This window comes from Cryptomeria japonica, chromosome 9 (assembly GCF_030272615.1).
Source record: "Cryptomeria japonica chromosome 9, Sugi_1.0, whole genome shotgun sequence".
Classification (NCBI taxonomy): Eukaryota; Viridiplantae; Streptophyta; class Pinopsida; order Cupressales; family Cupressaceae; genus Cryptomeria; species Cryptomeria japonica.
This window is the reverse complement of record NC_081413.1, coordinates 217,883,502-217,955,590: the sequence shown is the minus strand read 5'-3', so window position 1 is coordinate 217,955,590 and position 72,089 is coordinate 217,883,502. Positions and strand designations below refer to the sequence as shown.

General features: G+C 36.5%; 2 protein-coding genes across 3 annotated transcripts; one reads left to right on the top strand and one right to left on the bottom strand.

Annotated features, from left to right (window-relative positions):
• Positions 1 to 23,459: 23,459 nt before the first annotated feature.
• Positions 23,460 to 58,558, bottom strand: LOC131044596 (BTB/POZ domain-containing protein At2g30600). Of its 2 annotated transcripts, none has more exons than XM_057977952.2 (12): positions 57,270 to 58,558; positions 55,295 to 55,624; positions 54,622 to 54,852; positions 53,920 to 54,081; positions 53,488 to 53,700; positions 53,311 to 53,358; positions 53,135 to 53,193; positions 52,819 to 53,002; positions 52,545 to 52,619; positions 52,363 to 52,459; positions 24,175 to 24,243; positions 23,460 to 24,073 (listed from the first exon to the last, which is right to left on the bottom strand). In XM_057977952.2, the coding sequence occupies exons 1-12, from the start codon at positions 58,038 to 58,040 to the stop codon at positions 24,024 to 24,026; spliced, it is 2,289 nt and encodes a 762-aa protein (XP_057833935.2). In that variant the 5' UTR covers positions 58,041 to 58,558; the 3' UTR covers positions 23,460 to 24,023. The 2 variants fall into 2 exon arrangements, with proteins under 2 accessions (XP_057833935.2, XP_057833934.2); XM_057977951.2 differs by having other exon boundaries at positions 52,379 to 52,459; positions 57,270 to 58,553.
• A 7,060-nt stretch (positions 58,559 to 65,618) lies between these two features.
• Positions 65,619 to 66,437, top strand: LOC131858341 (uncharacterized). Its single transcript, XM_059211553.1, has one exon. The coding sequence runs from the start codon at positions 65,619 to 65,621 to the stop codon at positions 66,435 to 66,437; it is 819 nt and encodes a 272-aa protein (XP_059067536.1).
• The last annotated feature ends 5,652 nt before the right edge of the window (positions 66,438 to 72,089 follow it).

Here is a 72,089-nt window from a genome sequence, read left to right as displayed (position 1 = left end):
GGATCCCAATTTTGAAGGTTTTTACAAAGAATTTCAGACTAATTTTGCCAGGATGTCTTTCATGATGAGAAAGGCAGATGATATAATAAAACTTGAAATGGAGAGAAGGGATGCTAGGGATAAAGGAGTTAAATTTGAAGGAAGGCCTATTGACCTTGCCCCTATATTGTACAAAGTGTAGGGACAAACAATAATAGTTGAAGCAACGTCTCTTGGCACCTCTAAGAAAGTTGTTGAACAAGTCAGAAAGATTGAAAAGGGAAAGGAAAAGATGTCTAATTTTGTAGATGTCCAGGATGATTTTGATACAAATGTGCCACCACCTTCTCCCCTTCGGGACACATTCCATGAAGATGAGGTTGCTGAAGTCCTAAATGATTCGCACAGGGCCATTATCCCGAGCACAATCCCTATTGAAGAGGCGGATGATGAAAGAATTATTTCTTCGACGAATTTCATTGTAGATGACAATTTTGTGAACTCTCTCGAGTTCAAATATTTTTGGCATGGGGAAAAGTTGAAAAGGACAGGACTTAAAAGAGGTCATGCTAGCAGTTAAGAATGTGGCCTCTCCACCCCAAGTTGTAGGGGTGACTTGGAATAATTATAATTTATTAATTAAAGAATTGTCTAACATTGAAGATGAGAAAAAGGCATTGATTAAAATGATTGATTCTTTCCGGGGATTGAAAAAGTGGGATATCCCCACAATTTTTACAGGTGAAGGACAAACCAAAAGCCTAGAGGAGTGGAAGCAAAGCTTCCAAGATGCCATAAATGTTGTTTTGACTTCCTTGGCTATTGATCCAGCCCAAAGTGATTCATATTATAATATCATTGATAAGATCATGGAGGTAGACTTCATGTACCATATATTTACTTTGGAGGCTGCAATATTCTCAGCCCATAAAACAAAGGAAGCAATAAATAGGTTGTAGAGTTTGAGGGTTTTCACTTGGCCATTGGACGAGATGGAAGATCTGCATAGAAAGTACTGCTCCTTGGAAGAAGAGAAGCTTGAGGGAGAAGACTAGTCTTTTTCCTTCTATTTTGTTATTTTGGATTTTGTGCAGATTGCTAATTTTGGGGAGAATTGACAGAAGTGTTCAATCATCACATATCATTCTCCAAGTTACCTATTGTTAGGCGCCAAGGTGTACTTCAGATCATGATGGGAGCATGTGTTAAGGTACCAATGAAGGGGCAATTTTGCAGGCCTACATCCCAAAGCTTCTAGAGTGACGCTCTCTCAACACCCCCCACATTCAATGTAGAAAAGAAGTGTGCACGCAGGTTGACAAGGACAAAAAGGGGCCTTATGGCGAATTTTAATATATTATACTTTTGACATGTGTCTTCTAGGCCTGAGGCTTGTTTTTCTCCCTTGTGTTATAAAAGGGAATTCAAGTGCAAGAAGAAGGATTCTGAAATTTTGATTAGTATGTACTAGGATAGCTTTGAAGCAATATTATGACCATTACTCTTTTACAGATTTATTGAGGACAACCATCTATTATGAATGTATCAATTTTATTTTGAAAATCAATAAGAGGACATTCTTTTTTCTTGCTCATATCTTTTGTATGATGTTGTATGAGTTGTTATGTTAATGAGATGTTCAAAGTGTCTTCTCTAATGGAGAATGTGTATGTCTTGATAGGTTTCATTTCAAGTAAAATGAATTAAATTATATCTTTAATACTGCAAAATTTGTGTGAGAGGTATTGTGAGGAAGTTGTGAATACATTCTCAGTCTGAGCATTTTAAGTGTTGGCAATTTAGAGGAATTGATTATGTGTTGCATTAGTGTTTTGTCATTGATGGCAACACCGGAAGTTTTGGTTGTTTACCGGTTTCCGATTGGTTATGGTAGAGTGGTTGGTTTATGGTATTGATCTAGCATGCTCTGGTATGCTTTGGTTTGTAGAATTGGTTTGGATCTGTCATTCATGCTATTCAGATGTGTATCATGATTAGTTGGTTCGAGATTTGTTGACTTGTAGCTATCATTTGTTCTAGTAAGCCTTTTGGTCACCGGTAAGGGTTTTACCGACAGAGGTTTGTTGAAGATATTTTAATGCATGTAATAAGTGGTGTTGGTGCGGCTTCTAGATGGATTTCAATATGTTATTGGTTATCTTGTTTGTGTTCCTGTTGATTGGTGGTGTTGGATTTGGTTTATGGCGACCTATTCTGGGTCCAGTTTTCTCTAGGTTTTGGACTAGTTTATGTAACATGTTGGTGGATGTTCTTGATGCGTTACCGGCGGGATTTAATGATTGGTTTACATTGTTTTTGGTCTCAATCCAACTTGGTTGATCATTGGATTGTGGTTTTATGTTATAAATTTACTATATTATCTTTTAGGTGGCTGACCTAATTGTTTAAGTCTCGGGTTGGTATAAATATGATGTAAGATCTCTTTGTAGATCATGGGCATAAGGGATTATGGGATATAGGATTATCTGTGTGCGAATAATCTTGTAATCATATGTAGAGGTTTTGGTCGATCATAGGTGATCAAATTGGGTTTGTAAGAGAGGTTTAAGGCCTCCAGTATTGAGCTTAACCAGAACTATACTCAGGCATAGGAGATGTTATACTTGCAATTTAATCTTCATTATGGATTGTAGTCCGATGTTTTATGTAGTCAGTGAGGCTCTTTTGTGATGAGCAGTTCACTATAGGCTATTGGCCTTCCTTCATGTGCAAGCCCCTTCATATTATAATCACATACTTACTGCAGAAGTATTATCTGACTGTGGGTAGGCTTCTCACCATAGTTTTTCCCTTTATCGGGTTTTCCACGTACAAATATTGGTGTCATGTGTTATGGGTGGATGGTAATTACTTTGATTTATGTTTATGTTTAATTTCTATATCTGCTATTCTGATATTTGGTTTATGCATTCAAGTATTGAGTTTATGTGTTCTGATAATAAGGATTTGAATGTTTAAAGTTCTATAATCCGGTGACAACTTATTCACCCCCACCCCCTCTCAGTTGTCCTCTAGTTATTTGAAATGTCTAACAATTGGTATCAGAGCTTGGGCCTCTCTACAGAAGCTTAACTATTTGAGGAAGATCCTATGGCATCTAACATTGCAAGTTCATCAAGTTCATCTGTTGTTATTTTCCGGAGAGAAATTCCTAGGCTTGATGGACAAAATTACAGGGTATGGAAAATTCGGATGGAGACTCATCTGAGATATCTTGGAAAATAAATTTGGGAGATCACTGAGAAAGGTGTTACACTTTTTAATCCGGCCTAGAAATCCTCCTCCAGCAGGTCTGGATAAAGAGCTTGAGAATGATTGTAGAGATAGACAATCCCTTTTGTGCACACTTTCTGATTAGCAAATAATGGGACTAACTGACGAATCAACTGCAAAGGATATATGGGACAAATTGGAGACTCTGAAAGAAGGTGACCCTACTGTTAAAATTGCTAAACTTGATGGTTACCAGGTAAGGTATGAGAACCTGAAGATGGAAGAAGATGAAAGGATTACTACTTTTATGGAGAATGTTAATGAGATTGTTCTGGGAATTCAATATTCTGGTGGATCTTTGAGTGAAGATGAAATTGTTTCTAAAGTAATGAGAGCTTAGCCACTGGCTTATAAGATGAAGGCTACTACAATTAATGAATTGAGAACTATGGCAAACACTTCTGTTAATAGGGATACCTTGGTTGGGAAGTTATCTACTTTTGAGCTTGAGAAATTTGGACCTTCTGGAGCTATAAAGTCTGAACCTGCTTTTCATTCATCTACATCATCTACCGACAAGAGTGATTGGAAAGCTTTATATGCAAAGAAACTAGAGGATATGAAGAAAGAAGATGAAGAGTTTGAGCAACTTGAAGACTTATTTGCTAGAAGAGTACCTAAAGGACTGACGTGAAGTAAGTATGAAGGAAAATCACCTTTTAAATGTTTTGCATTTAATAAGATAGGTCATTTTTCATCTAGATGTCCTGAAAGGAATTCAAGATTTGAGGAAAGAGCTAGAAAATGTTTTAGGCCTAACCATGATTATCAGAACAAGTATGAGTACAGGAGAAACAAAGACAAATCATGTTGCTATGTTGATGAGGAAGGTGTGACTGATTCTGATGATGAACCGGCACAAGATTCAGCTAGTGGATCCAGCAATAGAAAGGAATGGGTATTTTTGGCTATTAAGGAAAATGATCTGGTACCTGAAGAGAAAGCCCTTGCTGCTAAAATTGAAGACAATGATGAATGGGTAATTTACAGTGGGTGTTCACATCATATGACTACAAATAAAAGGAAGTTCTTATCTTTGCAAGAATTTGATGGTGGTCTGGTTAGATTTGGAGATGACAAAGTATGTATGATCAAGGGAAAAGGAACAATATCATTGGATGGTAAGAATAACACTAATAATGTTTTTTATGTTGAAGGTTTAAGGCTTAATCTTTTGAGTGTAGGACAGATGGTGGATAAGGGATTTCAGTTACAATTCAAGGATGGAAAATGCAAGATTATCAACAAATCTAGATTGGAGATAGCAACCGGTACACAGACTAAAGGTAATATCTTTCATTTGAACTCCAATGAGAAGACATGTTTGATTGCACAAATTTATGAGAGTTGGCTATGGCATAAAAGGTTGTGTCATGTGAATTTTGATTGCATTGTGAAGATTGGTTCTACTAAGGCAGATAAAGATATACCTAAGATTGTAAAGCCCTATAATCTGGTATGTAAGGAATGTCAAATGGGAAAGCAAGTCAAAACTACTTTTAAGAGTACACAAGACAAATCTAATGATGTTCTTGATCCTATTCATACTTATTTGTGTGGTCCTACTAGAATCAAAAGTTTTCAGGGTGATAGATATTTCATGCTAATCATTGATGACTATTAAAGAATGATGTGGGTTACTTTTCTAAGGGAGAAGTCTGAAGAATTTGAAAAGTTTAAAATCATTAAAGCTAATGTTGAGACGGAGACAGGATTGAAGATTAAATGCTTAAGGTCAGATCAAGGTGGAGAATTTACATCCGGTGAATTTAATAGCTATTGTGAGAAGAATGGGATAAGGAGACAGTTGTCTGCACCCCGGACACCTCGGCAGAATGGAATTGTGGAAAGGAAGAACAGAACTATCTTCGATGCAGCTAGAACCATGATGATGGAAGCTAATATGCCTCATATCTACTAGAGAGAATCTATAAGTACAAAGGTATACACATTCAACAGAGTTCATATCAAATGAGACATCGGTAAGACACCTTATAAGTTATCGTTTGGTCATACACCGATAGTTAAGTATTTTAGAATCTTTGGTAGTAAATGCTATATCAAAAGAGATGATTTCATTAGAAAGTTTGATCCTAGATGTGATGAAGGAATATTTCTTGGTTATTCTAATGAAATTAAAGCATATAGATGTTATAACCAAAGATTGCAGAGAATTATGGAGAGCACAAATGTCAAGGTGGGTGAGAAGAATAGAAGTCAAATCATAACTTATAAGAAGGAATTGGCAGTGGAAATGATCATAACTGAACCAATAGCACCTACACCGAAACATAATGTTGAGCTAGTTACTCCGACAGTATCAGAAAATTCAACAGTAACTGAAGATCGGGACAGGGAAACAGAAAGTTAGAAGACTCCTAGGTATGTAAGGTTGAATCATTCAAAAAATCAGATCATTGGAGACAAAAACAAAGGAGTGATGACAAGAAGAAGGTTTGCAGCTAATGAGGTATGTTTGATTTCTCAAGTTGAACCAGAATCAGTAATTGAAGCTTGTAAAGATGAATGTTGGATAAAAGATATGGAAGAAGAATTAGATCAGAGAGAAAAGAATAACACGTGGATTTTAGTTCCCTGACCTAAAAATAAGAATATTATTGGAACTAAATGGGTTTTTAGGAATAAATTGAATGAAGATGGACAATTTGTGAGGAATAAAGTTAGATTGGTTTGTAAAGGATATTCTCAGAAGGAAGGAATTTATTATTATGAAACCTTTGCACCGGTAGCTAGGATTGAAGTTATGAGATTATTTCTTGCTTATGTTGCACATAAGAACTACAAGGTTTATCAAATGGATGTCAAGTATGCATTTTTGAATGGAGATCTTGAAGAGGAAGTTTATATTGAGCAATCTGATAGATTTTCACTTTCAGATGACAAAAACATGGTTTGTAGGTTAAGGAAAGTTTATATCGATTGAAACAAGCCCTTGGAGCTTGGTATGCAAGATTGGATAAATATTTTTTGAAGCTTGGTTTCACTAAAGGTAATGCTGACAATAATTTATATTATAAGATCACTGATGATGACATATTGATTATTGAAGTCTTTGTTGATGATATCATTTTTGGAGGTGAAGATAAGTTGTGTATGGAATTCTCTAACAATATGAAGAATGAATTTGAGATGTCTATGATTGGGGAGATGAGATTTTTCTTAGGTTTGAAGATTACTCAAACTGATTAAGGTATTTTCATCTATCAAACTAAGTATGCTAGAGATTTGTTGAAGAAATTTGGGTTGGAAAATTCTTAACCGGTTAGTACACATATGGTTACAATTGAGAAATTGTCAAAGAATGATGTATCTGCATCGGTAAATCCTACAAGGTACAAATCTATGATTGGAGGTTTGTTATATCAGACTCAGAATAGACCAGATATAATGAATGTAGTTTGTATTGTATCAAGATATCAGAGTGATCCTAGAGAAAATCATGTGAGTGCGGTGAAAAGGATTTTCAGGTATTTGCAGGGAACAACTTAATGTGGTTTATGGTATCCTAAAAATGATGACTTTACATTAAGTGCATATACAGCTGCAAATTGGGTTGGAGATGTTGATGACCGGAAGAGCACATCCGGTGGAGCTTTCTTTCTTGGAAAGAAACTTGTTTCATGGATCAGCAAAAAAGCAATCATGTACATATGTATTTGTTGTTGAAGCTGAGTATGTTGTTGCTGCTACTAACTATACACAAGTTCTATGGATGAAGCAAATGTTGAAGGATATAAAGGTGGATTGTAATGAACCAGTATATCAAAGAATCCAACATTGATATATCAAAGAATCTAGTATTTCATTCTAAGACAAAGCATATATCTATCAAGTGTAACTTTTTGAAGGAAAAGGTGGAAGCAAATGAAGTCAGACTGGTGGTTTATACCCCTCCAATAGACACATGAATGATGTTGATTGGCATCAGTTCGACATGCATTTATAGAGCTACTATTCATTCCAGATTGATGTGGTGGTGCTACTACTCAGGAGGAGTAGTCAATTGTGTGGTTCAGTGGATTTATGATCTTTCTTTGACATTTATGCCAGATATTTGGTATTGATGTCAAACGGGGAGAGATATATGTGAAAACAGAGCTTACAGAATATCAGTCAAATGGGGAGTTTGGTTCAGAGCTTCATTGTAATATCATCGTATGGGAGATTGTTAGCTATCTTCCTTTGGGGGAGACTTGTTTGGCATTTCTTGGCACTTGGATGTTTTTCACATCTAGTGTTGCCATCAATTCCAAAGGGGGAGATTGTTGGCAATTTAGAGGAATTGATTATGTGTTGCATTGATGTTTTGTCATTGATGGCAACACCGACAGTTTTGGTTGTTTACCGGTTTCCGATTGGTTCCGGTAGAGTGGTTGGTTTATGGTAGTGATCTGGTATTCTCCGATATGATTTGGTTTGTGGAATTGGTTTGGATATGTCATTCATAATATTCAGATATGTATCATGATCAGTTGGTTTGGTATTTGATAACTTAGAGCTATCATTTGTTCTAGTAAGCCTTTTGATCACCGGTAAGGGTTTTACCGACAGAGCTTTGTTGAAGATATTTTTTATGCACATGATAAGTGGTGTTGGTGTGGCTTTTAGATGGATTTTAGGATGTTGTTGGTTATCTTGTTTGTGTTCCTATTGATCGGTGGTATTGGATTTGGTTTATGGCGACCTATTTTGGGTCTGGTGTTATCTAGGTTTTGGATTGGTTTATGTAACGTGTTGGTGGATGTTCCCGATGCATTACGAGCGGGATGTAATGATTGGTTTACATTGTTTTTAGTCTCAAGCCAACTTGGTTGATTATTGGATTGTGGGTTTATTTTATGAATTTCTTGTATTATCTTTTAGGTGGCTGACCTAATTGTTTAGGTCCCGGGTTGGTATAAATATGATGTAAGATCTCTTTGTAGATCATGGGCTTAAAGGATTATGGGATATAGGATTATTTTCGTGCGAATAATGTTGTAATCATATGCAGAGGTTTTGGTCGATCATAGGTGATCGAATTGGGTTTGTAAGAGAGTTTTAAGGCCTCTGGTATTGAGCTTAACCAAAATTGTAGTCAGGCATAGGAGATGCTATACTTGCAATTCAATCTTCATTCTGGATTGTACTTCGATGTTTAATATAGTCACTGAGGCTGCTTTTGTGATGAGAAGTGCGCTTTAGGTTGTTGGCCTTCTTGCATGTGCATGCCCCTTCATATTGTAATCACATACTTACTGCAAAAGTATTATCTGACTGTGGGTAGGCTTCCCACCGTGGTTTTTCCCTTTACCGGGTTTTCCACGTACAAATATTGGTGGCATGTGTTATGGATGGATGGTAACTGTTTTGTGATTTATTTTTATGTTTAATTGCTATATCTGCTATTCTGGTATTTAATTTATGCATTCTGGTATTGAGTTTATGTGTTCTGGCAATAAGGATTTGAATGTTTAAAGTTCTATAATCTGGTGACAGTTGATTCACCCCCCCTCCCCCCTCTCAGTTGTCCTCTGGTTATTTGAGATGTCTAACATTAAGAAAGTCTTGAATGTTTAGTATTGGATTTTAATGTTGATACTATGATATTGTTTGTCTTTAGGCTTGTTATTTGACTCTGTGTTTCCCTTGAACAGGCATTGGGCATACTTTTCTAAGTTTTAAGATCATTTCAACATTCTCATTTCACCTTTTATATTTCATTTTTCAATCTTTCTGCATTAGGAGTAGAATAGATTAAAGCCATATTTCAATGGAAGCTAAGGTTCAAGCTAGAATTTCTAGTATGTCATACTTTCCCTTGCTATATTTTCATTGAAAGCATCTTCTATATATTGCAATATTTGTTTATATAAAGTTAAAATGTTGCAAAACATTGCAATAGGGGTACCCACCTAGGTCTTGCAGAGCCTAAAGAGAAAAAGATTATAGCCTTTGTGCTAAATCTTGTTCGTTGGCCAGACCCAATCTTATTTCTATTTATGAGTCAGTGGCTATTTCTCTAGGATTTAGGATCTGTTGATTTGGGAACCAATAATAGGCTCTAGTTAAAAAATCACATAGCCCACTCACTCAATCCACACTATCAATACCTAACACTAAAGGGACCTTGGAGTTGATTATTTATTTGGATTGATCATTTTTTAGGAGAAGTTGAGTGTTCATGCTAGTTGATTTGGTTGCATCAAAATACTTATTAATAAAAAAGTGTATACCTATCAAGCATTATTTCCCCTTTGACTAGTTTCTAGATTGTGCTTTCATGTGTGGAAATATTCTTGGTAAGCATGAAGGAATTCCCCTTGTGAGATGCATTTATCCTTGATACTAGTGGCAAGGGGTCACTTAGGGTTTGAAACCCAATGTACCTCATTAATAGCAATGAAGTTGTCTCTTTGTTTGCATAGATGAGTGTACATGTGGAATCACATCCTCATTATTGTTTTCTTATGCATGCAAGAACCCTTCTAGAAGATGTGTCATTAAATTGTGCAATAATGGTTGTTGAGTCATGCAAGGAGGTGGGTGGAGATATAAAAGGAAAAGAGGAGGGTTCAAGTTCAAGTGTCAAGTATACCTTCTAACTTGCATCAAAAGTCAAGGGTTTAGGTTTTCAAAGGGGGGCATACTAGCAAGGGAAAGTCTGACTCTCAAATGAGGGTTTATGAATGAGTGGTGTTTGATGGAGAGGTATTGTGGCATGGTAAACATCTTATGCCCAATGGAAGAGGGAAATAATGTGGGGAATAGGTAGAGGGCATGACTAGATGTGAAATCATAATACCCTAATAGAGACAAAAGAGAAAGTGGAATTAGGAGGAAATTCATGCCAAGAAAGGAGATTCCACAACTTCAATGGCTTGAATAAACTTAGAATACCAATCATTCCTTCGTACTTGGAAATTTTGAGAATCTTAGGTAGACACATGTGGTATGAAGAGTAAGAGTTCATACACAAATTTGTATCAAGGTAGATAGTAGAGATAGAAAATGGGCATTTTGGACTACAATATACATAATGGAAAAATTGGACATGACATGTCTACCTTGCTTGAAATTTCTTGTCTTCTAAAAATTTTAAGTTCAATATTATATCTCCTCCTATTTGAAATTATATACCAATACCAATTTTACCTAATTATTCCCTAGCATGCGTCCCTTGAAAGTAGGTTCATCTAGCAAACTAGATAATTTTGCAATGAATTCACTTCTTGATTTTTTTATCCCAAGGGATGGGAATTAGGTGGTTTTGCAAACAAAATCTTCCAACTATATCCATTTAATCCTATTAGTTTCAATTCAAGAATATATTTATTTCGATATTTTTCAAACTCACTAATTTACCATTTTGTTTGCCCCATTGTTTACATAGCTAATATTTTTTGCTAAGAATGATTTTTGTACTTGTCATATGAAATAAGCTTGACCCAAAGCAATTGCCCACATGCTTTGCATCTTGATAAAAATATATTAAAAAAATATTATAAATACTATGGCCATTTCCAAGATAATATTTATTCAAAGGGAGGAACATTTGAAAAGGTTGGGAACCTATTCAATAAAGTCTTCACTTGTCTTCTTCCAACAAATATACCATTTCTTTTATTATATTTTCTCTTTTATAATTAATTTACCCATATTAGAAGTGTTTTAGACTATTTAATTGGTATATAATGGATGTGTTCAAAAATTACACAAATTACATGTGGTACTATGAAATATCTTAAATGTTGCCAATATGCCAAGCTCTAGTAAATGTAGCTTCTATCACTCAAATATACAAAACCACTGAAGTTAAAAGCTTCTATTACAACCAAAAAATTCAGAACACCCCAAAAAAAGTGTCATCTTGATAAAACCAAGTCTCTAATATCAAATATGTTTTTTTTTAAGATTTCAATCAAGTTCAAGAAAGCCCCTCAACAACAGTAGGAAGTAGGGGAGTGGAGAATCTCTAATGCTTGATCGCTTTTCTGTCTCCCACGGCCTCTGAGCCTCTGCTTGGTCCAAACCTCTTTATCCCCCTCGACAACATGCCCTAAATCACTACTATCTTAAAGTTTGTCTTCATCCTCCTCAGCTTCATGCCTCTGAAGGTCGTCTTCATTGCTCTCATTCTCTATTTCAAAGATTATGGTTTATTCATAGATATCACCTCACATGATATCAACCATTATTGTGAGATCGTCACCTCACAATAATGGTGAGATGTACAAGTTTTCATTATTGTGAGATCATCACCTCACAATATTGGTGAGATGTACAAGTTTTCATCATTGTGAGATCGTCACCTCGCAATGATATTCACCATGGCTCATCCAGAGGGTAAACACACAAGAACAATAAAATCATCATGGACTCTCTCACGTGATGTTTTTCATGGCGTCACACACATGACATCTACCAAGAACCATATCAGAGGGTGTAGATAAGGGCTTTCACCTTAAGTATCTCTCAAAGAGAAATGCAATCACAAGAGTTTACACTTTAAAACATCTTTTGAAAAGATCAATACATTAGTGAATAGCATACTTTTCCACCATGTCTCTAGAAAGCCTTTCACATAGTATCTTAAGTGAATAGCATACCTTTCCACCATGTCTCTAACATAGTGATACTTGATCTCCACATGCTTTGACCTTTCATGAAATACAAGGTTGGAGTTTTCAACACTCTTGGTGTATTCCAAGCTCACCAAGTATTCATCTATCCTGGAATATCATGACCTAGAAGTTAGCATAAAGGCCTTCCAGCCTACATGATTGGGTCTCCCTCTCATGAATCATAGTCCTTTGACTGATCACTAGAGAAACCATATTGACACGGTCCACTCCCTCTGATCCAATATAACCAAGATCCTCGAATATCAATAGAAGCACATCCTCTTAGTTTCTCCCTCTGTCACGGAAGCATCTCCTGCTCACATGGTACCAATCATGGAAGATATATTGCTTTAGGAGACTCTCATCATTTGGTATGATTATCATACGGTTGGAAGTGCTAGATCCAAAATCATCATGGATCTACTATCATAAGATCAAGCCCTAGGCAAGAATATGATCATCTTGAGATTTAGAACAAAATCCCCTTTTAGTATGCTCCCTCTCACTGAGAGAGCCCTCTTGTCTCAATCTTGGCTTTGTAACCCTAGATGCTATCATTGCTAGCACAAGTTCCTCTATGGCTTTCACAAGTGAATTATTCACCTCCGCGGGTAGATATTTGTTTTATAAAAAATGGAAATGCAAAATCTCAAAATCTCCACTAGAGTCCTCTGCATATTCCTCTTGAATTTTAATCTTTTCATCACAAATAGAACTTCAAAACTCTATAGCCTGAAAAGAAACAGACTGTGATTCTAAAGATGTCCTAAATGTAAGGCACAAAATTCTCAAAGTAAATTGAAGAAATTTAAAACACAAGATATCCAAATGCAGCTTGTCATAAGTGAACATTTACTGACAAAGTTGTTTCACAAATAACACACATAATGTAATTGCATAAATTAAAAAACTACATATTAAATTCATGAAAATTATTCAACCAAATGAAAACTTATCTCTTTCAAATCAGAATATGAATCCATCTGAATCCTTTTGAGGAATAGACTCACCAACATCCGCAATGGAGACTTGAGGCATAGTCCTGGTTGGACATTTCATAGCGTAGTGACCATATTTGTCACATCTAAAGCATTGGATTTCTGAAATGTCCTTCCTTATTTTGTGTGTAGGAGTACCATTTGATTCCTCATCTTTCTTTTTTTTGGAGTGTCCTTTCTTACCCTTCTTCTTTGAGGAGTGTGCAGAAAGAACATGAATATCTTCATTTGTGGAGCTTTGACCAATACCTCTTGGAGCCAATCTTGACTCTTCTTGAATGCAATCTATCTTCAATCAATCAAACTTAGGGAGTTTTGATCTTGTGCTTATCCCTTGAATAAATGACTCATGATGAAGGAAGACCATTAAGAGACAACATGGTTAATTATTTGCCATTGATAGTGTGTCCAATGGCGGAGGGTTGATCTCTCAATTCAGTAATCCTCATGAAGTAATACATGATGGATTCCTCTTTCGTCATCTTGATGTGGTTAAGTTATTGTTTCAATGAGAGAGCTCAACTTGTGTTGTTGATATCATACATCTTCTCTAATGTCTTGAACATGTCACATGCCTTCGTCAACTTGGAGATGATTGGCACAATGTGATCTTTCACATAATCAACCAACATTTGCATTGCTTTGTTGTTCTTTCTCTTCCATTGAAACTTCTCATCCTCTTCTTTTGGTTCCGGTACGACATCTTTCACGAATTCGTCTAATTCATTTTCCCCCAAGGCAAGCATAACTCTAAACTTCCAAGATTTGAAGTTTAATGCTCCTTCAAGTCTGTCCTCAACTCTAATTTCATTCACCATCTTGATATTGATAGAAATAAATGAACTTGAAGACAATAATAGAAGATAATCTTGCTTATATCAATCTGATCTTGATCTTGGCTCAATCCTGCTCTGATACCATGTTAAAGTTGGATCAAATTTATATATATGGTAATTTTCAAAATTTTATAGTCACTTAGTTTTATTCTAACACTGTAACTTCCTATATATTTCAGTTTGTAGAATATATATAGAATGGATCACTGATGTCTTTGACAATTTTCAGATTGCAATGTAACATTGAATTATACTCAGCAGTATATATATATATATACTATAATGTTGTTTACACTATATATCGAACTATCCAGAGTTCGATTATATTAGTCAAGTATTGTCAATCACCCAACAGCATCACAGACTTATGAAATACATATCACTTCACTATATATATTGAATGATATTGCCTTCGCACAGATATATATCAGTATCGACTCCTTTATGTCGACTGTGTACTAGAATTTTTTTTGTTTGATGTATATGTATCATCAACTTAATGTGATAGTCAGTGATTTATAAGCATAGCGATTAACATAGAGTCACGACTCTATGTGGAACCGACATGGTTCCTCATAGAGTCGTGACTCCTATGTGGAGGCATGCTAACCAATAATCACCAACGTATAACAAACAGTCAAAAACGATTGTATAATCGGGATAACATGCAAACACAATTGGTAAACTAAAATGATTAATAAACATAGTATAAACAATTCATTATCAATTAGTGAAACCGATAATAGATTATGATGGCAATATTTAATCATTGGATATACACAAATCGGTATATAATACACTCGATGCTATGTATAATGAGTAATATAAAATTATTACTGATTATACATATGATCGATTATATGTAGAATTTGATTGTCATCACAATGATTAAATCGATTATCATACAATATTCTAATCTGTGGTCAGAATGCTAATTTGCAGTGAAGGATAGGAATAAGGAATAATCGTACAAATGTCTAAGGTCGTTAGGCCAATTATACATTTGAAAGATAAGAGTCATTCGACCGTTGCTACATAATTTCAACATAGCCAACAAGTGGCAGTATCTGCAGAAGGTTTGTTGGGGGCTTTGTTGATAATCTAGAAACCGTTAGTTGTCCAAATTGAGGGAATTGCCTCTAACAGAAATTGGTTACTCGTGAGAGTTCTTCATATACACTCTAATACTTATTTCCTATTGCTTAATGTTTATAGACCAGCATCTCCTACCCTCAAACGTGCTCTATGGTTTGATTTGGATGGGTTGTTATCCCTTATCCATGATCATTTCCTTATTATCAGAGAGGACTTCAACGCTATTAGGAGTTCTATTGACAAAAGGGGAGGCATCATTAGATTTGGTAGATCTCAACATGATTTTAATAGTTGGATTGACAAAAATGGTCTCTTTGAGATAGAGTCTGGTGATAATGTTTTCACTTGGAGCAATAGAAAACAAGGGTTTAGTAACAATACAGAAAAAATAGACAGAATTCTATGGATGGGAGATCTTTCCTCTTTTTCCTTCTCCCTCGACTACTCTCTTCTTCCTTGTTTAGGCTCAGAACATTTCCCTCTTCTTCTCTCTTTGCTAGGTGCTCCAAATCTTTTCAAACTGTCATTTAGATTTGAAAACATGTTGATGAAGGATGCTAGATTCTTAAGTCTTATTGGAAAATGGTGGAACGAAGTAAGCCTTGAAGGATCCAAGCTTTTTGCCTTTGTGTCCAAGCTTGAATATGTCAAAAGACAGTTGTTACAATGGAATGCAATGCATTTTAAGAATATATTTGCTGTCAAAAAGAAGATAGAGGACCAGCTGGAGATATTGAATGAGAGTTATTAAGGAGGGTATGACTCAAGTCCTCTTTCAAGAAGAAAAACATCTGTTGGTTGAATATGAAGATATTTTATCTAAAGAGGAAATATTTTGGAAACAAAAATCTAGAGAAAATTGGCTCCAGGCTGGTGATAGGAATACAAATTATTTCATAATGTCACCAGTATACGTAGAGGTTTAAATAAAATTTCAAGGCTGGATACCCAAGGTAATGGTTCCACTGATGATTCATATATCATTAAATTTGAGATTGTCAACTTCTTTTCCAAGCTGCTTAACAACGAAGAAGGTTTAGATCTTTTAGAGCAAAGGAAGTTGCTATCTTTCATTCCTAAAGTGATCTCGAAGAATCAAAATAAAAATCTCAATCAAATTTTCTCTCTGGAAGAAGTGAGTATAGACCTAAATCAGCTCCCCTCTGATAAAGCTCTAGGCCCAAATGGCTTTCCAACAGGTTTTTTCAAAAAATGTTGGGAGATCCTTGGTTCAGATTTAGTGGAAGCATTAGAATTTGCTAGGAAATCGAGAAATCTTTTAAAGGAGATCAACAATACCTTCATAGTTCTTATTCCCAAGAAAGAAAAAGCTTCCAGATTAGAGGACTTCACACCAATTTCCCTTTGCAATTCCATCTACAAAATCCTTTCTAAAGTGATGACGAATTGGTTGAAACCTTTAATGAAATCCATTATTTCAGAGGAGAGAATAGGTTTTGTCCCTGGTCGCTCAATCTTCGATGGGGGCATTGTGGCTCAAGAGGCAATTCATACTCTCCAAAACATGAAGAGGCTAGGTATGATAGTGAAATTAGACATTTCCAAGGCTTATGACAATGTGGATTGGTTTTTTTGTGTAAAATTATGCAGGCTTTCGGGTTCAGTAGATAGTGGATTAATTAGATCTATGAATGCATATCCACACCAAGATTTTATATCCTTGTTAATGGAAAACCAGAGGGATTTTTCTCATCTTCAAAGGGTATTCACCAAGGGGATCCAGTTTCTCCTTTTCTCTTTATTTATATGGTTGAAGCACTTGGAAGAGCAATAAAATCAAAGCATGCCAGCAGAAATTTGGAAGGTATCAAGATAACCACCAACTTTGTTGCTCTGCATCAGCAATTTGTTGATGACAACCTTCTACTTGGCGCAGCAAGATCCAAGGAAGCTGCCCAGTTTCAGGAACTACTGGAGTCATATGGGCAAGCTTCAGGTCAGGTGATTAACAAGGAAAAATCATAAATTTATTTTTTCTCTACTCAAGTATCTGTGGAAAACATGATCTTAAAAATCTTTAATTGCAAAAAGGGATCTCTCCCTTGCATATACCTAGGGATCCCAATAGATAAGGGTTTGAGGACTTCCAAACTATGGGACCCTCTTAAGCTAAAACTAGATAAGAAAGCCAATTCATGGAAAGGGAAATGGCTCTCTTGGGCGGGAAGATTAATTATGCTTCAAGTCGTTATCTATACTCTCCACATCTACCTTATGTCTCTTCTAGCCCTATCAACGAGTATGAATTCTTTCATCATTCAGAAGATGAGAAACATTTTTTGGCAGAACACAAATGAAAGGCATAAAATTGCTTTGATGGCGTGGGACAAAATTTGTAAACCGAAGTCTTCAGGGGGCTTGGGAGTACATAACCTTCAGGTTCAGAATAAGGCCTTGGGAGAAAAACTAGCCTCGAAGATACTTATTGATCCAAGTGCAAGATGGGTAAGAATGATGCTTACCAAATATGTAGTAGCAGGAGACCCTATTAACTTTTGGAGAGCTTCTAGTCATCCTAAAGGGTCTCGAACCTGGAATTTTATTCTCAAATGCAGACATCTTATAGAAGATTATGTTTCTTGAGATGTCCAAGATGGTTCCTCTTGTCTCTTCTGCGAGGATTCTTGGGGTGGATTTTCGAGCATAGATAGTTTGATAACAATTCCAACAACAAGATAATGGCTAAGACTTCATTGGGGGCTTCATATCAAGGATTATGTAGAATTTTCAAGGGATAACTCCTTCCTAGGTTGGGGTTGGAAAAAATTGGAAGGCCTCCCCCTTCCCTTAAATGAATTAAACCAACTTTTTGGCCTCCTCAAGGAAAGGCATTTGGTTTTCAGAAATGGAATTGACACTTTGATTTGGTCCCCTACTAAATCTGGTCAATACTCTGTTAAAATAGGATATAATGTTCTCGCAAACCAAGTGGATTCTGAAGACCAACATATGTCTCAAAAGCTTTTCTGGAATAATAAAATTATTCCCAAGGCTGGGATTTTTGCTTGGCTGGCAGTCAAGAAAAAGATCCTCGCGGTAGAGTAATTCAGGAAGATGGGATTTGAGGGTCCCTCAAGGTGCGTTCTCTATAAAGCACATGAGGAATTTGTAGACCATCTCCTCCTTACTTATCTCTTTTCTGCAAAATGTTGGAGGTGGCTATGCACTAAACTTGGTTGGATTACAACTTAACCAAATGACATTGTCCCCCTTTTCTCAAGTTGGCCAATCAGACCAAAAGATGGCATTTTAAGCTCTCTGTGGGAAATTGCTCCCTCTTCTCTAGTATGGGAGGTATGGAAGGAGTGGAACAAGAGAATATTTGACGAAAAAGAAAGGAGTGTTGACTCAGTTTTATCTTCTCTGGAAGCAACCATTGTTGAGAAGATTAACAGCAAACTTGCCCTTTCTACTAACTTGGACAAGAACTTCACATCATGGGACGGGAGAATGAGGTTTTCATGGAATGGAATCAAAATCCCCCCTTTCTTAAGAAAGAAGTCAGGTGATAGAGGAAATACAACTTGGTCTCCTCCCCAGTTTTGTTGGTTCAAATTGAACTTTGATGGGGCTTCTAAAGGGAATCCAAGAGCTTCTGGAATTGGATGTGTAGTCAAAGATCACAATGGAATAGTGATGGGAAAGATGGTTGAACCTATTCCTCCAGATACAAACAATGTAGCAGAATTTAAAGCTCTCCTCTATGGCCTGTCAGAATGTTCTAACTGTGGCATCAGAAATTTAGCAATTGAGGGGGACTCTTCGATCGTTATAAATGCAATTAAAACGGCTCATTTTGTTAATTGGAAGCTACAAGCACTACTAGAAAGAATTCTAATGTTGCTACATTCTTTCAATAACTACACCTGCAATCACATATACAAAGAGGCAAACACATATGTGGTTGCTCTATCCAAGTTGGCATCGGCTGGTACTTCTTTGAGTTGATGGGCGCCTGAATTCAGCTTTAATTCCCTAAGGAATTAGGAAGAGGGTAGTTGAATTTAGGCAATTTGAATTTCTAAAATAGTCGTTCAGGATCCAAGGATTTTCTGAGTTGGGCTACCTTTTGAATTCATATGAAGAGATGTGTTTAATTGTCAACGAACTTCTTTTCTAACCAAGTTTCTCCCGCCAAGCAAGTTTGCTAAGTAATCGCGATTTTGATTTTGTGGGCCCTTCATCCTACTGTATGCTAAATAGGACTAGTTAACTGCAGCCTCCACTAAGGCAACTGATTTGGATGCCTTCAAGCTTGAAATCATGCCACGTCATATACAACTGTTTCTTGATTGTGGAGTACTAGATGAGTAACAACTATTTTATTCTTTGCGCCATGCTTAGAAAGGTTGATGAGGTCAACAAATCTGTCAAATCTTCACGCAGATGGAAAAGTACGCCGCATTTGCTGGCTGAGGCTTGTGGTGATGTGTTGGCACCGCTTTAAAGTCCGATCAATTAATACTATGATGTTGGAAGCTATTCCTTTCGCCACCTCTTCTCTTGGATCAACAACTCCACGCACTTTGCATTAATGAGCCTAGGAATGTGCGAGAATTTCATAAGAATTTTAAAGAAAGAAAAGCTAAGTCTTGTCCTTGCTTATCGCTTGTCCATTTTGAAGGTTGTAGATTTTTTGTTCAAAATTGCAAAGAAGTATTTCCTGGGTTAGCCAAAGGATGGAAGAAGCTCCTTTCGGCTTCATTATTAAAAAGTATTATGAGCCAATTTTTTGTTTTGGGGCGGATACACCCATCCCTCTTTCCTGCAACTGTCGTCAAGTCTCCTTCTGTGAGATTACAGACTTAAGACTCAAAAGGCTTCTCCTCAATTCTGAGTATTCAGTCATTTTGGCAGTTAAGCTAATCCTTGGCTCTGGTTTTCTGAGCAGGGTAGAGTATCCTTGAGATAATTCCAACATATCGTCAAGATTTGTTGCCTCTCTTCTAGACATCCAGTTTTCCAAGGAGAATGTGCGGGCTCTAGCCACACATCTTTTCGACCAAAATGTTCTAGTGGGATTGGCTATTGTCCTGAATCGTGCCATTATTGGCAAAGGAATGCCTCGCCAAGGGGACCTGATATTATTTTCGATCCTAGGTGAGACCATTAACTATTATCCCTTTTTATTGGACTTAAAAGGCCCTGCTCTTGGGCATCATAGGGCGTACACGGCAATGGCAGCTAGGTTTTTAGAATGGAGATTTCTAGGGGACGAACCGGACAATGAAAACAGAGAAGATGAATTCCTTGACTTTGCATGGTTGAATGCCCTTATCCCTCCAAAATTGGAACGGAATGGGAGGGTTCATGATGGTCAAAGAGCTGTGAATGCAAGGGGTCGTGGTTGCAGAAATCTCCCAATGCAGAACAGGGGTCGTGGTCGTCCAAGAGGCAGGGGTCGTGCTCCGATTGAGGATTCAGTTTAGGGCTACTTGAATTCCATGGTATGTAGATATGATCTTCGTTTAAAATCTGTCTTTGTTCTTATGTTTATAGATACATCTGGACTCTATAATTTTTTGTCCTAATGGAGTAAGTTCTAGACTTCGAAGGCTAAATGCCAACCTTTTCAGATTAAAACTTTGGAATTCTTCTCTAATGGAAGAATTTGGATAATTGGGGTTGCAAGCCCAATTTTTTTTATTTTCAATCAAAACATAATATGTAAATGATTATAAATATTAATATAATTCTCTGGCTATGCCGTTTACCAACCAAAAAAAAAGTCTCTAATATAAAATGTTGTTAGTAAAGTGTAAACGTCTCAAAAAAAAAAAAGCAAATCTAATCTTTGTTAGTGCAACATTAGATTAATCATTAAGAGCATATGTAGAAGCATAAAACAAAGAAGTTAAAAATCAGCAAACCATAAAAAAATATGATCACACCAAATGTACAAAAAGAAACCCTTTCTAAAAAGCCAAACTCCAACTTAAAGAATACAAGTCCATGTTAAATTTTTAAAACAAGAACATATAATAAACAAAATTTTCCCTTCGATACAACAACATTCTAATAATACCTATATACCTATAAATAACCCATTAAACTTGTATCCAATCTATAGATTTTATATCAAATCTATATAAAGGAGAGTTAAGAAGAAACTACAAGTGGATTTTTGAAACTATGTTATACTAAAAATCCAACCCCATATAACTATCAATGTGCATCAATAAAAATGTAATCCGAGCATCTTTGACAAATGTGACAAATGAGCAAAAGTCCCAAAAAAAAAAAGTAGTGCTCCATTATGCACTCCAATATACATCATAGACCCACCCACCATGCAAAGAGTCTCCCCTCTTTCCTAGCACCTAGGATTGAGGAAGTGTTGTAAATGAAACTAAGTCAAACTATAGCCACCTTATTATTACTACACCTCCCTCCTTAACACCCCACTAAAACCAATACTTACAAATTACAGGAGTAAAATAATAATATCCCACAACTACCTACATGAGCAATCAAACACACATTATAATATGTTAAGAGATCCAACATTAGAAATGAAAATTGCAATTAAATTTCATATTATCTTAACATAAACAACAAAATAATTTAACGACCCACATTCCCGACCTTCATTATTAGACTAATCCTTGGAATAATCCAAAAACACCTTGAAATTTATTTTATTAATAACATAATTCAGTCTGTTTTACATCTCTTGCCCTCAATAACAATAGGGGCAGCTTCCCCAACTCAACTACTCTTTAGAATCTCTTAAACTATCATAATCTCAAAACCTTTGCTTACCCTTATTTTCACAATGTTTGAACTTAAAAATGAATAAAAAAAGAAATATTTTAAGTACCATTTTCTATTTCACCAATAGTTAACACCTCCCTCTCTTCTCTAATTTGGAGGGCACTTCATAATTAACATGCATGAAGATTTGGAAAAAGTGGGAATAGAACAATTTAACTACAAAGACAAACTTCAATAGAACTTCATAAATAGACAATCTTTATGAGCTGAAGGACACAGACACTTCATAATAATACCCAGGAAAACTTATATAAGAATGTTCAGAAATGAAACAATCGCAATTGCAACAAAAAATTATCACCATCTACCCTCACCTAAGTTCTCATGGTTGAAATTATTTAGAATATAATTACATCATGTCCTAGCAAGGGACCTTTTCCAACCTCCTCGATCATTTTGGTAGCTACAACCTCTTCATTATCTTATTTGTTAAAACAAGCTTAGAGATTCAACCTTGTGAAGTTTAACCCACTTGACGTACCACCAGTTAAACCGTCACAACACCCTTCAAAAATGCCCTTGACTTATACAAATGACACTCTAGCCAATCATTTCAATCTATACTCTTACTTTGTCCTCATATCTCTTCTAGGATAACACAAAAACCATTCAATGTGTCCAAGCCATACAAATCCTCTAATCCAACACAACAAGAAATTAGCACTTTGATCCTTGTAAAAATATGAAAGGAATTTATATCTCACAAAATCTCTGTCCTTACAGTTATCAAGAAAATGGTCATTCTAACCTCTAAGTGAAACATCTTCCAGAGCAAGTATCATGTTTTGTAAAGATATTGCATAAAACATCTTACATTAGTGACTACGGTCCATTGATGACATTGTGTGGCTCGCTATGGTCATAAATGAGTGGATTCACAAGTTTCCTTTCAAATTTAGCCCACTGAGATCAGTAGTTCATGTCACGAAGAAAGGACTGAATGACTTTCCTTGAACCAAATTACTCTGTAGTACCTATAGCAGTCTATCAGTCAAATGTACATTCTAGTTTTTTCATTTTCTTTGCTTTGCAATACATCATTGAAGGTGTAATAGTTATTATCATCCACCCTTTGTCTTCCTTGCCTTTTAATTCTTCTTGAGTGTCCATTTATGCAATGCCTTTCTTGTAATTATCGTTAATGTTGTGTTCCTTCCTTCTCCTTGTTCTGCTGTTCACAAGTGTTACATCATAGAGTGCCCTCAACTAAAAACTAGCGGATGACTTGAGCTGGTCTGCCACATACTGGAACCTTCATAAATTACATTTACTTTTATCATTTCTTCACTGAATACTTCTCATGTTTTCACATTGAGCATACTACCAGTTCTTAAACTTAATAAGCTACTGGAACTTCACAAGACCATGGTGACCAGTTTAGCAAACAACCCACAGTTCTTTCAAACTTGTGTGTTTCACTGCATTATATTTTGCTTCCATCTCACAAATTTAATATTAGTATCTTCAATTAGACACTAAAAATTGCAACGTACTTTGTACAGACAGGGTAAACACTATTCATTTCAGAATTTTCTCATGAGTGCAATTTAGCTTCCAAAAATGGGAAAACTCATTTATCAAAGATGTTTTAACTTGCAATCATACGTTAATGATGACTTACATCCCTCAGATCTGTACCTCTGGCATACAACATCCCTCAATCGGTTGCATCTTTTCAGGTGCCAAACAATCTTGATTAATGTGGCTAAAGAAAATATAGTTCAATAGGTTTAAAACAAGTGCAGCAATAAATTTTCCAAATAGCATTAAATGTGGAATTCTATATATCGCAGTTTACAGTTAACTGAAAGGCATTATTAATCAATAAACCCCATATATAACCCAATTTCCCTGTCTAAAAAGAAAAGTTAAAACAAATTACATAACTTTCAGTTCACCTAGCAACTACATCATGGCACACGTTCCTAGATGCTCAAATGTTATTCTTGATGTTGATGATAAAATTGTTGCACACTATGCAATCCATCACCAACAATTTTACAATTGCTGGAAAAACATCTTAGTATTATATTTACAGCAACAGAGACACTAATGACCGCACAGAAGAAAGAGCAACAATCTGCCCAAGCTTTGAGCATTTCCAAATTATTCTATATGGTAAAATGAAAATCTGATTACAAATAGCACAAGAACCATTTGTCTACAAGTAGAATCAATGCCCTAGAGACAATAAGTAGGCTGCCAACATGATCAACAGGATACAACCCCATGATCACTTGAAATAACCATATAATTCTAGATAGCAAATGCAGAGATTCCATGGATTTGATGTCGATGTAGTAGGCCCTGTCAGTAAAATTCTGAAAAAACAGAAAGGAAGATAAGCATTGGCACCATGTATAGGCCATGATGCAAACTGCCTAGGCCTGCAAATTGTCTGATCATTTATATGTTGTCGCAAATCTGTCCAATGCTTCCCATCCAATGAACCCTGCAGTAGAATGGCAACACTCAGAAACAGGGAACCATATATTTCTTTGATACATATTTACGTAATCAAAATCATGTAAATGTCCACTATAGATGCAATACCTGCAAACTCCATGATCGAATATAACCCATTGAGCCATCCTGTCTTAGTGTGTAGTAATTGCACATGAGCTGTTTCAAAACAATACGGAATAAGAATCTCAAACACCTTCTCCAGTAAGAGCAAAAGAAACTGAAACAAAGACTGCCACAGCTTTTTACAGACACTGCAACCTAATAAACATTAGAAAATGAACATGGAAATTTATTGATGACACCAAAGAAGTATTCATCTTAGAATTGAAATGATCCTTTCATGTACCATAAGAATCCAGCACAGTGTTAAATTTTAATTATCAGATTAGGTAGACAGTAAATCAAACACAAATGTACAGAATTTGCCCTGGGAAAACCTTCCTCTTGAAGGTGAAAAACCCAGCAATGAAATATGCCTTTATTATCTCGGTTATGTCAAGAGACTTTACAAGGAATTTGCTTCACACTTGAAGCTATATATGTATGACAATAGTTTGCTATAGAGAAAAATCCGATCTGCTATATAGGATGTATGATCAGCAATGAACTCGATCTTCCTTGATAAATTCTCAATCTGTTGTAGATGAATGCTGATATATGTCTATTCGATCTGCTGAAGGTTGATATACAAATCGCTGGAGTAAGTGTTCTTCGATCTGCTGTATGTAAGAATAATTCAATGCCCAAGGAGAAGTCAATCTATCTTCCTTTATACCCGTGCAAGGTGACTCTCCATGAAGAGTCGACTCTCTTGGATTAACTCCATTCAAAGCAATGTGTCCTTTCATTAAGGGTGGCGGACTTTCCCAAAAGTTGGCCCCCTTAATAAACATATTTATTATATTATTTGCACGTAATCAAGGGATCGCATATTTTAGGTATTTATCGGCAATATAAAAATATGCAAGGCCGAAGGTCAATTGCATATTTGGCAGAATCGGTCTCCCAAGGAGACTCCCGCAGATATATACATAAACACAGAGCATAGAAGTTTCATATAATATTACAACCATGAATTTTGCTGCTAATACAAGCATGCAACTTGAGAAAGCAATAAAAAACACAAGCAACTTTAAATCCCCCATAATTACGTTAATCCTAAGCAAGAAATGAATCAAAGGAACTGCTGCTTTAATCTACTATGAGCAAATTTTTATATCATAACAATACACTGAGCAGTTTAAAATGGCAGCTAAAATGGTCTGCAAAATACTCATGTAAAGAACATAAAAACACCCATGCAAATAAAGCATGTACAAGCTTGAGACAAAATGGGATTCAAAGCAACTATTGCAGGTTGCTCCAGTTCCTATAATTTTATGCTTGCCCAAAAATTGTTATATTTTTGCTCACAATATTCAGACCACATAGTCTCTTGATTTTCAAAAATCAAATTCAGACTTCAAAGCCTATCAATTTGAAAACATAATTTTAAAAATAACACTATAACCATTGACAAAATACCACAAGTGATAATAGCAACAGCAAAAGAAATGCAATTGACGCCGATGTGAAATTAATTCGAGTCACAGTTACCAAGAAAATCATATCCTGACCTTTGGTACTCCTCTGCTGTCCCAGAAATGTGTCCACCTCAAAGATGTATGGACATCTCCAAACATGAAGTGTCTTCAGATAAAAATTATTTGCATCATTATACATCTCCTACAAACACCCCTTGGAAATTGGGAAACTTCCTACAGAGGTTTCCTAGATATATCATATAAATTACATTAGGTGTTCTTAGAGTGCTGACATATGGCTTGTAATGTCCCTCTTCTGAAATAGGATTTAATAATAAATAATAATAATTAGATTAAAATATAAATAAATAAATAATAAAGTATAATATACTATAATGACAAGTTAATAAAGTTTAATGAAAAGTCAAGAGGCATGCTATGAAGAGTTGTGACTCCCTCAAACATGAGATATAAAAGGGAGAAAAGTTCATTTGAAAGAGGACGAGAAAGGGAAAAAAAGAATGGAGCATAAGAATTAAGGAAAGGTAAATGGAAGAAGGAATAGGAAGGAAATAAGGAAGTGATTATCTCAAAAGGGCAGAAATAATGAAGGGTTGTGACTCTTTCAAAATGTGATAATATTGAAGGTTGTGACCATTGCAAAGGGCAGACATGATGAAGAGGTGTGACTCCTCCTCACTTGAAGATATAAGCAGGAGGACAAATACAATTAGAGAGGGGGGGAAAAGAGGAAGAGAATGAGAGGAAGCAGGATGTAATCTATAATCAGAAGTGCAGATCTGATTTGAATGATAAGGCAAGCAATGAGGAGATATGACCCTTAAAATCAGTCTCTTTTCAAAGAGATGTGTCTCCTCAATGTAGTATGAAAGTGTAAAAGGAATTAGGCAATTGAAGAAGAGCAGAAGTACTCACACATCAAACACAAACAAGGAAGACACAATCAGTTTCAGAATTAATAAGAATAGTCAACAGGTTATATATTTTCAAGTGATGGGATCTAAATCAAGATTTAAAGATTGGCAATTTGCATTTCTTAAATATACTTCATACCTTTTTTGGGAATTCTAGGGTAAAATATAGGAAATCCCAAAATGGGCCATTACAATTGGTATCAGAGCACCGTTCCTGCCAGATTGAGAGACAAAGAATAGTTGATGCAAACTAGCCAAAGGGCTCAAAGGGATTTGGAAAGAGAAAGGAAGAAACTTACATCCACCAATAACACAATGAGTGAACAAATGGGCAATGAATTGAGGAACAACTCAGCTTCATATGTTTGAAGCATATTGGAGCAAATTTATGACACATGGGAGCAATAAGATGGGGTTAGGCCCACTTTCTGACTCTAAATGACTTATGAGCAGCCAGATGGGGTTAGGCCCACTTTTTTGGCTCAAAATGGATTATGGGTAGAAGGATGGGGTTAGGCCCACTTTCTGGCTCAAAATAAATTGTGTAGAAGGATGGGATTAGGCCCACTTTCGGACTCAAAATGGATTGTGGGCAGGAGTTAGGCCTGTTAAGTTTTATGATCAAATTAGATAACACAATAATTCACACAGATGAAAGAAATGAAAGAACAACTCAACTTCATATGTTTGAAGCATATTGGAGCAAATTTATGACACATGGGAGTAGTAAGATGGGGTTAGGCCCACTTTCTGACTCTAAATGACTTATGAGCAGCCAGATGGGGTTAGGCCCACTTTTTTGGCTCAAAATGGATTATGGGTAGAAGGATGGGGTCAGGCCCACTTTCTGGCTCAAAATAAATTGTGTAGAAGGATGGGATTAGGCCCACTTTCGGACTCAAAATGGATTATGGGCAGGAGTTAGGCCTGTTAAGTTTTATGATCAGATTAGATAACACAATAATTCACACAAATGAAAGAAATGAAAGAACAACTCAACTTCATATGTTTGAAGCATATTGGAGCAAATTTATGACACATGGGAGCAGTAAGATGGGGTTAGGCCCACTTTCTGACTCTAAATGACTTAAGAGCAGCCAGATGGGGTTAGGCCCACTTTTTGGCTCAAAATGGATTATGGGTAAAGAATGGGGTTAGGCCCACTTTCTGGCTCAAAATAAATTGTATAGAAGGATGGGATTAGGCCCACTTTCGGACTCAAAATGGATTATGGGCAGGAGTTGGGCCTGTTAAGTTTTATGATCAGATTAGATAACACAATAATTCACACAAATGCACAGATATTATACTGGGAAAACCTTCCTCTTGAAGGTGAAAAACCCAGCAATGAAGTATAATTTATTATTCCAAGTATGACAAGTAATTTTACAATGATTCACTTCACTCTTTGAAGTAATTGATTCACCCTTGACTGCTGTAACCAATTCGATCTGCTGTAGAAGTGAGGACTGCTTAATGAAGACCAATCCTTATTCGATCTAACTTCTAGATGGATGAATCGCCTAGAGAAAGAGAGCACACCACTAATGAATGAAGTCGATCTGCTTGAGGAACACAAACTGCTGAAGGATATCGTTGTTGCTGTCAAAGGAGAAGACGATCCGATCTGTATGTATACGAATTGCCAAAGGAGAATGAAGGAGGCAATCTATATATATCCAACTATGTCTTAATCAAGAATCACAACTTATCCATAAGTCGGCTATGATATTAATCAACATGACTTTCCAATAGCACGTCTCATGCCAAAGGTCACGACGTCCAAGGTGGCCGCTTATTAGTTGTGTTTTTATTAACAAGTCGTTTCATTACAAAGGACAGAAATGAGGAATCGAACATATTAAATGTGCAAGGCCAATTAGGCCCTTCACACATTTGATGGCAAAGTCGGCCCTGTAGGATTCAACCGAAGCTATCCATCAACAAGGCCCACGTTCTGGCTCAAAATGGATTATGGATGGAAGGATGGAGTTAGGCCCACTTTCTGGCACAAAATGGATTGTGGGCACAAGGATGGGGCTAGGCCCACTGTCTGGCTCAAAATGGATTATGAGCAGAAAATTGGGGTTAGGCCCACTTTCTGGCTCAAAATAGATTATGAAAAGTAAATAGGGTTAGGCCCACTTTATAGGTCAAAATAGATTATGAGCAGCAAATGGGGTTAGGCCCACTTTTTGGCTCGAAAAAAAAGAAGGGATCTAACAACACGTGTTTGTGTGTATACTTTGTGTTTGCATATATTCATGTGCACACTTTGAGTATTTATGTGTATGCTCCGTGTCTGCATATATTCATATGTATACTTTGTGTTTTTATGTGCATGCTCTGTGTTTGGTTCATACCTGATGTGTTTCCAGCATGGTTACTACACGTGTGTATGTGCCTTCCTAATGTATGTCTTATGTCTTGAATATGCTTTGCATCATGTTTGATGTGTTTACGGAAAGTTTATTCCATGTGTGCTTCCAAAGCCATTTCATATTGGGAATCGTCTTGAAACACTCATGATCATTGCTTGAGGACCAGCAATTTTGGGCGGTGTGGACTATAATGTCCCTTTTTTGAAATAGGATCTAATAATAAATAATAATAATTAAATTAAAATATAAATAAATAGACAATAAAGTATAATATACAATAATTACAAGTTGATTAAGTTTAATGAAAAGACAAGAGACAGGTTATAAAGAGTTGTGACTCCTAGAAGGGAGAAAAGTTCATTTGAAAGAGGACAAGGAGGAAGGGAAAAAAAGAATGAGGCATAGGAATTAAGGAAAGGCAAATGGAAGAAGGAATGGGAAGGAAATAAGGAAGTGATTATCTGAAAAGGGCAGAAATAATGAAGGGTTGTGACTCTTTCAAAAGGTGATAATTATGAAGGTTGTGACCATTGCAAAGGGCAGACATGATGAAGAGGTGTGATTCCTCCTCACTTGAAGATATAAGCAGGAGGACAAATTCAATTAGAGAGGAGGAGAAAAGAGGAAGAGAATTAGAGGAAGCATATTTAATCTATAATCAGAAATGCAGACCTGATTTGAAAATAAGGCAAGCGATGAGGAGATATGATCCTTAAAATGGGTCTCTCTTTTCAAAGAGATGAATCTCCTCAATATAGTATGAAAGTGTAAAAGGAATTAGGCAATCAAAGAAGAGTAGAAGTACTTATACATCAAACGCAATCAAGGAAGAAACAATCAGTTTCAGAATTAATAAGAATAGTCAGCAGGCTTATATATTTTCAAGTGATGAGATCTAAATCAATATTTAACGATTGGCAATTTGCATTTCCTAAATATACTTCATACCTTTTTGGTAATTCTAGGGCAAAATATAGGAAATCCCAAAAGGGGACATTACATGGCTGACAAAAGTTAGAAAAACTAAAGGAATACACAAATAAAGTCGTACTTTTCCATTTTTAACATAAATATTTACAAATTCTTTTTAAGAAGAAAATTTTCTCATCAAATATCTAAGAGGTGACAATACAAAGCATAGATGCAAAAGTTGTAGATCAAATTGGCCCTAGTTTTTCTTAGAAACTCACTTCCAACTCAAGAAAAAATCACCAATAACTCAGCATAAACTTATTATTTACATATGGAGTCATACATGGATAGCAGTGTTCAGCCCAAAAAAAACAATTCTCCGTCATTTTCAAGTTTAACTGTCTTTTTAGCAGTAGCAACGGAAGAGCTTGCAAGCATTTGGGAAGAGTTTGCAGGTATTTGAGTGCTCATTTCAGCTATTATTTGGCTCTTACTCAGCAGAATGTAACTCTAACACATTTCCAGTTTTTTTTATTTGTGTTTTCCTGCCTTCATTTGAAATATTGTTTGTTTTGGTGTGCCTTCATTCAAAATGTTGTATTTTTTTGTGCGCCTTCATTCTAATTGCTTGTGCTAGACTGCTAGGGTTTTTCACTTTGTTTTTGTTTTGTTTTCTATTTACCAAAAAAAATTGGTACGTTAATTGTGGAATAGGGCTCCATTCCTTTGTATGTAAAAAATGAAAAATATTAACAATCTAACTATCAGCCTTTGAATAGGTGTGCCCTGAAAATTACAAAAAACCTTCAATGTTGAAAATTCTAAGAACTAATTCCACACGCTGAAAACTTTAACTATGTTTGTGACAGACTTCTTGCCCAACAACTGTAGCAATAGAAAACTTATTATGCAGAAACAGAGGATTATCATGCAAGATCTGAAAAATTGTTATGCAGCAACTTAGAATTGTTGTGTAACAAATATATTATGCAACACAAAACCTTCTTAGATGACAACTACAAATAACTCTTCCGTATAACTATAACACAGGTCCAGTTTTTCTTGTGTGTTTTTATTATTATGCCTCCACTCTGAATGTTTTGTGCTGAAAATGTGGAACCATTGATAACTAAGGATGATATGGCTGATTTGGAGAGCGAGGCAATGGAAGTGGCAGCATATGAGGAGGGAGAAGGCAAGCCATCAGTAGGAGGTTCATTGCATTCAGAGAATGCTCCTATTGAAGATGATATTGTTCCTCAACAAGAAGCTACAGCAAGACCATCCAGTTTGAGGACACCTACATAGTGCTAGCATTTTTTGAGTTTCTAACAATTGTAAAAGAAATTTTACAGAAACTTTCATTTATATTAAAGCTTGAATATGATGTGTATTGAACTCATTTTTGTGTACTGAACTCTACTTTTGATCTATATATAAAGAAAATTAGTAATATGTTCCCTAAATTCAGTACTATGCATAGATTTGAATAATTCTTTTACAAATTTGCGTTTTTTAATGTTTGAAAATTTTGCAAAAGTTATTGCCAGGTTTTTAATTGCATTCTTTCTTCTTCTTTTTCAGTACCTTCATACTGAATGTTTTGTTCTGACAATGTGGAACCATTGATTACTAATGATGATACGGCTGATCTGGATAGGGAAGCAGCTAAATGGCAAGCAGAAGTGGCAGCATTTTAGAAGGGAGAAGGCAAGCCATCAATTGGGGCTTTATCACATTCACAACATGCTTTTGTTGAGAATGATATTGCTGCTGCAAGACCATTCATTTTGAGCTTTAGATGTCGAAGAAATTTACAGAGTTATGAGGCATTCAAACTATAATTTGTAATTTTAATTTATATTAAAACTTGAAGTTGATAGGCATTGAACTCAGCTTTTGGCCTATCCTGTGTGTTTAACTCTAATTTTAATCTATATAGGAAGGAAATTAGTAATATGTTCCCTAAATTCAGTAGTATGCATGTTTTTATAGAAATTTTTAACAAATGTTATATGTTTTTTAACGTTTGGAAAAGTTGCCAAATTTTTACCTGAGTTTTTATCAAGACTGAGTTTTTTAAAAAATATTTGGGTCAGCCAAGTTATTATCAAGTTTTAGTTTTTCAACTCTGGTACAAAGAGAAACACTAATAAACATTAGCATGTACATGTAATGAAGTTTTATCAATTGATTGAAAATATAGAAATCTCCGAAAAACCCCATACCATATTTTTAAAAATAAGAGAATTCCCTCCTAGTCTCTACCTGCCATCTCCAAGTGATTATGGTTTAAAATATTTTTTTTTACATTATTCCAATCAAATATCAATTTAATAAATCTTTGATTTTGTTAACATATAATTCAATACTTTTAAATGTAAAATTTGTAGTTTTATGCATTTCAATATTTTATATTCTTTAAAGTCGCGCGCGCACACGCACACACACACACACACATAGATACATACATGCATATATTCTTTTATTTTTTTCATCTCCAACTTATCCTGAAAATGGTGTACTAGTGCCCATCCCCATCTCCTCTACTAGAACCAATCCTTGTCTCCTAATAATTATGGATTGGGAGAAACTGACTGTTTTGGTTAGATAGACTGACTTCTGAGTTGCCTTTGAGTAATATATTTACTTCTTAAATAAATATTAAATGCATTAAATAAGATATATGCATGAATGCTTATAACACATGATCAAAATTAAGTCAGTAATTTGGGGGACTATTAATTAGTTGAGGAACTTGAAGTATTATATGCAGCAACTGGAAAAAATTCAAACAAAACAGGATAGATAAACAGTATATTCTTACAACAAATAAGAACCTATGCAAATTAGGCAAAAACCCTTTAGGAGGGATCTATACCTTCTACTTTGATTACATTCTTCAAATCTAGTTATTAACGTATTATATAGCTGTACAATACAAGTAATAGAAATCTTGCTAAACTAGTGAACTAGAGTTCTTGTTGAGAACTGAAAAGTCAGCACATATGGTAGTTCCTTGTGTCTTGAAAACTTAAAAAGGATAGTCAAATAAAAACAAACTCTTTCCAAAATTGAAAAGCATTTTGAGTCCTGTAATATTGGTTCCCTGACTTGTTGAGATCACAAATCCTAGCATGTTACTCAAAATTCAAATTTTGTATATATATTAGAAAGCTAAGCTTTCAGGGTTAAACCATAGCTTAAGCACGGTCCAATGATCACAATTCAATATCTGTGTCACCAAATTCCAAAACTGCCCATTGGGTGACTTCAAATGTTTTCCAGATCATTCATCCCTCCTTGAGATGCAACGAACCACATGGCTCCTAGTTTCTACACTAGATGAGGGAATATTTATAATGAATCTTATAACTAATTAACCACTTGCCCTGATGAGGATATTGTTGGGCTAGGTGTTCTATGTTGGATATTTTGTCATTGATGTCAAAGGATGATGATCAAGGTTGTGTAAATTTTAGAGGATTACTCAAAGTAATAAGGAACTATGTTTGGCGTTCTCGAAAAGAATTGGAATGAGATGTTTTTCAAGCTGCTGATTATTCATTGGATCTTCTTCAATTGTTTGTTGAGCTTCTTGGTTGTTTGGTTGAGCTACTTGGCTGTTTGGTTGAGCTACTTTGTTGTCTAGTTGAGCAACCTGGTTGTCTGGTTCAGCTACTTGTCTATGTGTTTGAGCTACATGGTTGTCAGCTTGAGCTGGCTGCTTGTCCAAGTCACCTACTTGCTGTAAGTTTCTCTTGCCAAGTCAAATCATTTGCCATGTCATCGGTTGAAGGTGGATTCTTCAAGGCAAGTCGGTTAAAATAGGCATGATTAGCTTATTTATGGGCAACGATTGTCTTTGGCATATGGCAGCCAGATTTAATATGCCTTCATTCCATATATTCTCGTCTTCTGAATGGCGTTAGAAATCAAAGCCTGGCGGTTGTGGGTTCATTAATTTATTCTCTCTATTAGGTGTGGCGGCTTCATTTCCTTTTGGTAACATCTTTTTGTGTTAAAAGGATTATGGGTTGTGTTTCAAAAAGGAGTCGTGATTCGTTCTGAGCACTTTATAAAACACTGACCTTTATTAGCTGAAAGAACGTGTCATCAGGATTTTCTTTCATTAGCATTGTGGGTTGTGAGACTTCTGTCACAGCAGTCTTCTTGGTTTCTTTTTTTGGCGTTATTTTTTGAGTTGGGTATATGCTCACACTGTACGATATACATGCATCACGCAAACTGTGAATATAAGTAGTATACAATCAAGTGAATAAAAGGTGCATAAGATATGATTGTGCTAAGTGCAATACAGAGAAGGATCGAGCATAGTTTGTAAGAAGTCTGGAATTATTTTCAGAATGAGGAGCTTATATTTGAGAGATACTTAATGGAGCTGCATATGTGAATATGATAAGAGTTTTTTGAATGTATAATGTGAAGATCTTTCAAAAGTTTCAGTAATTTTTGAGTATGAAAAATACTGAAGTAGGTGCTTCAGCTAATTGATGTTAGTGCTTCAAGGGGAGTTGGTGCTCACTTTTGTATTTTGGGTTGCTGCTCATTTTGTTAATGAAAGCTATTGTGTACTGTGTTTTTTTATCCAAAAGGGTTTTCCACGTGAAATTTTGTGTATGCATCTTGATGTTTGCTTTCTCTATATCTTATGAGGTTTCACGTCTTTTAAAAGTTTAAAATACTAATTCAAACCCCCCCCCACCTCTCAATATTTTCCGTGTGCTTTTCATTCTACAGCTTTCATAAAAACATTATAATGTTGTTTTGAGTTAGGTGTGTGTTGTGACCTTTTCACACATCACCCCGGGACCCCCAGTTTTTGCTTTTTAGGGTTCATAGCCACCAATCTTTAAAAGTTTGGAGTTGAAGTTTTTGAGAGGTCATCCAGGTCAGTCAAAGAAATCATGCTCAAAACAATGTCTAGACATCATCAAAGTGCTTGGAAGGCCCGAAGGACGAAAATGCAGCTGCTTAGGGTCAATTCTGACACTTTCCTATTTTTGTAGGATTCTGCTTTTTATTTTATTTTTGGCACTTTGGGACCAATCTGGGAAACAACTTTTCCGCCTTCTTTTTTGCTGTGGAGAGGGCCATGTCTCAGGCCATCACAATTCCTGCCTTGACAAAAAGACAATGTCTTGGGCAAATGGCAAAGTTCGCCATGGCAAAAGTTAAAAATGTCTGAAGCCAAGTGAAGTCCGCCTTGGCACTTGGTCAAAAATGGCCAATCATGAAGTCCGCCTTGGCATGTGGTAAAAATGTCCAACCAAAGGTGAAGTCTGCCCAAGGTAGAAAGTGAAAATGGCTTGCCATGGAGCTAAGTCCGCCCAAGGGGAGTTAGCCATGTCAAAGTCCCGCCCCCCAAAAGATTGTCCAAAGCATGGCAAAGTCCGCCCAAGTTTGGCTGGCCAATGGTGAAGTCCGCCCAAGATCCAAAGGAAAGTGGCATGAAAACAATGAACTCTGCCCAAGCAATGAGCAAGAATGGCATGATGTCACCCCAAGTCCACTATGGCAAAATAAGGAAATGTCTTGCCAAGAGTAAAGTTCGCCACCTCTAAAGCACAAAATGGCACAAGTGGTGCAAACTCCGCCCAAAATGGCATGAAGCTGATGAAGTTCGCCTTGGAAAAGCAAGTAAAACGTCCAACTTATGGTGAAGTCCGCCAAAGCTAAACTCCGCCCGGCATAAGGCACAATTTGGCCTAACATATAAGCAAGTCTGCCAAGAAGAGGAAGTTGAATGGCATGACAAAGGGTTAAATCCGACAAGAACATGAGGAAATGGCACAACACATGGCAAGTCCGCCATGAATGGGAGTTTAGCCAAGTTTGGAAAGTCAAAGAAGTTCATTCAAAAACTTAGAGAGGATTTCAAAATTTTAGTCAACACTCGGAATTATTTTTCAAAATTTGCCCAACACTAAGAAAATTTTCAAATACAAGAAGAATCTAGAAGATTCCTTGCCAACTCATTCACTTACATGGACAGAGAGAAGATATTTTAGCTAAGTATGAAGTGGCGCCATAAGTGAAAATAGAAACTTTCTTTCAAAATCTTTCAAAGAAGATTAAGTTGCCATTTTGGAGGAAATGAAAGAGACTAGGTTCGATGAATCTCTAAAAAAACATGAAGTTGCCAAAAGGATCGAATTTCTTCAGCCTTATATCAATTCAACTTGTCATTTTCACTTCATTCTTCTTCAAGCTTGAAAATTGAAAAGCTCTCTCTCAAGGTTATGAAAGGTGGAGTTTCGAAAGAAGGATTTTCAAAGGATAAAGTGAATCTTCTGAGTAAAGGCCAGAATTTATCAAGAATTTTCAGAAGGACAGATTTTCACCAAAATCAGTCAAAAGTAAATTTCAGAAGTTCAAAAATCCAAATTTTTGACTGATTTCTTTGTTCTTTTTCTGTCCTAGGCATGTATTTCATGAATTTTACCAAGTCGGACAAATTTCTTTCACTTCTACAGTCTGCTTTTTCACAGATTTTTAATCTTATGACAGGCTGAACATGAAATTCGAAGGCAAAAGGTCAAAAATCAGGGTTAAACTTTAAGTTTCCTTGAAAATAATGTTAATTATCCATGTTTTCTTAGGATGACCACTCGAGGAGGACTCTCGAGAAAAGTCCGGATGAAGTTCACCAGCAAAGGGTTGCAGCATGAATCCAAAATCAATTCCAAGTGGAAAAAGGTTGGAGACACCAACCTTGGACACGTAGACTTCAAGGATATTAAAAGAAGAATGTATATGGGCAGAATGGACTCTTACCCACACCAATTGCTCGACAAGTGATGAGAAATGGCCTTGTCCAGGCAGCTGGATTCCCATCAACTGTGGAACGTGCTGAGCTAATAGTTGAATGTGCCATGCATTATAATGTCCAAGAAAGGCAAATCATTGCGCCGGACGGGAGTGTTGGCTTATCTCGGAGAATTAGCCATCTAGGAAGCATTCGGGATTTACAACCGAGCTTCATTCAAAACCAAGGAGGAAACCAAAAGAATTTATGAGGACCAGCTTGAGCCTTGCACGACAACTATCAATAAGCTGTGGCTGGAAAAACCAAGGCCCACCCTCAAGAAGGTGCCAAAGAAGTTGCTTCACACTGACTTCAAGGAGGATTATGGGGACATCATTTTATTGTTGAACAGAGTTATGGGCAGCCCTCAGGGTGTGCCATTTGAAACTTGGATGTACTAATTTATTGATGAGATAACCTCAGGTGTCAAAATGCTCAATTGGTCTCGGATAATCAGCAACAACCTAGATGAATAGTTGAGAAATTTGGAAAAGACAAAAATCCTTTTACATGAGCTCCTATATTATTTAACTACTGGCAAGGAACTACAGATATACAGGGCTGATTTGCAAAGGCATAGTAGGTAATGGCGAGAACAAATTCAAAGCCTATGACTGTTATCCACAGCTGCAACTTAGCGAGAAGGCTCACTTCAAACAGGTGAATGATGCATTTCTAATGTACATCACTAGGATTATGCAGGGAGGAACTCATCAAAGGCTCACTCAGGAGGCCAAGAGCTTGATAAGCAAGTATGGATCTTGGTTTATCCAGTATATAAGATTCACATATGTCAGAGTCCAGGGATTTACCGGATGTCCTTACCGGCTTCCGATTGATCCCACCAACAGAATGATCTTGCTTGAAGTTATTAGGCAATTGGAGACATATGAAGGCTTCCAAAGAACAAAGAAGAAGATTGCCATTTCCTTTCCGTTCTTTATTGGAAATATGTTGGAGTCCTGCCCCTCGGCACAAGCAGCTGAAAGTGTTGAGATGCAGTGGTATCCATTCGTTTTCTACCGTTCCAAAGCTAACTTTGATCGCCACAATCACATTGGATTGGTGAATGGAGAGAAGTACAGCCATAGAGTGGATCTCGAGGACTTTTGGGCAATGCTACAGACAAATTTGATGTCAAGAAAAGACTATGGTCCAGATTACCTGTAAGTTTGATCAGAACAACTAAGCTTTTATGTGTACCTGACCAGCTAGAGGATGATGGAGAGTCCACTCAGCCACGCTTTGATGAGAATAGGCCTCTTCCTCCTGTGAGATGGTCGGAACTAGAACTCGCAGATTTAGCCACCTTGATGTGGCCAGTTGTCAAGTATTCACAATGGTGGGTTGATCAACAAGTCCAAGAGCTAAAGCGAAAGAATATGACTCTCACTTATAACTTGAAGGGCGTAGTAGAGTCATATTCTTCAAATGAAGGAGTGTCTCAAAGTGTAGGGCCAATTGAAAGCATTAATTCAAGGAAAAGAAAGGAAGCAGTTGAAGGCTCAAAGTGTAGGGCCAATTGAAAGCATTAATTCAAGGGAAGAATATTATGAATGAGAAAACTGCTCAAAAGAAACAGAGGTCATAGCCATCCCATTCTGCCAAATCTAGGAATGTGAACAATGTATTAACTATTGAGGATGATTCAATATCTGAAATAAAGATTCCTTCCCAAATCCATGTGGGAAATGTGGAATCAATCCAGGAGGAGGATCAAGAGCCTCCATCTCAAACAAACACGGAGATACTTGAGTCAGAAAATGAGATGGATATTCTGGATGAGGAATTTTAAGAGGGAATGATTTCCGCTCTTCGAGCAGTTCAGGATATTCCACGTGAGGAAAGTAATCAAGAAGAAGGTATTGAGCAGCCTATGATTTCTGATTGGTTAAAGGAAAGAATGAAAATAAAAGCGCCTATGAAAATAAAAGCGCCTATCGAATCAGCTCAAGGTAAATGCTCTCACATCTTCATATGAAAGAAATTCGCTCCACTACCTTTATACATGAATTTCGCTCTCCTACTCCAAAACATGAAGTTCGCTCTCTTTCTCAACTTTGATGCATCGTGCAATAAAAATCATGTAGTCTTAGGATGATTTTTCGCTCCGTCGGAGAAGTGCAAGAAGTTCGCTCCACAAGGGGTGCACATGAAGTGAAGTTCACTTCTCAAGAGGAGCAATTGAAGTGACCCTCTAACTAGCAATCCTTCTTCACTCATGATTGACTCTCATGGTATCTAGACCTTACAAACTCACTCACTTCACACAAGGCTATCCATCTGACTCCTGGCTTCTTGACCACCTATACCCCTCTAATGCAAAGGCTAATAGTTAAGGACTCAAACACCATCCTAGAAAGAAGCAAAAAGTGGGGGTCCCCATTTGCAATGGGGCGATGTGTGAATACCTCACAACAGTACCCTTCCCCTAGGTGAGGATATATCATAAAGCATGTTAGTCACTGTGAATGATATCTTACTTTCATCAGCTTCACCGATAAGGAAGGAAATAATATAGCATAAACCATCATCCAAGCCATCATCCTAGTGCCTTCTATTTTGGATCTTCTAGCTCACATTGGCATCCATGATGTGGTAAATAGTATCCAAGTCAAGCTTTATAATCTTGCACGCTTGGACGATTCAGTTGCACCCCTATGTCTAAAGGCTACTATTCTTGACTTTCAACCCCATTTGACCAAAGCATACCTTGTTCAATGTTCAAACTCAAACCACTCTCCATGAGCATGTCACATCCTACTTGGTCAAACCACAAAAACTTCACTGGCAGGGACTAAGAAAGTAACACAACCCACTAAATAGTAATTTTCCCATTTGCTAGAGGTATTTGGTGCAACTTCTTCTAGGTGCAGAGGAAATGATGAGATCTTATAGTTAAATGATTGTAGATATGAACAAAACACAGCTATACAATTTTATAGCTTGGTTTCCAATTACATCTTTCAAGCATCTTGGAATTCCTGATCCCAATGGCATTTTTGTTTCAAAGACCGTACCCATATCCAAGTCTCATGCAACTTAGCTTCCAACTAAAATGCTTCTCTCAAGACCTATTATTCCTGCAACGACAAAACCTCAACCCACAATAGAAAGAAGAGACAATGAGCACCTGGTTGTCAATTACCATGAAATGTTATAACAAGGAACGGGACACGTATATAAATTTTTATTCAGGTCTCTAAACCAATGTTACAAGACTCAGACTCGGCAAGCTAATTTTTTACTCAGACCTGGACTCGCCACCCAGGCCCAGCAAATTGAAAAACCCAAGAAATTCAGAGATTTTTAAGGATTAAAGACTTGTTTCATGCGACCTTCAATAAATAAACCTTAAAGACACAATAACCTCATCAAATAGAAGCTACTTTGATTACATACACAAGTATACATCGATCACATAAGTATAAATGCAAATTTTAGCTGAAGGAAATAACACATTTAGATATATAAATATTGTCAAATGTCTACAAAACTCACAAGTCATGCGTTGGCATCTGAGATAGGTCCTGGAAGATGATGCAGCCATCATATTTGCTTGCATCTCAATGATTGGTGTGTATATTCAAGTGAGAAATTTATTAAAATTATCAGATTTCCACAATCCATAATAATATGTATAGCTGTTTTCTGGATTTGATTGTGAGACTTTTTTTGCATCAATGTTTTGGATCACACTCTATGATCCATCATCAAGATGTTTAGAGAATGTCAGGATATGAAAGAAGGATAAATGGTTAAATGAAATTTATTATTAAAGTTTCCTTCAAGCCTTCAAAAATGTATGTTTTGTTATCAAGCTCATTAACAAAAAGGAATAGTTAAATGAAAGGATAAATGGTTATGTTCTAGTATGACCTTAGCTAGGATAGGATAAATGGTTATGTTCTAATTTGACCTTAGCTAGGATACTAATAGATGGGATTGTTCTATGAGTTGTCTGTATAGGGCATGATTGATTCATTTTTGCATTATGAAAATGGCAATTCTTGCCAACTATGACTTAACTTGTATTCAACAATACAATGAGTGTAGCATGCCAACTTTGCCTATGTCAGTCCTTGTATACTAAACAAGTTGTCCAATGTATGACACAAGATAATCTTTGATTGTGGCTTTGACTATGAAGATGCGGTGATTTGCAACAATGGTTATGTATTTTGTAGATTTTATGAGCATGATTCATCATTGGCCTTTTACTTGCTTAGACTTATAGTTTGATAGGGGTTTGGGGACAACACCCCAACAGGGTCAAGGGGCAAGACCCCTCGCAAGGTTCGGGGGCAATGCCCCTAGCACGAGGTTGAGGGGCGAAGCCCCCACCACCAAGCCCAAATGAAGACCTTCAAAACCACACACACCTTTGTCATGTCCCCTCCTTGATCGTTATATATATCCTAAATAAAGCAATTATTATTATTAATTAATATAATAATTACCAACAAATGATTATTTGAAATTTATTAAATATTATTATTTAATTAATATATATTTATTAATATTTATTACTAATAATATTTTTGAAATATTCAAATAAAAATAATAATAAATTAATATTATATTATAAACATAATTTACATATAATGAAGACAGTGATTTTGGTTATCAGCAATATTGCCGACTTCATACCATTAATATATACGCAGCAATATATATTAGAGAAAACATAAATACCAATGATCGACTTCAATGCATAGCAAATTTACTAAGTCTGCAAAAGGTTTCGAATATGAAGTCCAAAAATAAACAAAGTCCAATTCATATTAAGTAATGAATGACTGCCAAAACCGATAATCTGAACATACCGATTCATTAACATTGATTGGGTTATATAAACATAGAGATCGGGTTACAAATCATTCATAGATTTAATTAAATGTGATTTGTCAAAGATATAACTAAACCGATTGGGGTCCAATTGACATTTGTTAAGACAAACCAGGTGATTAGCAATTTTTGAGATGTGTTTGAAACATAACTCTTAGTGAAGGGTCGCGTAAGATGTATTTATAGGAATTAGAATCAGTTAGGGGAAATATAGAATATCTGGCAGCCATCGATCAGATCAGATCAGCTTTGTTATTAAGTTACAAGCAGTGACATCGTTGTTCTGAGTGGTATGCATGGGGATGTGCTTAATATGAATGCTTAATATATGAAGCCCGATAATATTCTTATGCAGAATTTTAATAATTATATAAATATTAATAATAATATAGTAATTATATAATAATAATAGCAATCTATGATATGAATAAAGTTAAAAAAAAAAATTCTAAAAAGATGGCTCTACATGCGAAAAATCGATGCAAAGCATCGACAACCATTTTTGAGCGTTCAAAACTGCCGCGAGGTATTCACTAGGGCTTTGCAAATCGCTTCTCTATTTTGGCAAACAACTCTCGGGCTGAGGAACTTGGTATGACTGTTTCACGGACCCACGAACAAGAGGCCTTCTTTGCAAAAACAAAATATGCTTTGACTGAAATGGATAGGGCTCCCCCCCTTCCCTACGAAGGTTGGGATCGAGACTGGTAGATGGTGAGTCACAGAAATAAACGGGTATTCGGGCAACCAAACTGCTACAACCGGAATTCCAATCATTGTTGGGAGGAGGGTTTTGTAAAACCTAACCATCCAAATAGCTCCAGTGTTCGAAATATTTTCCCTACACGAAACTCCTCGAAAAAATTAACAAAGGGTAAGGAAACCCAAGGTCGCCATTCTATCATGAATCATCAAAATACAAAGGACGTCAAGCATCCTAAGACGGACTCACCTACGAATCCTCCAGCTACTTCAGGAGGGTCGGTCATTGAAATTGATACCCAAACACAATCCAGGTATCAAATGCATTGCAATGAGCGCATGATCTTTGCCCGATGGAAGGGCTAGGGGACCCCGTCAGAGCAAATCGCTAACTGGTTGTCTTCTTTTTTCAATAACCAGGTAAAAATCGACATCCTTCCTGATAATTTCCTTGCTATTGAATGCGGTAATCAGGGTTTGAGAAGTAGATTGTTGCATGGGGACATATTAACATACAAGGGTTTCGGGTTGGGAATGGCAACCCCTCTCTCTCCCATCTCGATTAAATTCTTGCATACTTAATAGAGCAATTTCACTTTAAAAATTAGCAGTAGAATTGCGAAATAATTATTTTTTAAGAATTATAGGCAATAAAATTGGTAAATTTGTAGAAGTTAAAAAAACAGCCCTCAGCTTCTTTAATCAGATTCTTATCGTTAACATGAATATCAACATTAAAACTTTAGAGCCCATTACACTGAAATGTGATAATTATAGTCTAACCCTAGAATTATCCTTTTATAATGGCCCCATCGAAGACAATATCCCAAGGAAACTCTCTTCTGATATGCCTCACCCTGGATCGTTTCCCAAGTGTGAGGGCGCCTCACTCAGATTTTTGGTAGGAGGGGGTTTTACTATAGAAGACCTAGAGGCTAAAATTTACCCTAAACATCACACCTTTGATCCTTCAGAGAACCGATGTCCTCAATCCTATCCCAATAGCTCCCTCTTCAAGACCCCTCGTTCCCTTCTTCCCCCATTGCCAGCTATGAGCATTCCACCTGTAGTTGATTCAATGATCAGGGATCTAGACCTGGAAGATGGCAAGATTAGTGAGTTGCCCCCTCAGAAGGATCAGCCAGGACTAGTTAAAAATACATCTTTTGGTTTTCACATTCCACCAAAGATGTTGAGTCCCTCGAGGTCTCCCCCAATAGTGAAAACTTACCTCCTTTGTGCAATTGGTGGAGATGGATCGCTGCTCCCCGTTATTGGGAATGGCTTCTAGGCAGGGTCAACCAACCTCTCAAGCCTCAAATGAAGAGTGAGGAGGCAAAGGATCGTCCTCCACCCCTGAAGAATGACTCTGAAACAATTGCAGAATCTGAGAATGATCGAGTAGCTAAGGAAATTAACATCATTGCCAATTTTGTAGGGGAAGAAGTAGTAAACGACCTAATGGAACAACTTGTAGATGAGGTCTGTGATGCTGAGGAATTGGAAAGACAAAGGGAACTCTATGTAAAAAATCTAGTGGAAAATGCCAGAGTCGACTTAGAAACAGAAAAACTCTTTATAGCACTGGACAATTTAGAAAATGATAATCCAAACACTCTAGGCATTCACATCTCTGAAGAGAGCAAGGTCTCTCCTAATTGCACCAAGCTCTTTAAGAGAAGAGGCAGAAGATCCCTTGCTGAACTAAGAGCTAAGGATGGGGAAGCGAGGGGTCAGCCTAAAATTTCATCTCTTTTCAATGCAGGGGAGGGGAAGTTCCTCCCCACAGAGCCATGAAAATCATAACATGGAATGTTAGGGGTCTGAATGCCCCTAACAAACAGCGCATCTTAAGGCGCTGCATCTCTGAATCAAAACCAAACATAATTTTAATCCAAGAAACTAAAATGAACTCTGAGATCGTCCTTTTTGAGAAAAAACTAGGCTTCCGACAGCTGAAGCATTCCCTTGCTATGGGGGCCTCAAGAGGTTTAGCAATCATCTGGGACTCTAGATTTATCTCGTTTTCACCACTAGAGATTAAGCAAAATTGGATAGAAGGAGCAGTAGCAAGCTATAAAAACAAGCTAAGATTTAATTTGATCAACGTTTACAGTCCTATCCAAAATAGGGACAAGGCTCGGGTGTGGATGGAACTTGAGGCTTTCCTCAGAAGTCACCCGAACGAAGTCTGTATCATTGGTGGAGACTTCAATGCCATCACTAAGATAGAAGACAAAAGAGGAGGCAGTATCAAACTCCCTCCAGCGGCTGCAGATTTCAATCATTGGATCAATAGGAATTCCCTGCTCGAAATCCAGACGGCAGAGAATGCCTTTACTTGGAACAATAGAAGGATAGGTTTCTGTAACATCGCAGAGAAATTGGATAGGTTCTTTATCCATGGGGGGCTCTCGGAGCTCAATTACACCATGGAAGCAGAGCCTCTCCCTTTATCAGGCTCTGACCACTTTCCACTTCAACTTAACTTATTGTCAGACCACTCCCCTAGAAACTGCCCCTTCAAATTTGAAAGCATGTGGTTCAGAGATGATAACATTATAAACCTAATTGAAAAATGGTGGAGAGGCTCTGTGTTCTCAGGATCGAAGATGTTTATTATGGCAAACAAGTTAAAGCTTATCAAAAGGAAGCTCTTGGAGTGGAATAGGATAAATTTTGGTAATATTTTCAATAAAAAACTCTTAATAGAAAATGATCTTAAGGATGTTAACACTAAAGTTTTGGAGAGGGGGATGGATGAACATCTCTTCCTTAAGGAAAAATCACTACTCTCTGAGTATGAAAAGATTCTGTCAAATGAAGAGATCTTCTGGAGACAAAAATCTAGGGAGACTTGGTTGAATGATGGGGACCGTAATACCAAGTTCTTCACAATAGTACCAAGCAGAGGAGATGGGTTAATCGAATTTCTAGTATAAAGAATTGCCAAGGCTCCATCCTGTCTGAACTGGATGATGTTGCCTCTAAGGCAGTAAAGTCCTTTGATAATATCCTAAACAATACTGAGGGCTCCAACCTAAGAGGCCAACTCAATATTATCAAGAATCTCCCAAAACTCATTAATGATGACCACAATAAGTGCTTGTTAAAGAAATTCTCTAAGGAGGAGGTTAAATCCGTCCTTATGAAGATGAATCCGGATAAGGCTCCGAGCCCAAATGGCTTCCCCACCAGCTTTTTTCAAAAATGCTAGGGTTTTACGGGGACAGAGATCACGGAAGCCTTAGAGGGTGTTAGGAACTCAAGAAAGATTCTCAAGGAGATCAACAATACCTTCCTAGCTCTAATCCCCAAAAAAGAGAAACCAAATAGCTTCAATGACTTCAGACCTATAGCCCTATGCAACACCCTTTATAAACTCCTAACCAAAACTTTCGCAGCTAGACTTCAGAATCTTCTCCCCATCATCATTAGCGAAGAACAAACTGGTTTTGTAGCGGATAGATCAATCTATGAAGGGGTAATAATAGCCCAAGAAGCTATTCATTTGGTCCAGCTCAATAATGCCCCAAGCATGCTAGTCAAATTGGATATAAGTAAAGCTTATCACAAAGTTGTTGGCGCTTCTTATGTAAATGTTTGGAGGCATTCGGGTTTTCCAAATTCTGGATCAGCCTAATTTTTGAATGTATCTCCACCCTTAAATTCTCTGTTATGGTTAATGGTACTCCGGAAGGTTTCTTCAACAGCTCGAGAGGGCTTAGACAAGGTGATCCTATGTCCCCTTTCCTCTTCATCATCATGGCAGAAGCCCTAGGGAGGTCCATCTCTAAGGTTGAAGAGGAGGGAGGGATCCAAGTAATCCCTATCACCAGTGGCCTCCCCTACTTTACCCACCAGCAATTTGTTGATGATACGATGCTTTTTGGTCAAGGAAGCACCAAGGAGGCGAGCGCCTTCAAAGGCATCCTCAATTCCTATATGTTAGCTTCAAGTCAAGAGGTCGATCTGGAAAAGTCGGTAGTTTTTATGTTCAACATAGACCCTACATTAGGGGTGGAGATCTGCAAAGTCCTGGAGATCAGTCAGGGGACCCTCCCTTGCAAATATCTAGGCATCCCCCTTGATAAGGGAAGGAGATCTTCTAAATTGTGGGACAACTTGGTGGGTAAAATCAAGTCTAGGATTAATACCTGGAAAGGAAGATGACTGTCATCTACAGGTAGGGCAACCTTAGTCAGATCGGTTTTGTCAGCTATGCCCATTTTCCAGCTCTCCTGTCAACATCTATCTTCTAACAAACAGGCTGAACTCAACAAGCATCTCAGAACATTCTTTTGGCAAGGTGCCAATGAAGACCGGAAAATATCACTCGTCTTGGGACAAGATATGCATACCTAAAGAAGGAGGGGTTGGCATTAAAAACCTCCGTGATCAGGGAAGAGCCCTGGGTGCCAAGTTGGTCTGGAGAATGTTCAGAAACCCCCACCTCAAATGGGCAAGGCTGTTGCACCATAAATACCTCAATGGAGGCAACCCTATCCAAATCTTCAGAGAAATCAACCCTCCCAGAGGTTCCTGCTTATGGAATTTCTTGCTGGATTGCAGGAGTATTATTTCAAACACACTTACTTGGAACCTAGGGACCGGGGATAAAGCCCTTTTTTGGTCTGATTCATGGAGTGGGTATAAGGCAATCGAGAACATTTATGACTTTGGTGCCACCCATATCCTCCTTGAATCACATAGAGGATCCCTGTTAAAAAACTATATCTCCCCCTCAACGGAAGGGGTTGGATGGCAATGGATCGAGAGGGATAATGAGGATATTCCCTCAAGTGATAAAAGTCAACTCATGGCATGGCAATTCTCAGGTCAAGGAACATAGCCTTTGGCCATCATAAGGATAAGCTTGTATGGGATGGCTCCTTAAGTGGGGAATATAACTCCAAGGATGGGTACTCTCATATATCCAAAGCTTATATAAGACCTAAGTCTGAGCTTCCCTTGAAACTCTATTGGGATAGACACTGCCTGCCTAAGGCCGGTATCTTCTCCTGGCTTGCGATTCTAAACAAGCTCTTAACTACGGACAAATTTAGGAGAATGGGGTATGAGGGTCCTAGTAGATGTCCTCTATGTGAGGCGGATGAAGAAGACACCAACCATCTCCTCCTCAATTGTCCCTTTGCTTACCAATATTGGGTCTGGTTCACCAAGAAACTAGAGTGGTCTGCTGCCTTCCCCCATACCATCTCTAGGATGCTCAAAGCCTGGCCTCTCCTTAGGCGAGGTTGTCTCTTTGAAGGATTATGGATATCTCTCCCATCTTCCATAATGTGGGAGTTGTGGAAGGAAAGAAATAGACCTCTTTAGAAATGAAAAACTTGAGGTTCACAAAATCATCAATAGAATTGAGTCTGCTACCATCGAGCTCATGAACAACTAGATTTCATCTGGCATAAAAAAGAATGCCTTAGTAACCTACTGGGATGAAAAGATGAAAAGTCGTTGGGAGGGTTTATCCTTTCCTCCTTTTGTGGGGGATGGACCTGTTGAAAGTCTCCAAACAAGAGCTGAATGCAGATGGCTGCCCCCAAGTGAAGGATGGGTGAAGTTTAATTTTGATGGGGCATCCCGTGGCAATCCGGGAAAAGTAGGTATAGGATGCTCTATTCATAATTGGGAAAGCAAAGAAATCGCTATCCTAGCTTCCCCTGTAGGCATCAAAACCAACAATTGGGCGGAATTGATAGCCCTAGTGGAGGGGCTGCACCTGTGTAGGAAATTAGGAGTTAAAAATTTGGATATTGAAGGGGATTCGGCTATAAGTGTCAACGCTCTCAAAAAAGGCAGCATGTCCAACTGGAGACTAAACACTTTGTTGTCGAAGGCTATTGACTTATGCAAAGGATTTCATAGGTTCACGGTCAATCATATATATAGGGAAGGTAACAAATGAGCGGATGAGTTGGCCAACATGGGAGCAGATGGCATCAAACTCTTCTCAGAACCCATCTAAGGCCACTACTCCTATTATGATACCCTGATTATTCTCGCTCAGAGTTTGCTAGCATGTCTCTCCCTTCCATCCCTTTAATATGATCAACTTTAAATCCCAGTTCAGCCTTATTCTTCCCCTCAATAGACCCTTTCATGGTCTTTTGTATACATATATAAGTGTATATATATATATAGACATATATACATATATTTATATACTCATATATATACATTTACAGACATATACTCATATATATATGTAAATTCTTTTGAGATATATATACATATATATATACTCTCCCACACTCTCATTCTCACTCATATAGACATTCCATCCATTAAGCCTAGTTAGAGTTTCAACTTGATATATATTCGTGTATATATATATATATATATATTCACCTGAAAATATATATATACAAACATATACTGATTTATATATGTATTTACATATATATACATACATATATATATATATATACTCATACTCTTTCAGTTCTGAGTTTTTATATAAATTAACTCTAAATATATAGGCATTTATATACTCAGGTATAACTATAGGATTAACTTTGAATATCTTCGCATGTATTAATATCCTCTTGGTATATATATATATAGGTTTATTAAGTGGCTTAATTATGAAATTTTTGTATGTATATATTCATGTATTCATGTATATATATATATAAATATACTCGGAGGTATATTTATACATATATACATATATATAGATAGATAGATATATATATATATGTATGTATATCCACTTATATATATTTATAGGTGTATATGCATATATATATATAGGTATATATATATATATACTCGTAGGTCTCATTTCTTCTTATTTACTTGAGAATTCTTGAATTTAGCCATTCTCCGACCAAGCATTATATAGTTTTGTGGCATTGAAAGGATAAGTTTTAAGACTAGTAGGAGGCAATACCATATAAGAATAGGCATAGGTATATAAACGTGCCTGCATATCTCGCAACTCAAATATATGTAGTCATGGATATATGGGTATTAGTATTCATGTAGATACTGCTTTCTACTAGGATTAAAACTTACCTAGCTATCCTCTCCACCATTTTCATAGAGATCATCTTTATTTAGCCAGTCGCAGCAGACGTATGAAATGTCCTGGGTCGGACATCATACGTCAACTCTCCTCCTCAATCAAATCTTCAATGACGGCTCATTAGTATAGCCGAGGTGACGCTCCCTCAGTGATTTGAAAGGTGAAGTACCCTCAACTTGATGGCCAAAGGCGGTGGTAATTATGGCCATGATCCTCGGAGATCGCATTCCTTGCATCGTGACCCTTCGATCTTCGATTAGCTTAGCTACTCATTATGAAGCATTAAAAGTGCAAGCTCTATTTAGAATGCCAAGCTGGTCTTCCTTGTCATTTCTCAGTTGAGTTGCGATAGATACCCCTCTCAGGCTTCTAGGGTTGAAACGCCACATGGCCTTTGTGGGTGAGATCAAGGAAGAAAGAATGAAGGGCATTCTTGCCCAACAGAACCCTCTGATCTCAGGAGCTGTAATGAAATTTATAGGGAAAGACTTCATCATGAATGAGGACCGGACCAGAGCGAACCCTGACATTGCAGCAATGTTTCTAGCCATTGCTATGCATTTTGAGAAAGACGGGGATATTGTGGTGAAGCTATCCAAGAAGGTCTTCATAAAAGACATCCTGGGCGAATTAGATTGGGTGGTGATCAACATAGATGAGGAACTTACAGCTCCTAAACCTCAGGATTATGATATTCTTATCAGAATGAACAACCCAGTTCCCTGTTACCCCGTCCTGTTGATCGAGGACCCCATGGCCTTTGAAGCCTACCGCCCTGTCAAAAGCAGAAACTTCCTCTTCCTCTCATGGATTCTACAAGTCAAAAAACCTCCTCGAGAGAAATGGCTGATTAACTATCTTGAGGGGGAGAACATCTCAATTATCTCGGATAATGTGCCAATCCCTCGCTCCCCTATTGGCCCTTCAACAACAAAACCAGAGAGCTCCGGCTCCAAGCTTCCTCACAAGCCAGGCAAGAGAGGCTGAAGCTCCTTCTGGATGGCAAGCATCCAGGTTTCTGCATACCGGGTTCTTTATGTGTAGTTTGATCTTTTTTGGTGGTATGCATTTTTGTCTTCGATGAACTCCTTTTTATCCCGACCTCCTTTCAGAAGTTACAGGCTAAAATGACATTTGGATGTTTTAACTTAGCTACAAGATCTTTGTTCAGATGTTTCATAAATCTGTTTATGCTTTGCTACATCTATTTCTCTGTGAATGATTGGACTCAGTTAGATTCAAGCTTTATCGGACTTTTATGGCTATATTATAGATTTATATATAATGAATATATATAGACATACATCTATATACCCATATTTATATATAGATATATGTATATATGTTCATATATATACATAAATGTCTTTTTTTTTACTCAGGTTTTTAAAGATATATAGACTCAAATATATATATTAATATACATTTCTCATCCAAATTCAATTTCTTCTTAGTTATCTCCAGAATTAGCTCATCTGTTATCTTTAATGCTCGTTAGGATTGGGGTCGTTCTGGTAGTTTTTCATTTCACTTAAGCTTTCCCATGACATTCAATTATGGCATGGAAGGCTCTATGTTTGAACTAAAATCTATGATGGATGGTAGCTCACCGTGCTTTCTATGCAGAATTATTTTTGGGAGATTGCTTCTTGACTATATATTGAGCTTATCCATTAATCGCTTCGATGGTTCTTGAGCATTGACCACACATTATGTTTCTGGGAATTTTTTGGGGCTAATATCTTGAGTTTTTGTGTTAACAGGGTGACCATCCTGGCAGGTATGATCAATTGTTAAATTTAGATAACAAGTTGATCTCTGTTTGTTTTTTCTTTCTAACATTTTGGTAAGAAATGTCACAAGTATTTGTGCAGCATAGGGGGTAGGGCCTGCTCCACCCAGTTATTTCAGGTAAAGACAGGGATGTCGCTTACAAGAAGAAGGGTCACCCAAAGAGATGGGCAGTTTGCTGCTCAAATTTACATGATGGATTTTCACATGCCCTCTTCAAGACTATCCTGGACAGGGAACCATTGAGATCTAAATCATCTCCACTATTGTAACTTAAATCTTATATTTTTTTCTGATCCTTGAGGGATCTGGGCTAGACCGGAGGTTTTCTTTCCTCCATTCTTTTTAACTATTTTTTAATTAATAAAATTATCTGGCTTCGGCCTTTTATCGATCAAAAAAAAAATATATAGTAATTATAATTATTATAATAATTTCTGGAAACTGCTCTGCAGTAATATATAATAAACCATATAATAGGTAATTAATAAAAAGGTAACTAATAAATATATGAATGATTTATAATATAATATAATTCATTTATTTGTTTATTTATATGTTCAAATCAGAATAGGGATAATATATTTATATATATAATAATGATGTAATATCAATAAGATTATATACATACACAAACACATATATATAGAAATAGTAATTTGAATGAACAAGTAAGGCTGAGATTATAAATCAGATTGGATTATCAATTCAATATTAGAAAGAAGATTATGTTATCACTAATTGGATTCATGTCAAGATAGTTTTGTCTCCTAATCAACTTAGTTTAAGTCATAAATATGTTGAGATGGATTAATTAGAGTTTAAACAGGCCAAAACTTAGTAAGGGACATTACAACCTTCATGGCACACACCAGTTTCATATTTTTTTTTGTAAATCCTAGATGGGCATGTCGTAAACCAAACAAGCATTGAAATGTTGTAAGTTTTATTTTTAAAAGTAACTAAAATGGCCTAGTCTACCCTGCTGGACTTGCCTAGACTCAGGGAGTCTAGCTAGTCTCCCAGACTTGGCAAATTTGACTCGCAAGACTCACCAAGTCTACTCGGCAACTAAGTCTCCAAACTCACTAAGGGTCACTCCCCTCGGGACTTGCCGAATCTAGGCAAGTCCTGGCAAGTCTTGTAAGACTACTCTAAACCCAATAAAATCATCAAATTAAGAAAAAAGTTGAACGAAAAACAAAAATGAGTGGACCTATTGAAATATTCATTAAAACACAATTGTGAAAGTTGTCTTGGGACCTGCTGACAAAGCTTAACACTAGTAAAAAAATAAAGAGCTTACAAGAATAGTTGCAAACCTTGTGGCCTTTCTCTAAGTCAACTTTCCACCATGCACACAACTTCCCATCTTCAAGTTGAGGTCCAGCAAAGGATGTAGCCTACAAGGAAAGTTGCAAAAATTATAAACAAGGCTAATCAATTTGAATAAACCTCTACACTTACTAGTAAAAATGTCTACAAAACCTGGTATTTTCGTGAAGCCAGTGCTTTGGCATCAGTGAATCGTGACATAGGGCTACTTGCAGTCACAGAAATATTCTGAAAGATCAAAGGTTTTGACTTTTTAAGGAATCTACTTTTGAATGTCAGAAAAACAGTTCAATTATCAAATGCACTGTGACTTTAGAACATTTTATTTTGTTTATCCGCTACAGTAGTCTCTCTAAACTAAATCTTGTCAAAAACATAAGAATTTTATAGCTTCAAAGGAAGCATTTTATAAGCTCCCACATAATACCTTTGTAAGAACAGGATTCATCCATGTGTGTTCACCATATGAAGTACCAGCATAATAAATTACACCATTACGATCACCATCACATATATACAAGAGCTCTTTAAAACTTGTTGGTCTGTGATGAAATCTCATACAAGTACTCAACCGGCTTTGCTTATTTATCTCCAACGCCTTAGACTGTTGCCTACATCCAGATAGTTTGAGTTAGTGTTAGTGAGGAAAAAGAAGGTCAGAAGTTCCCACAAACAGCCAACAAAAACATAAAATAGTCCATATACATCGATGCAGTTCAGATAAATAAATTCCGATATCTTACTTTTGCTCATTTGTTAGGTCAACTGAATCAGATTTAAGGTACAGAAGTGCTTCTGTTATCTGCTCAATTAAAAGCCATTAACCATCAGCAATGTTTAACTTCATGAAGAACAAATTCAAAAGGTGACATTATAAAGCAGTTGCATGGAAAAATGTAGCTCAGCTCAGATCACTCACTAGCTCCTCGAAAACTGGTATTTGCTTGCTTAGGTTGCTTTGCTCCAGCTGCACAACAGTTGAGAAAATCACGTGCAACTACATGCTAATAGGTCCCCATAAGTTTGAACAGCATCCATGTTGTGACAAATGAAGAAGTGCTCACAGTTAGTTTTCACAAACATTAACAGTGTGTACCTTTTGAAGCAAACCAAGCGGCATTAAAGGGAAGCGAACTAGGGGAAGCAAACCATCCAGAGGCTGTAACTTCTGTCCAAACATAGTGGCAGAAGTGCACACCCCTAGATGCTCATTTATTGTCTCCCAACCACAATGGCTATCTTCTTGTGATCCCCATGTAAGAACAGCATCCAGAACCCTTTCTTCGGATGTCACTACCAAATCAGGGTGCTGCAAAAGTCATAATAATCACAACTCAAAATGTTTATTATAGTTACCCACTTCTCCACATTCCAGACTCTGAAAGCCTGAAAAATCACCCTTCCTATGCTCACGTATGCCTGCTATAAATATCAGGGTGGTACCGAGCACACAGAGGAACCATCAGAAATACCATTTTGCAACACTAGAACACTCTAGGGCAGCCATAATCAAGAAACAAAAGCTTACCTGAATTATTCTCATAAATGAAGCCTCTTCTAACATTCTAAAACCTGTGCTGGCATTAGTACAGTAATCAAAATGTTTGGAAAAGTATTCTTCACAAGATTCTTCGAGTGGCCTGCATCCTGCCATTGAGGAAACCACCTGCAGAATTGGACATACCGAATCCTGCAAAGCACAAAACTCAAAATGTCAGTGATGTACCAAACTACAAATGCAGCAGCTCATCTGAATGGTTGCTGAATGTGTCCACAACTTCTGAACTCAATTTTGCAATATGCAAAGTCAAACAACGGCTGTTGAAGAAGCTGCTTCCAGTAAGTACCACACCAACCCTGCAGGTAACGTATACAGCAACTTATGTCAATCACTAGTAACTCATGAGTGAGCCTAAGTCCAAATTACATCTACATAAGTAGGAAAACTCTCTTTTTTATTTTTGGATGTCAACGACCAGAAAATCCTTGGCAGCTCAAGCCTCACAGGAGGTATGTCTTGCAAAATCCTCATTCTCTGTGGCAAGTTTTGGGTATAGGAGATTTCCTTATTGCTGGCAGCCTTTTCACTATCTCAAAGTCCAAATGAGGAGTTTTCATAATGAATAACTAACAAGTCTAGGCATAATAGTACCAGATTCACACAATTGAAGTTTAAACTACAACTTCCTACGATTTGAAATATGAAAAACAACTTGGAAAAGCAGACCACCTCTGATAGAGACTCGAGCAAATATTCACAGCATTCTTCTCGAAGTGGGTAAACCCCAAACTGATCTGCCAGCAATACAAGTGGGAGCAATACAGATCCCATGTCCTGTTTTTCATCAAAGTTTAGTTGCCCACTGTACATGAATTCCAACATAGCTAAAAGTGCTTCAGGGGAGACATCCCCTAAGCAGACTTCTGAGCAGTTGCTTTCACTCATCCCATTTGTGAACATCTGCCAAGGATAAGAACAAAAATCATTTCACCTTCATAAAAGAATGATATGGTCCAGACTGAATTTAAATTTTTCAATCCAATATCACAATGATACAGCTACAAGTAGGCAGTCTATTAAGGAAAACCACTTGAAATGATGATACAATCAGTGCAAGGAAAAGACTAAAAATATTGTAAACATTTTACTACTATATCAAACTGAAATGTTTAGTGCCCCCTCAGGGCCGTCTATAGAGGACCTATAAAGCATTTAAAAGTGTTTGAAGTTTGAACAAAATTGGCAACGTATCTTAAGTGGCACTCCAATGTGAAACATATGTTTTTCTTTCTCGCATTTAAATAGAACCAGAACATACCAAAACAGAAATATGCCTAATCAAAAAGAATATCTGTGGAAAGCCAACATAGAAAGATGAGACAAAAGGATATGAAAAATCAACCTTAGCAAAAGGAGCACTCCAAACACTCAAAACAAGCTTGTGTGCTCGGGTAACAAGACCATGGCCCTCTATATAAATATCAACATCACTGTAATCACCAGTTTGAAAGAAATGCTTCAACTTCTGCACATCAATTGGTATGTCAGCTGAGAAAGCCAGATGATTTCTCAAAAAATTGACCACATTGGAGTTTAGGATTTCTAGTTTATGATCCTCCCTAAATGATGTATTCTTAAATGCATCCTTCATTTGTTGGCATTGAACGACTAGGGATTCAACACCAAACTCTTCACTCAGTTTTCTCAGTGCTTCTAGCTGTGACTCGGAAACCTGCATTATCAGATAAATCATCTTGTTACATAAAGCCTGTGCAAAGATTTATTATTCTTAATAACAAATATAAAATAGAAAAATATATTATGATTGGAGCTCTATAAATTCCAAGCTCCATTCTCACAATGTGTTAAACTCTCACATAAAAATATTAATTTTCCCTTGGCAGCATATAGTTTCATATCCACCCCTACAATAACACGTCTGTGCTGCTACAGCATCTATGGAGAATGTGATAGAGCCACAGTTGCCATATGCTCTTGCCTGAGGACCGACCTCACTTCATTTGTATCCAATTGGCCAAATCACAGTGATATCAATCAGAAATTATCATTATAATCCAGAACATCACACATTATTAACTTGCCACAGTAATGACTGATTTAAGTTACCTTAGAAGCTTGGAAAACACAATTTGAACACCTTTGCAACCTTACCACATATCTTCCTCATTCACCACAGAAACATTTCTGGGTGCGTTTTTGCTGCTTGGCTAACATTTCATTATTCAATAATTGATAACTTTCCTAGAAGACTGCCTTCCATGTAAAATTTAACTGAATTGACTTTATATTCCAAATTTTACAAAATTGACATTAATTTTTATATTTTTTAAAAAGCCTATAGCTCTAACTTGAGTGCTATCTTATAGCAAGTAACATGCAAATCTTAAATATTACAAAAAAAAAATGTCCCTTGATATTTTAACTAACATTGTTTGAAGTAGCTGAGTGGCACAATCCAGGCTTGCAGATCTTAGACTCATGTCTGCTATTTTACCCCCATACGGTGCAATATACTATATTTATGAAAGTTTCCATTGAAGTTTTTTCTTTCTTCTTTGCAGAATGAACCAGTAACTAAAATCAGACAAGTAATGGGAGAAATCAGAATGACAACTTGGGTAGGAACAAAGATCAGGATTGCTACAGCTAGAATCATGAATATACTCTATCCCCATATAATGCGGAAATCAATCAAGTAATTGCACTAGACTGTGGTGCCAAATGATTGATGCATACCAATTTAAGACCAAGAAGCCACCAGTTCAAAAAACCATTAAACTTGTGGTCACAATCAATTAAGATGACAGAAATTCAAAACCCCCTTGAACCTAAGGCTAGATCAAGTGAAATAATTATAGTTCTATAAACAAGAATCATTTTCCGAGCAGCTCAAATTTCAAAAACCATTGCAATGGCCCACACGCAAAGCATATAAATATAAGGGGATATAACTAAACAAAAACATAAGAAAAATTTCAAACCTATACTTTTGTTCAGCTAGTGCATATATACTGAATAGGGCGGTGGCCAGCACAAACGAAACGACCCTAATACAATGAAACCGTATAGTTGGTACCAATTGGTATGATATTCTGATCCGAATTCTAAGACCAGAAATCCCATGATCAGTTTAAAAAATCATCAAACTTATGGCCAGTATCAGTTAAGATTACAGAAAATTCAAAACGCCGTTAAACAAGAATCATTTTCCGAGCAGCCCAAATTTAAAAAACCACTAAGCCTACGACAACAACTCTAATGCCTGCACAATCGGAAACACCAAATTCTACTACACCTTTAAAATTAAAAATAAAACCAAAACTGAAACGTAACAAAAAACAAGAAAAGATCCATACTTGTGTTCGCCCAGGGTACAGATACTGAAGCAAGGCATGTAGAGTTGGATACTCCACAGAAGGCAATATAATGACCCCCTCCTCCATCACAAGCCCACCACAACAGAAGGCCAAAACCACCTTGTGTGCAGGCACAATTCTCCCTTCAGGTCCCACCACAATTCTCAAATCTGCCAAATCCCAACTCTCCAGAAACCGTCCAAAGCCCTCCTCCTCTCCTAACTCTTTCTGTTCAGACTTAATGTCAGGAGAGGGCAGCAACCTAATATTTCTATACCCAACATGCTTGTCCCAGCTGCTAAGCCCCACATATTGCACCTTAGACTTGGGCTGCTTATCTAACCATTGAAACATCACATTGTGCCCAGGATCCCCACCTTTACCAATAGTAATCAAACCATCATAGATACTGATCCAATAGCTTTCGAACCCCGAGGCAGAACAAAGGCCTATTCCTACCATATCCACAACACTGACCCCATCGACTTCTATCTTTAACCGCCTGTTCCGATGGCTCCCAAGAACAATCGTGTAATTGGGTGTGTTGTCACGCCTGTAATGGTAATGTTCGCTGCCAGCCTGTTCCTTGAAAACCAGTGTTATGTCGTTGTCTGCGTAGGCCTCAAAGGCTATACAGCCCCTCCCCGCCTCTCTGAACTTGAACTCCTCTTCCACCAGCCACTGGCAGGCAAAGGGAGGCACGATCACCAGCCAATTGAAGCTCTCAATGTTACTTCTCTGCTGCTCCTGCATTTCCCCAAGGACAACCATGATGCATCTACAATGTAAATAACACTCTTCCTGTTGAATATAATATATTTATCTGCTGGAGCAGATATGGGTTCTAAATGGGTATGAATTGAACAAGGCCCTTATGTTGTTGACGATAAGGATTGAGAGAACAAGTTGATTGATGTTGCTGACCTACATACAATCTGATGCACAAGATGAGATTTTGAATTGAATATTTAATTGCATCGAAACTTTTCGTCGTTAGTAAGGATGACAAAGCAAGCTAAGGCCCTTGATACCTACGCAAAGTGCATAACCATTATGCCCTTTACATGGTATATATGTCTACTGTTGCAGAAAATTCTGATATTCTTTCAAATGGGTGTCAATTGAATCACGTATTTTAGCTTTGTTGATAACGATGAAAACAAGTACAGGCGCTGATCCTGATCCTATTTCGGATGCTGATTCTGTCTCTCTCTACCCACAAAACACTTTTTCTACCTAAATCCCCTTGTTTTGGCTTGGATTTCAGATTCCCACAAAACAACAATATTACAATAATCTTTTAATGGGGCTGATTCTAAGATTCCCAAACTCCACAATAGGTGGGGTTAGACCTTTTATTTTTTCAAAAGAATCAGATTGTATGGCTATTGTATCTCTCTTTTTATAGTAGATCACTAATATTCTAAGTGATACGCATTTAAATAAAATGTGACTAAATTTTCATAAGGAGAAAAAATGGTCGGATAAAATAGGTTTATTGATTATTTTTGTTGACATAATATGTTTATTGATTATCATTGTTTTGGGATTAAATTATGTAAAAAAATTGTAATTTTGAATCACATTTTTGAAAGAAAATGAATGAGTTGTAGTTCAACAAAATAAAAAGAGGCAGAGAAGAGATAAATGACTCACACAATAAGAAGGACGGCTAAAGCAAGACCTCTATGTGTAATTATGCGTGATGAAATGTGAAATATCAAAAATAGGATTAAAGTCATGAAAGTATCGAATTTCACATTGAACAATCAATTCAATAGAACTTGAGACCATGTATCAAACAAAATAATAAAAAATTATACTTTCACAAAGCCTAACCTATGGATATATGTGGATTATATTTTAAAATAGCATAACCTATGGATAATATGATTGAATAATTTTTTTCAAAATTTGTAGAGAAAAATTGTAGAGGATTTATGTGTTGGAAGATTATTAGTCCTTGCCTTATATAAGGCGAAGACTAATGTTTTCACTACTAGCATTTGGAATTAAATAGTTGCTTGGAAATCCTATTAAGCATTTTAATCTATGGGTTGATAATTATCTTTATTAAAATGATTTTTTAATTAATTTTTTATATTTTTCTGATTGGTAACGAATATTTTCTTGGGGTTTTAGGGTAAATTTTGAGATAAAATAATTGGTCAACAAATCAAAAGGGAAGAGAAAGAAAAAATTATAATAAGTTTGTTAATGTTTGCATTTAAAATTCATGTATGATTTTTAGTGTTTGCATTTATAGTGCAGTTGGCATTCTTTAAGTTATGTGTGTGCCTTGGTTGTATTTCAACATTTTTCTTACATGCATCTGTGGCAATGTTCAAGGATTTGTTGAGGGTTAAGAGTATGTTTCTAGAGTTTTCTTTCCACTAAGTGAATGAATTTTGTCTGCAACCATTTGTTGATGCAAAGTTGGTGTTTTAGTTTTTGTGTTTTCTACTATTTTTTTGGAAGGTAAGTAGGGTTGTGTTTTTGAAGTTGTTTAGTCATTAAATGTTTTTCCCTAGCCTGCATATTTGTCATGCTCCTTCCAATGCACGCATTGGTTTTGGGTCATCTCTCCAATTTACAAAGATATTGTATTGATTGTATTTGAGTCATTTGTCTCGGCAATGTAAAATCAAAACTGAATGCTTGAGTCCATGTTCATTTGGGTGACGTTTTCACCCATTTATTCTATGTCATCTTGATGCATTGAAATGACATTTGGGTCTATGTTTATTGCATTGTTGGGCATATTGATTTTGTGCTTTATTTCAATCAAATCTTCATATTAAACTATTGTTTTTGGCCCTATGGTCCAAATCCCACGATTTAGCTTCATTGTTAATACAATAAGAAGAATGGATATCAAAGAAAATAATCTTCCTATTAACTAAGGAGGGAAATCATTTCCATTTTGGGTTGTAAGCAATTTTTGGGAAATCTCAAGTTATTGTCATTGCATTGGTAGGCATGTACCCCATAGAAGCATGTACACTTTTTGTCATTGTGAGTGCATTGGTAGGCATGCACCCCATACAAGTATGTACATGTTGCTTGAAATTTTATAAAACCTTTTCAACAAATGCATATTATGCATATCCTACAATAGCACATTTGTCATCCATGCCTACTAGCGCATATGCAAATTTTAAATAATGGCTTCAAGTCCTAGGGTTTGAGGTGTTCAAGTTGAGTGTGTTGTTTATATATCTAGTTGAATATGCTTTTTATCAACACTAAAGAATGAACAAAAATAAAATGGCAAGGGACTTGCCTTATGTCATGATTTCATTTGTGTTTCTGCAATTGCGGTAGTAGGCATGCATACATCATTGAAGCTGCTTCAAAACTATTGCTCTAACTCAAGAAAAAATTGGTGTGCATGCCTACCAATGCAGTTGCAACAAAAAACTATGATAAAAATCACTTAAATGAGCTGCCATTTGTAATTAAATTGTTTCTTGAAAATCCCATCAAACAATTTAACCTATGACCTGGTGTTATTTCTTTATTAAAATGGTGATATGCATGCCTACTAACACAACTACAACAAAAAACTCTGAAAAAAATCACTTAAAGTCCTAAATAGATTTTCCATTTGAAATTAAATTCTTTCTTGGAAAATTGCATCAAACAATTTAACATGTGGTCTAATGTTATTTCTTTATTAGATCGATATAGAGTAGAATTTTATTCACAAAATGGATTTTTTGTTCATATTTTTGTGAGCCACTTGGAATTTACATTCTATTGAAAACACTAAAATTTTGATTCAAGTAATAGTGCAATCAGTAGTGTGATTTTGTATGAGATGCAATGGTTTCAAATAAGTTGATATCATGTATTTATTTTCTTCTTGTGTTATCATTGTCGAGATCATCACTTTTATAAGTTGCATTATAGAATGCATCAATATTATAGTAGAAGTCATATATATTTAAATATTTAATGCACGAGCTTCCAATGTTGCAAAATATTGCTTGGTCTTCAAGATCCTGTGAGGGCCATCTATTGGGCATATGATCTAAGTCATTTCATCATGATGTTCATCAGTAGGATTATACTTGTGGTTGCATGTATATTTGTATTTACTCTAATATTCAAGCAGGTATTAGCAACAACATATCCTTCACAATATAGTACTATGAAATTCAATGAGGGGAGCAATCTAAGATAACTATCCAACTTAACAAGCAGTCAAGTAATGACTCGATTGCTTTAATATTCTTATGCTTACCTTTAAACCTTCAATGTTTTGCAATAGTTGATTGATATTGCTATAAAAATTAATTTTTGAATGAAAACATGAAGTGGGTTCAAGTCACTAAAGGTATATAAATCAAGCTACTGACACTGCATTTCATGCAATCTTTTTGGTGTTACCTCATTTTTCCACCCTTTTCCTTTTGTTCTGTAGGGATGGAGATATTTCTATCAAATTTGTACTTATCTAAACTAGATGCTCTATTTTTTTGCTTGATACTTTTGTTAAATTACATAATAGTTTAGCTCAAAGGAAATTGCTTGCTTGGTAATCATTTTTCTATGGAGGTGAACCCATTCATGTCATGATTTTGAAAAAAGTGTGAAATGCATGATACAGACCCATTACTAGATGCTTGTAACAAACTTTAAACTTCATAGAAATATATTGGTTTGTAATCTTGATAACTATACATGCAAGCAAATTGTTTTAAATTGAGGCCTAAAACTTCTCTATACAAAATGAGGCTTACAAGTTACAGTAATCATATAATGTTTGTGTAGTAGGAGAAAACCATATATAAAGCCCTATTGGCTTCTTGGAGCCTTCAGCAGCCAATGATGCTTTCGCTCTACAAGATGTCCCTGTAGAGTTTAGTTTATAAAATCTCCAATAGTTGTTGTTCTTAAAATAAATATTTTGGATGTCACCATTTTAATTGTTGATTGCACTTATAAATAATATAATCATTCCATTTGTGCCTCAAATTTGTAATAGGTTTTAGTTTCTTCTTTGTCAAATGTATTTATGTCTTATTTCATATCCTACAACTTCTTAAGGTACTTTTTTCTTAAGTTAATAAAATTGCAAAACCTTTGTTTCATGATGATTTATCTATTAGTCATCATGGGAAAGGGTGTTAAATACAAGCTGGCATTATTTTTTAATAAATTGGTATTATTAAGCATGTCATCTGCTAAACATATCATGTCTATAGATGAAAAAACATATCTAAGCTATTAAGTTAAATGAACATGGTGAAAAAGATTGGAATATTATATGTGTTGGTTATTGAACACATCTCAGTAATTTGAAAGTGTATACTCGCATTTTGTCAAGGATTTAGGCAATCGTTATGTTAATCTAGTTCTTAAGGGAGGTTACAAGCTATTAAGGTACTTATTAATGTTTATTGGGAGAACTTTCACCCCTTTAGACATGATTTCAATTCAAATATTTAGCTCAAAATGATAATTGTTAGTTACTATCATACTGACTTATGGATTCTAAGTCAGTACAATAAAAATAATAATAAATTTAAGCATTTGACATTACCTTAGTCTATCACAAGGTCGTTGATTAATATTTATTTAATCAGACATAAAAATGATCTAGATGGCAGAAATTATTGATTTTTAAATAGTACTAATTACAACATCAAAAATTGTTGGCATTAGATTGTCATTGATGTCAACAATTGAAGTAATGCATGGGATAGAGATGCATGATGATGATTGCTCCAGATGAAGGAGAGATGTGTGATGATGATTGTTCCAGAAGAAGGTTAGAATGATAGAGGTGTTGTTATTGTGGAGATTGTTGGCATTAGATTGTCATTGATGTCAACAATTGAAGTAATGCATGGGATAGAGATGCGTGATGATGATTGCTCCAGATGAAGGAGAGATGCATGAAGATGATTGTCCCAGAAGAAGGTCAGAATGATAAAGGTGGTGTTGTTGTGGTGATGAAGAGCATATTAGTTCATGTTGGTAGAGTTAAGCAGACTGAATATGCATGGAGTTTGCATGGAGGCAAAGGCCACAAAAGGGATAGAGAGAATAATGGAGTTTGCCATTGGAAGTGCAATTGGATAAGAGGACAAAGTAAATAGAGTTGTGAAGGCACTGGGTGAATTGGATTGACTCACAAAATGTATTGTTGCAGTACATAAATCCCACCGTGTTATCTACATGCAACAGGGCGACTGAGTTTATTGATGAGACATTTCATTTCGACAAGATGTTTTGACTGCTTTGGAGATAAATCAAGTCTTGCCAATAAAGCTTCACAAAAATGTTGTGGCAAACCCAACGTGTTTAGTACCACATGCGCAGACAAAGAACAAAGGGTGGTCATTGTTTTGTAGGTCAACATGTTTGTGTTGACCAAAGATGGTTGGCAAAATGAAGAGTTGATAAACCATCGTGTTTATCACCACAACATGAAACGATGCGACGCCACATGGTGCTCAAGCAAGGCTTCACAACATAGAGAAAATAAGGCTATCAAAAAGACGTGTCATGCCAACATGTGGCGAGCTCGTGTGAACTGTGGCCCAAATACCACAGATGGAAAGAGTAGATCATACGATGTGTTTTATACCATGCCCCGCTAGCCTGTAGTCAAGAAGATAAATGAAAGATGATCTCATGAGATAGTGGAATAGATGAAGATGTGCAATCCCCACATGCCATAGGTATATTTTGTGATGTTGAGAAAGCGATGGGTATTTCACCGAACCATCTTTTCTTTGATTTTTGGAAATTTAAGTGCCAACACAAAAGCGATCCACATAGGCATTTGACCAAGTTTGACCTGAAGATGAAGATAAATATGGAGGACGTGGCAGGTATGGGACAAATCAAGTCGCCTAAGAATAAAATAGTTTATCAAGGTGGATGCATTAAATGTTTCTACATGGAGGACATGTAAATAATTTGTTGAGTGGCTCAAAAAGGTCAGAAAATCTTTAGTCGGGAAGATACCAAAGCAATAGTTAGGTGATAATTACTATAGATAGTAATTTGAACTCAGAGTTCAATCTGAGGAAGGAAGAAGATGCAATTAATGATGGCAACCAATTAATCTGTAGAGTAGATTTCTTAGGGGCTTAAGAAAATTATTTTTAAAAAAATTTGTTTTGGAGGGAAAATAAAAGTTTGTGGTGATGTGAAGTCTAGAGGTGCAGATGTGAAAAGTAGAAGAAAAATAGAAAAGGCTTGCATGTTGAAAAGAGAGTGCATAAAAAATAAAAATAAATAAAAAGCGTAGAATGCAATACAAAGGGGGTGGAAAACAAAGAAAGTGATCTACTTTGAGAAAAATCAATAAAGAGGACAGAAGATGAAGACATAAGAACAAAGTGCAGAGACCTGAGATTAGAGAGTGAAGAAGACAGAGGCATAGAGAAGAAGACCAAGATGCAGAGAACCTAGAAGGTTATCCACATCGAGTGAGGCAGAGAAGGAAGTCTGATCAGAGCAGAGATTAGAAAAGTTGTGTGCAGAGAAGAGAACATAACAGAAGGCAGAGAGCAGAGACTGATAGCAGAAATCAAAGAGAAGAGGCCTGAGATTGAGGGGATAAAGGAGTTAAGTAAAAATCTAGTGCAGCTTGAACAATCTGTGAGTTACAAAATCTCATTTGTAACAAGGCAATAAACTTGTAGCTATAATTTTATATTGTAATCATATGAGTTGGCACTCCTTTGGGTCAGTGCCCATTAAATATCAGGGGTTGGTGCTCCTTTGGGTTGGTGCTCATAAACTTTGTAATCGAACTCTTTCCATTGTGAGGCTAGATTAGAGCATTAGATTCTAGCAGCATTTCTCACTGAGGTTTTTCCCCACCATGGGTTTTCCTCATATATCTTGTGTTATGGGTTTTCCTTCTATGTGTGCGTGCAAATTAGTTTAATATCTTTGCTCATAGTTGCTTGACCTCTGATATTTGAACTTTTATCTTTTAGTAAGTTCAAGTTTTAGTTACCACTAATTCACCCCCCCTCTTAATGGTCCATTTGTGTTTCGTCAATTGGTATCAGAGTCCTAGGTTCCCTTAGATAAGCTTTCTCCAGCTTGGGTAGATTCTGGTTTGTGAACATTATAGATAGGAATGATTCCTCCTCTATTAAATCGTCAATGTTTGATGGCACAAACTATGCCTTTTGGATCAGAAGAATGGAAACCTATTTATCCTCCCTAGGGTTTGATGTCTGGATGTCAGTTAAAAATGGTTATATCATTCCTCAAACTCCTCCTACAGATCCAAATGCAAAAAGAAAATATGAGTAAAATGATAAAGCCAAGAGTGCAATCTTGAGTGGCCTATCTGATATAGAGTTTGCCAAGGTTATGCACTGCACTTCTGCAAAAGAAATATGGGACAAGTTTCAAAGAATCTATGAAGCAGACGTAAAGGTAGCCAAACTGCAAAATTTTCAAGGTTGGTTTGAAGGACTGAAGATGAAGGAGGAAGAAAAGATTCTTGATTACCTTCAGAGAGTGGATGAAATAGTTAATGCTATAAGGGGAATAGGAGAGTATGTTTCAGATGAAGTTATAGTCAAGAAAGTGTTGAGATCATTGACAACAAAGTATGACATAAAAGTGTCTGCTATTGAAGAAGCTAAAGATCTGAAAATTTTCTCCATGGATGAACTATTTGGTTCATTATCATCCTATAAAATGAGGACTATAAGTGTTGAAGAAACAAAGAGAGAAGTTGTCTTCACCTTTGAGAAGAAAGGAAAAGAAGTTGCAAGTAGTGTAGATGATGAAGAATCAGATGTTGTCGAAGCCAACTTTGTAAGGAAATTAAAGAAAGGATTAGGTAAGTATAGAGGAAAACTTCACTTCAAATTTTTTGACTATGGAAAAATAGGACACTTTGTTGCTAAGTGTCCATATAAGAAGGAAGATAAGAATGAGGGTAATGTCAAGGATACAGACAAAAAGTTTTATAAACCTAGAAGGAATTTACAAAAGAAGAAAGTTCTTTACACTTTTGATAGTGGTGTCTCTAATGATGAAAGTGAGTCAGCTAAGGACTCCAATGAAGATGAAAAACAAACTAATCTCTTCATGGCACAAGAGGTCCTTAATGAGGATCAGAGTGGTGCTCAATCTGAAAATCAAAATGACAGTGAGGAAGAGGATGCAGATGTCGGTTGACCTTGAAGGATAATTAGTCAGTGCTCTTGAAGAACTAGACAAGGTAAGGAAAGAATATAAGAAATACAAGAAGTTATTCATAAAGGAACAAGATCTGCTAAGGAAAAGCCTTGAAGAATCAAATATGAATATTTCTACCTTAACTACTCAGCTAGAAAAAACTGAGGGGATGAATGAAGTGATAAAATCAGAATTGGAGGCAAAAAAAAAGAGTGTCAGAAGATAGAACAAGAGGTGGAAAATCTTAGAAAAGAACTTGAGAGTTGCAAAGAAGATCTCAAGCTAAGACTAAAATGTGATAGCAACACACATGCATTGGATGGTATGTTAAAGAAGCAAAAACATTCAAAAGATTCTACTAGGTTAGAATCTGAAGTTGGTAAATTTTCTATCAGTATGGATCCTTCCAAAAGGGACATACACTTTGTATCATCAAGTAAGAATTATGGTGAGAAAACCTTCACGATTAGCAATGCTCCAAGAAAGAAAATTGATTTAAATGCTACTGTTGAAAGTTTGAAGATGCATACGGCTACTTCAAAGAAGGAGACTGTTGCTACTGCTACAAGAAACAATCATGTTGATCCTAAAGGAAAGGTGAAGTTGGATGATGATGGCTTCATCAATGTCAATCACACGAGAAAGAAGATTAAAGGACTAAGATACGCTACTCCTAGAAGGCCAATGAGGAATACTTTCAACAATAATAATTGGTATGCTTCTCCATTTCATAGATATTGTTATAAATGTAATTTATATGGACATAAAATTTCAGATTGTAGACTTATGCATAGACCTCCTACAAGTTATGAAAACAAGAATCTTTTTGTTGTTCTAAGAAATATTAATGTTATATGTTATCATTGTAATGAATTTGGCTATAAAAACTATGAGTGTAGAAGAAAAACATTCATGTCTAGTAGCAAACCCTTTGTTTCATGATTTAATACAAATGTAAAGTGCTACTATTGTCAAAACTATGGTCATATAGAAAATCACTATAAATCAAAAGCTGGTAAACAAAAGAGTACAACAAATGTGGAACTAAAAACCACATCTGATCAGGATATTGCAGTAGAGAAGAGAAAAGAAACCAAGCAAGTGTGGGTAGAAAAGGAAAAAGACAAAAATGAATCAAGTATAATAATGCAAACAACATTGCATGTAGAGAGGAAAAACCTATGGGTTGTCGACAATGGGTGCTCCAATCACATGATAGGAGATAAGAAGAAATTTATCAAATTTGAAGATTGGAATGGAGGCTCAGTTAGATTTGGAGACAATCCTTCCATCAAAATAAAAGGAAAAGGAACATTGAACATTGATGGTAAGTTAAAAGCACATGATGTATACTATGTTGAAGGGTTAAAACACAACCTACTAAGCATTAGTCAGATGTGTGACAAAGGCTACAAGTTTACATTTGACTCTAAGGGATGTGAAATAAGGAAGAAAGCAATGGAAAACTAATTGCAGAAGATAAGAGGACTAATGGCAATGTATATAATTTGAAGTAATACTATGAGTCACAATGAATGATGGGACAAGTGGATGAGAGTTGGTTATGGCATAGAAGATTAGGCCATATAAATTTTGACAATCTTGTCAAAGTGAGCTCAAAAGGATATGTGAGACATATACTTAAGATTACTAAACCAACAAATACTATATGTGATGAATGTCAAAAAGGCAAGCAAACCAAGGTGAGCTTCAAGTCAAACGAATACTCCACCACAAGGCCATTGGAACTAGTGCATACAAATGTATGTGATCCTACAAGAACAAGATCTCTAAATGGCGAAAATTACTCCATGTTGCTTATAGATGACTTTTCAAGGATGACATGGGTTACCTTCTTGTAGGACAAGTCCCAAGCATTTGAAAGGTTCAATTTTTTTAGAAAAATGGATGAAAAGGAGAGTGGTTACAAGCTGAAATGTTTGAGATCAGAGCAAGGAGGTGAGTTTACATCAAGTGGGTTTGAAGAATACTGTGAGCTACATAGAATTAAAAGACAATACTTTGTTGCTATAACACCACAACAAAAGGGTGTTGTGGAAATAAAGAACAGGACAGTCAAAGAAATGGCAAGAACAATGTCGAATGAGTCAAATCTACATGATGTTTATTGGAAGGAGGTTGTTCATACAACATTATACACCTTAAATAGGGCATAGTTAAGAGTGAATAGTAGAATGACACCTTATAAGCTATTGTATGACAAGAAACCCTCTGTCAAATACTTTAAAGTCTTTGGAAGTAAATGTTTTATCAAAAGAGATGAGGATGGAGTGAGAAGTTTTGATGCAAGGTGTGATGAAGGCATATTTTTAGGCTACTCAACTCACAACAAGGCATACAAATGTTACAACAAAATGCCTCAAGAAGGTTGTTGAAACCGTGAATGTAAAATTTTATGAAGATCTACAAAAAGGAAAGCAAAGTGTTGTAAATCAAATTGAGGAACCATGTTATGAAGATGAAGAAAAAGAATTTGAAAGAGAAGAGGAATCTACAAAGAAACCATCCAGCAAGTATGTGCAAAAGTATCATCCTAAAAAATCAGATTATAGGCAACAAAGATGGAGGTGTACAAACAAGGAGGAAGCATGCTACAAATAATGAGCAAGTCAATTATTGTCTCTTGGCTGAAAGGGAACCAAAGAACTACAATTAAGCTAATAAGAGTGAGAAATGGGTGAAGGCAAAGGAGGAAGATCTCTAGCAAATTGAAAAGAACAAAACTTGGGATTTGGTACCAAGGCACATTGATAAGAGTGTCATAGGCTCAAAGTGGGTCTATAGAAACAAGGTGAACGAGGATGGAAAAGTAATCAGAAATAAAGTAAGATTGGTTTGCAAGGGATATGCACAATTTGAAGGCATGGATTTTGAGGAGACAATTGCCCCTTTTTCCAGACTTGAAGCCATTAGAATGTTTTTGGCATTTTTAGCATACAAAGGTTATAAAGTATATCAAATGGATGTAAAATCTGTATTTTTAAAATGACAACCTTGAAGAAGAAGTGTACATTCAATGGCTAAAGGATTTCAATTGCATGAGAATGAAGATTTTGTGCACAGACTAAATAAAGCATTGTATGGTCTAAAGAAAGCACCCAGAGCATGGTACTCTGGACTAGACCAGTATCTACATCAATAAGGGTTCAAGAAGGGTTGTACTAACTACAACTTATACATTAAAATTGAAGGTAATATCAAGATTATAGTTGTTATTTATGTAGATGACATTATCTTTGCTGGAAATAAAGATAGTTTATGCAAAGAATTTGTTGATCAAATGCAATCAAAATTTGAGATGTCAATGCTAGGAGAGTTATCCTACTTTCTTGGGCTCCAAATATCATAGTTGAATAAAGGTACATTTATCTCCCAAACTAAGTATGCAAAAGACATATTGAAAAAGTTCCAAATGGGGGATTGAAAGCCTGTTAGTACTCCTATGGTGATCGGATGCAAGTTGGTAAAAATGATGAGTCACCTAATGTTGATCATACATGTAGAGGTCAATGATTGGAAGTTTACTATATCTATCTGCCTCTAGACCTGACATTGTATAAGCAGTGTGCATGGTTGCTAGATTTCAAGATGCCCCAAAGCAATCGTGTGTAAATGTTGTAAGAAGGATATTTAGATATTTGCAAAGTACACTTGATTCTGGTTTGTGGTATCTAAAGAATGATGACTTTATTTTGCAAGCCTACACAGATCCACATTGGGCAGGTTGTGTGGATGATAGGAAGAGCACTAGTGGTGGTGCCTTCTTTCTTGGTGACATATTAGTTTCCTAGCACAATAAGAAATAAGAATCCATCTCTTTATCCATTGTTGATGTTGAGTACATAGTTGTTGCGACTTGTTGTTCACAAGTTCTCTGGATGGAGGAAACACTCAAGGACATCCAGGTAGAGTATGCAAATCCCATCTCTATCAAATGTGACAATTCAAGTGCAATTAACATCTCCAAGAACCCTGTCATGCACTCAAGGACAAAACATATAGCAATTAAGTATCATTTCTTCAGGGAGAAGGTAGCTAAAAAGGAAGTCATGGCTGAATATGTAAGTTATGGTGAGCAAGTGGTTGATATTTTTACAAAACCTTAGCCCAAGGGCACTTTTGAATATCTGAGACTGAGGTTGGGTGTTGTCCCTCCCTCCTTCAGCACTTAAAGACTCATAGAGTTTTGTGGTTTAGGGGGAGCTCATAGCTTAAAATTATATTTCCTTGAACCCATTTGCACTCCAAGAGAGACGGAGCATAGAGGTTATGGTTCTCAGGGGGAGAGCACTGTTGAACAGGGTCAAAAAAATGATTACAGATGTTGTTGTTGCATTAGGGGAAGAAGATGAGATGTGGTTGACATTACATCATGTTCTCAACCACATGTTCAGTGTAGTTGTCACAGGAGGAGTGACATGTGTTTCCAGCTGAGTGAAAAAGGTCAAAGGGGGAGAAGATGGAAGGTTGGTAATTGGTTGCCCCACCCTTTTTGATTGTTGTCATATGGGGAGAAGTTGAGCAATGTTGACATCAATGCTAAAGGGGGAGATTTTTGACATTAGATTGTCATTGATGTCAACAACTAAAATAATGCATGGGACAAAGATTTGTGATGATGATTGCTCCAGATGAATGAGAGATGCATGATGATGATTGTCCTAGAAGAATATCTTAATGATAAAGGTGTTGTTGTTGTTGTGGAGATTGTTGGCATTAGATTTTCGTTGATGTCAACAATTGAAGTAATGCATGGGACAAAGATGCACGATGATGATTCCTCTAGATGAAGGAGAGATGTGTGATGATGATTGTCCTAGAAGAAGGACATAATGATAAAGGTGGTTTTGTTGTGGTGATGAAGACTAGATTAGTTCATGTTGGTAGAGTTAAGCAGGTTGAATATGCATGGAGTTTGCATGGAGTCAAAGGCCACAAAAGGGATAGAGAGAATAATGGAGTTTACTATTGGAAGTGCAATTGGATAAGAGGACAAAGGCAATAGAGCTGTGAAGGCATTGGGCGAATTAGATTGGCTCAAAAAATGTGTTGTTGCAGTACAAAAATCCCACTGTGTTATCTACATGCAATAGGGAGCTTGAGTTAATTGATGAGATATTTCATATCGACAAGATTCCTTGACTGCTTTGGAGATCAATCGAGTCTTGTCGATAAAGCTTTCAGAAAAATGTTGTGGCAAACCTAACGCGTTTAGCACCACATGCGCAAATAGAGAACAAAGGGTGGTTGTTGTTTTATAGGTCAACATGTTTGCATTGACCAAAGATGGCTACCAAAATGAAGAGTTGACAACACACTGTGTTTATCACCATGACATAAAATAGGGCAATGCCACGTGGTACTCAAGCGGGGCTCCATGACATAGAGAAAATAAGGCTATCAAAAAGAGGTGTCTTGCCAACACATGATGAGCGCGTGTGAACTGTGGTCTAAATACTACAAACAACAAGAGTAGATCATACGACATGTTTTGCACCATACCCCACCAACCTGTAGTCAAGAAGACAGATGAAATATGATCTCATGGGATAATGGAATAGATGAAGGTGTGCAATCTTGCCATGCCATATGTATATTTTGCGATGTTGAGAAAGTGATGGGTATTTCACC

Bases quoted from the DNA above. Each gene is read 5' to 3' on its own strand.
- LOC131044596 (XM_057977951.2), bottom strand. From the start codon at position 58,040: ATGGTTGTCCTTGGGGAAATGCAGGAGCAGCAGAGAAGTAACATTGAG. The intron at 54,082-54,621 runs GTGGTCTGCTTT...TGTGCTTTGCAG, and splicing joins TGCTCGAGTCTCTATCAGAG to GATTCGGTATGTCCAATTCT. The intron at 24,074-24,174 runs GTATTGCATCTA...ATTCTACTGCAG, and splicing joins TTCGATCATGGAGTTTGCAG to GGTTCATTGGATGGGAAGCA.
- LOC131858341 (XM_059211553.1), top strand. From the start codon at position 65,619: ATGCACTGCACTTCTGCAAAAGAAATATGGGACAAGTTTCAAAGAATC.